Here is a 72,089-nt window from a genome sequence, read left to right on the forward strand (position 1 = left end):
TTATCCACTGTTTTCCATGTAAAATTAGCAATGACTTGAATCATTTTATTCAATATAAGCCTATATTTAGGCAAATATGTGACATACATTTTTTTAAATCACAATTGTTCCCCTTATCAAAGTACAGCTTTCAGAGCCAAAGCATGAATTTGAACATAAACTAATCCCCACTACAAGATATGCAGCAATAATATGCTGTAAGAGCTACTAAGAAAGCCCTAAGGGTCGAATTGTCATACACTTATATGAAAATCCCATGCCTAACCCAGATACCCTTCGATTCCTAAAAATACAAACCTTCCTCCATGTCTAAACCAGTTTGAAAAGTAATGAGCTTATAATATATGAAGGTCTGACTACCTGGTAGCACGCTGCCCAGGACTGATTCTTATCAAGAGTCTTAGCGTCTGTCTCTCTCTAGCTGTCACTCATCCTCGCTCTGACACACATACACCCATGCTGTAGCTGCAAATACAACAATGCTGGCTATGGCTAACAAAACTCACAAATCAGGAAGGCTATATATGTCTATACACTACCTGTAGCTGTTGTGTATGTGCATGAATGTATATGGTTTTTCACGAGTGTATTCACATGTGCAAGTGTGCTGATTTGACCAATCAAGCCTGTGCCATTCTTTAGTGTACAGCAGCAGCTGAATGAACAGAAATATATCAGTGATAGAAAGTGAGGCAATACAGGATATTGCTCTGCTAAAGAAACGGAATCATGTCCCAATGTGTTTAAGCACTCTGTTGGTGGCCAGAAAATCATGGGCTCAATTATGGATCACTTCATCACAATCTGCCCCTCTATAATAATAGAGAAAGCTTGCAGTATAAATAACCAAAGACAAATACACAAGAAGAATTGTGTGTATATCTGTGGCTGATGGACATTTCGAGGGAATTGATGAAGTGGAATATTGCTCTGCTGGAGAAACACACATTGGTAGCTATGATTGAAGTGGACAGGCCACCAGTTGCATCCAATGGAGGGTATATGTGTGTCACGCTACCACGTTTCCTAACGGTGCTGTTCAAGCCATGCAGTACACAATAATTCAACACAAACTTCCTTCTGATCCCTCCTCCATCTGATACAGGTAAATAAAAAAACAATAAGCCCAAACCAATAAAACAATAGGATTCATGAGTGATTGTCTGAGTCGTCAATCAAGACCCCATGACACTTAGCTGCTCTATTCAAATTCCTTCTGTTTACTACTAGCTGTAGTAAGGTGTCCTCTATAGGACATGCCTATATATTAGCACAATAGTAGCCATTGCTAGCTCCACTGGTCCAGTCCAGCAGACAGTCAATAGCAAATGACATGGCAGGCTAAACTGTGGACTGTTGATTTTTTTATTTGCACGACTGCATATTTGCATTGCTTTACCTATCATAGAAGCAGTAAGACTTTAAGCATAAAGCTGGATTTATATACGAGGTACGCCAGAGTTGTTTTTTATTTTTTGTTAGTTTCAGATTTGACATATTGATATCACCACCAGAACGGACTAATGTGTTGTATATGATGGGGCCATATCGGGTTTTAATAATATTTCTTACAGTATATCATATAACGTCATTTAGCTGCCTGGTTCATGAATAGGTTCGCAGTGTAATCACTTTGTTAAATGCATTCTTTATCGTTCCTAATGTTGTCTTTACTTTCAACAAACTCCACTGGCTTCACAATCATGTAGAGGAAAAGAGAAGCAGCTGATCACAGTTGTTTGTTGCAGCCCCCACGTGGTATCACCATCGACGCCATAGCCCTGACGTGGTAACAACAGCTACAAAATATGCCGAAATAAAATGATACGGTTGGCATAAAAACAAATATAAAGTGGATAAAAAACTCACCATTACGCTGAATTAGTGGTAGCCCTGAGCTTGTGTCTCTGCAACGAGCCGGTCCAATATAGGGGGATAAATTATTCTTCTTCTTCAATATGGTAAAAGGTTTCTTCTCTTAGCAGCACAGTTAGTCACTAAGTATGACGCTCTCAGTGCACTCGCATGTGTTGATGTGGTGGCCATCAGTAATTGTTTATGTCCTTCTTGTTCATGTTTTTTTCTTTAAAACAACTCCAAGGGCTTGTCTTTTAATGCTGGGTGCCGGCGTTTTGAAGGCTTCGTTGCCTCATTTGCGAGCCTGTATATTATGCAGAGCGGCGCATGTAGCGATAAACACATATTGAGGTGTTTATCGCTACAGGTGGACTCCTGATATTGTCTTTTAAATGTCTCCTCATTGGGTCTTTTCCCACTCATTGTTGCTTGTAAGCTTATTTTTTTTTTTTTAAAGTAAAGTATCACGTGACAGACGAGTGTCTTGACATGTGTCACGAGACACAGACGCACAGACAGATGTATCCGGTGATTTTTCAAAATAAAACCTTTCAAAATAAAATATTTTTTTATTCAATCTTTCTGTGCGGCCCGGTACCAAATGACCCACAGACCGGTGGTTGGGGACCACTCCTCTGGATAACAAAACAAGGATCCTCTATAATCTAGAGGATCCTTGTGCTTGGTGAGAAAGGATTTAGATAGTTTTAGTTTAGTTTTTTTTTATTTAGTTGGTTGTTGTCGTAGTAGTATGCGTTATTGCTGTTGAGTTGTTGGTATTGCACCGGGTGATACACCGGGTGGTGTTACGGTAAGCGCATCATTTCCGGTTGTTAATGTTTCTGTGTTGCTGGTAGCATACTTCGGCAGCTCCAGCTTGACCCAGTTAATGTTGTTATATTCTTGATCACATCGGCTAATTACCTGTCATCTATCTAAACCTATACTTGTACTTCCTAAGCACTTACAACTCTCTGCCTCCTTTAGTGATAATGGTACGTGTATTAAATGTAGTTTATACGCAGGGTTGGAGGCGAGTTTTAGAGGGATAGATGAGCGGCTCCGCACCATGGCTAGTCAGCGGTTAGCAAGTGTAGCTGTTAGCAAGCCCCCTGTAGTCGGTGCGGGTCGACCAGTGGTATCTCCTGTTAGCTGTCCCCTGGCGGGGCCCAAGCAGCCGGGAGACTGGGTGACTGTCCGAAAGAAGTGTTATCAGAAGCCCACGGTTCACCACCAACCGCTTGCTGTTTCGAACAGATTCTCCCCACTCAGTGACACACCAGCTGAGAAGCCAACTCTGGTTATCGGTAACTTAATTTTGAGATACGTTCATTTTGAGACACCAGCGACGACAGTCACGTGCATTCCTGGTGCCAGAGCGGGCGACATAGAAGCACATTTGAAACTGCTGGCTAAGGCTAAACGTAAATACAGTAAGATTGTTATTCACGTCGGCGGTAATGACACGCGATTGCGTCAATCGGAGTGTACTAAAGTTAATGTGGAGTCGGTGTGTACATTTGCCAAAACAATGTCGGACTCCGTAGTTTTCTCTGGTCCTCTGCCAAATCTTTTGAATGATGACATGTTTAGCCGCATGTCATCATTCCGTCGCTGGCTCTCACGGTGGTGTCCAGATAATGATGTGGGCTTCGTAGACAATTGGCGGACTTTCTGGGGAAAAGACCTGGTCTGATTAGGAGTGACGGCATCCATCCTACTTTGGCTGGAGCAGATCTCATATCCAATAATATTACAAAGTCTATTAGTGGACCTAATCCATGACAACCCAGAGTTGAGACCAGGACAAAGAGTTGCAGTCTTACACACTTCTCTGTGCTTTCCGGGCAGTCACCCACTCAAATCCCCATAGTGACTGTGTCTGCCCCACGTACACCAAAACTAATCAAGTCTATGGTTAACAGAAGAGGAGTTATACAAGAAAACCTAATTAAAATAAACACCACCGCTGCAAAAGTGCAACTAAATCGAAAAATTAAATGTGGGCTCTTAAACATCAGATCTTTATCAACGAAAGCTGGATTGGTAAATGATTTAATATCAGATAATAAGATTGATTTATTTTGTCTCACTGAAACCTGGCTGAGACATGAAGAATATGTCAGTCTAAATGAATCCACTCCACCTGGTCATATTAATCCCTCACATTCCTCGAGGTACTGGCCGAGGAGGTGGAGTTGCGGCCATATTTGACTCAAACCTCTTGATCAATCCTAAGCCTAAACTAAACTATAACTCTTTTGAAAGCCTTGTTCTTACGCTCTCAAACCCAACATGGAAAACAATAAAGCCAGTTTTATTTGTTACTGTGTACCGCCCTCCTGGTCCGTATTCTGAATTTCTATCTGAATTCTCAGAATTTTTATCAAATTTAGTCCTTAAAACAGATAAAGTAATTATTGTAGGTGACTTTAATATTCATGTGGATGTTGATAGTGATAGCCTTAATAATGCATTTATCTCAATATTAGATTCAATTGGGTTCAGTCAAAATGTACATGGAGCCAGGCTGACAGAGAGTCACAGCTCTACAGAGCCTTCTATTCCTATATCTCTCAGTAGTGACGACTTCATGAGCTTCTTTAACGATAAAATTATAATTATTACACACCAAATTAATCTCCTCCTGACCTCAATTGGTAATGACTTAACTTCAACTGTTGGAATTTTAAAAACATCTGTAACTCCTGAAATATATCTAGACTGTTTTACTCCAATCAACCTTAACCAACTAACTTCAACAATCTCATCGTCTAAGCCATCAACCTGTCTTTTAGACCCGATTCCAACTAAACTGTTTAAAGAAGTTTTACCCTTAATTAACACCTCGTTATTAAATATGATCAACCTGTCTCTATTATCTGGCTACGTACCAAAATCCTTTAAAGTAGCTGTAATAAAACCACTTCTTAAAAAGCCTAGTCTTGATCCAGAGGTTTTAGCCAACTATAGGCCGATATCTAACCTACCCTTTCTTGCTAAAATCCTTGAGAAAGCAGTCGCAAAACAGTTGTGTGACTTTTTACATAATAATAGTTTATTTGAGGTTTTTCAATCTGGATTTAGAGTTCATCATATCACAGAGACGGCACTGGTGAAAGTTACCAATGACCTTCTATTGGCATCAGACAAAGGACTTGTCTCTGTTCTTGTCTTGTTAGACCTCAGTGCTGCTTTCGACACTGTTGATCAGGACATTCTACTACAGAGACTGGAACATTGTGTTGGCATAAAAGGAACCGCACTAAGCTGGTTCAAGTCCTATTTATCTGAGCGATCTCAATTTGTACTTGTTAACGATAAATCCTCCATGACAGCCAAAGTCAGTCTTGGAGTTCCGCAGAGTTCTGTACTTGGACCGATTCTATTCACCTTAAATATGCTTCCTTTGGGCAATATTATAAGGAACCACTCTATAAACTTTCATTGTTATGCGGATGATAACCAATTATATCTATCAATTAAACCAGATGAAACCAATCAATTGGCTAAACTTCAAGCATGCCTTAAGGACATAAAAACTTGGATGTCTAGCAACTTTTTGATGTTAAACACAGACAAAACTGAAGTTATTATACTTGACCCTAAACGCCTCCGAAATGCATTTTCTAATGACATAGAAGCTCTGGATGGCATTAACTTGGCCTTCAGCACCAATGTAAGGAATCTTGGCGTCATCTTTGATCAAGATCTGTCGTTTAACTCCCACATAAAACAAATCACTGGGAACCATCACCTTATCGTGGTGGAGAGATTTGTGTGTCCCTATGAACCTGAGAGCTGTGTTGTCTGGAGCCTAGTGCTCCTGGTAGGGTCTCCCAGGGCAAATTGGTCTCAGGTGAGGGGCCAGACTAGGAATGGTTCAAAAACGACTTCATGAAAGAAAGGGAAAGGAAAGGAGAGACCCTGCCCGGAGGAAGCCCGGGGCCCCCGTCTGGAGCCAGCGAGCGCCTGGTGGCCGGGTTTGCCACGGAGCCCGGTCGGGCACAGCCCGAAGAAGCTACATGGTGCCTCCCATCCATCCATCCTGTGGGCCCACCACTCATGGGAAAAAACGCTGGGGTCAGGTGTGCTGTCACACGGGTGGCAGTGATGGTCAGGGACCTCGACGGACCAGACCCGGGCAGCAGAGGCTGGCTCTGGGGACGTGGAACGTCACCTCTCTGTGGGGGAAGGAGCCGGAACTAGTGCGGGAGGTGGATCGCTACCAGTTGGATCTGGTGGGGCTTACCTCCACGCACAGTCTTGGCTATGGAACCGTACTCCTGGATAGGGGTTGGACTCTATTCTTCTCCGGAGTTGCCCAAGGTGTCAGGCGTCGAGCCGGGGTGGGGATACTCACTAGCCCCCGGCTGAGCGCCGCTGAGAGGGTCGCCTCCCTACGCCTTCGGGTTATGGGGGGGAAAACTCTGACTGTTGTTTGTGCCTATGCCCCAAACCGCAGTTCTGAGTATTTGGCCTTTTGGAGACCCTGAATGGAGCCCTGCAGGGTGCTCCAGTATGGGGACTCCGTAGTCTTGCTGGGAGACTTCAACGCACACGTGGGAAACGATGGAGACACTTGGAGAGGCGTGATTAGGAGGAAGGGCCTTCCTGATCTAAACCCGAACGGTCGTTTGTTGTTGGACTTCTGTGCTAGTTATGGAATGGCCATAACAAACACCATGTTCGAACATAAGGATGCTCATAAGTGCACGTGGTACCAGAGCACCCTAGGCCAAAGGTCAATGATCAATTTCGTAATCATATCATCTGATCTGAGGCCGCATGTTTTGGACACTCGGGTGAAGAGAGGGACGGAGCTGTCAACTGATCACTATCTGGTGGTGAGTTGGATCAAGGGGTGGGGGAAGACTCTGGACAGACCTGGTAAACCCAAACGGGTAGTGCGGGTGAACTGGGAACGTCTGGAGGGAACCCCTGTCCTGGGGATCTTTAACTCACACCTCCGGCGGAGCTTTTCAGCCATCCCTATGGAGGTTGGGGGCATTGAACCTGAGTGGGCGATGTTCAAAACCTCTATTGCTGAAGCTGCGGTGATGAGCTGTGGTCTGAAGGTCTTAGGTGCCTCAAGGGGCGGTAACCCTCAAACACCGTGGTGGACCCCGGTGGTCAGGGAAGCCGTATGACTGAAGAAGGAGTCCTTCCGGGTTATGTTATCCGGGAGGACTCCGTAAACAGTTGCAGGGTATGAAAGGACTAGAAGGGCGGCAGCTTCTGCCGTGTCAGAGGCAAAGCAGTGGCTGTGGGAGAAGTTTGGAGAAGCTATGGAGAAGGACTTTCGGTCGGCACCAAGGTGCTTCTGGAAAACCATCCGGCACCTCAGGAGGGGGAAGCGAGGAAGCATCCAAGCTGTGTACAGCAAGGGTGGGACCCTGATGACTTCAACTGAGAAGGTTATCGGCCGCTGGAAGGAGCACTTTGAGGAACTCCTGAATCCGACTAACACGCCCTCTATGGTTGAGGCAGAGCTGGAAGCTGATGGGGGATCATCGTCAATTTCCCTAGTGGAAGTCACTAAGGTAGTCAAACAACTCCACAGTGGCAAAGCCGCAGGGGTTGATGAGATCCGTCCAGAAATGCTGAAGGCTTTGGGTGTTGAGGGGCTGTTTTGGTTGACACGCCTCGTCAACATTGCGTGGAAGTCTGGGACAGTGCCTAGGGGTTGGCAGACCGGGGTGGTGGTTCCCCTATTTAAAAAGGGGGACCAGAGAGTGTGTGCCAACTACAGGGGTATCACACTTCTCAGCCTCCCTGGTAAAGTCTACTCCAAGGTACTGGAAAGGAGGGTTCGGCCGGCAGTCGAACCTCTGATTGAAGAGGAACAATGCGGATTCCGTCCTGGTCGTGGAAAAACGGACCAACTCTTCACTCTCACAAGGATCCTGGAGGGTCCGGTCTACATGTGTTTTGTGGATCTGGAGAAGGCGTATGACCGGGTCCCCGGGTGATACTGTGGGAGGTGCTGCGTGAGTATGGGGTGAGGGGGTCACTTTTGAGGGCCATCCAATTCCTGTACGCCCAAAGCGAGAGTTGTGTCCGGATACTCGGCAGTAAGTCGGACTCGTTTCCCGTGAATGTTGGCCTCCGCCAGGGCTGCGCTTTATCACCAATCCTGTTCGTGATTTTCATGGATAGGATATCGAGGCGTAGTCGTGGAGGAGAGGGGTTGCAGTTCGGTGACCTGAGGATCTCATCGCTGCTCTTTGCAGATGATGTGGTCCTTATGGCATCATCGGTCTGTGACCTTCAACAGTCACTGGATCGGTTCGCAGCCGAGTGTGCAGCGGTTGGGATGAGGATCAGCACCTCCAAATCTGAGGCCATGGCTCTCAGCAGGAAACCGGTGGATTGCCTACTCCGGGTAGGGAATGAGCCATTACCCCAAGTGAAGGAGTTCAAGTACTTCGGGGTCTTATTCGCGAGTGAGGTGTGTGAAGTAAATAAGCTCCTGATTGTATTGTGTCACATTTAATGATTATCACATGTACTCGTCCACCTCAATCAAAATGTATTATTGCACAACATGTATTTCTGCACAAATGTATAATGAGCATTATATTAGTTATGAATGTGAAGCACTGTAGGTTCTCTTCAAAGAGTTTCAGGTCTACCTCCATCTCGTCACAACAAGACGGCCCACCAAGGGGCATAACCGCGCCAACATGGACCAATGAGGGACGACGACACCCTTCTGTAGAGAATATAGCAAAATGTTTATGATGTTTTTGTACCACTTTCACTTTTACCAACAGACAGCTAACTGGCTCTTTATTGATTCGGACTGTGGACTAGGTGTGTGAAAGTGTCCTCGGCTGAGGGTATTTTTGAAATGCTGTCATCATCACTTTAAATAAATAAGTATCTTGATCAACTAGAAGTTTACTGGATTCAATTGAAAGACAATCACAGCGCCCTTTGGGCTTCAAAACCCAACAAAACCTGGTGACCCCGACTGCGATGATCTGAAAGTTCTGGACACGAGGGCGACTGGAAGAGAAGCCAGAGGAGTGCGTTCAATGATATTTACAACAGGCCTGACAAACAATAAGGTGAGCAAACCTGTTATAAACGAAATTGCAATAGTTTATTGTAGAATAATAGTACTTGTAAATATCAAAGAACACACTCTGAAAGCTGTCTCATAAAATATACTATCCATGCTAAGTTTGCATATGATAAAGTGATGGTGACAAAGTTTTGAAAAATACTACACCCAGAAAAGTACACAGTACACAGAAAAGGTTTTAAAAGTGACACCGGTGTAAGAATTAAGGTTTTCGAGTAGCGATCGATTTAATAGTGTAAGTTAAAATATCAAGTCTTTGGGAGAAAGCGCAGTCTGAGCGACTGGTGGGAGTCTATGGAGGAAAAGGCCAAAGCGGCCTGTTCTGGCTGAAAAGAGAGAGCCTGAACAGTGAATATTTTGATGTGACTGCGTGGTGGAGGTTGACGAATTCCCCATTGTCTCACTATATATTTATTCATCTTCCGTAGACGACCATAGACACATAATTAAAGTAAGTAAAGCATCTTGAAGTGGTTTAAAAAGATCGCGAAATTCGGCTGTGTGAGAGAAGAGTGAGCTTCTCTTAGCGGGGGCTATAAAAACCCTATTTAATCCAACGATAACGGCATAAAACGAGTATCAATGCAGTGTAGTTTGGAAACTATATGTTGATGAATGTGTGTGTGAGTTGTTGAAAAGCAATGTTGTTTGTAAGTGAATGAATTGAGGCGTTAAAGTCAAGCTATTTTAGAGCTAACGACTATACAGCTCCGGGCGCCCACCTGAAGCTAACGTGGAGCTAACGCTTGTTTGGGGTTACATTTACGTTTGTAGCGGAAGAATTAACCGTGCAAACTGACTGTTTGATTATCGATAGATAAAGGGGAATCACGGGAAGGTGTTGGTGTTATTAAAAGTTGCAAAAGTCTCACCAGAAGGAACTAGTTGGTACGAGTGCTTAACAAGGCCAGCAACTCGAGCGTGTAAAAACGCCAAGAAGCTGTTGGACTGTGGAAAGTACCTCGGAACAAACAGAACCTTGAGTCTCACGCTGAAAACATTTGGGGGTGGGAATTAAAACGAAGAATTTGTGTATTGATAAAAAGTAATGAATACAGGGAATGTACTCCTACTAAGGAGTGTGCTCCATGCAACAGTAGCTTCATTGATTCGATTCCATTTCCTTTTTTTGTAATACAGTAAGTTCTCCACTAGGAGTTCCAAAGGGACAAAGCCGCAAGAAAAATTTGTAGTTTCATTGATTTGACTTGTAGTCCATTTCCTGTTTTTGTAATTCCGTAAGTTCTCCACTAGGAGTAAAAAGTTTTGTTGGTTTCCTGTACCATTGACCTTTGACTGAGTAGACTTAAGTTGAACTTTGAATCTCTTGTTGTGGACATATGCCTCCATCTGGTGGACAAAATTGAATTTACACCCAAAATTCAAATAACTACTAAGAGTTATAATTATAATAATTGTCATAAATTGCCCATTAGAGAAAAAGTTGAATAAGTCCTGCCTTTGATTTATCTTTGATTATACTTATATTTCAGATTTACATTTTATGGTTTTGATTTCCATGTTTTCTTTTTATTTCTGATTTTAGATTTAAAACGTAAATATATTTTGATTTTTAATTTTATTTCTCGCTCAATTAATTTTGAACTTTAAACATTTTTTGATTTCTAATTTTTATTTTTCATTTTGCACTCAATTTATTTGAATTTTGAGTATCTCCACTGACTGAACAACATTTGAGGAATTTCAAATTTTCAACATGATGGATCCATCTGAAAGCTCAAAGCAAGTCAAGGTTGTGTCCACAGCACGGTACTAAGAACAAATATACCAACGATTGGATGCCTGCACCAAACCAAGTGAAAGAAAGAAGGCTCGAGCAAAGACAGAAAACCTACTACTCGCATGGCAAGAAAGAGGATTGTTTCCAACTGATGATCAACCAGGTCCAAGTGAGGACAGCATGGGAGAACACAGGAGAAAAACAAAGATTTGGAGCTGTAAAGAAAGCCGCATTGAAAGCTGCAAACAGAAAATCCAGAGCTATGCATCTCCTTCTACTCTTCAAGAACATACCTCAGACCGCACCTGAGACAATTTGTGTAATCAGGGAAGCAAAAGAAGAAAAAGGCACCAAACATGAAGAAACTACATCTATCCAGCCTACACCTCAACTCTATCCAGATTTGACACAAGCCTCCGCCCCTCCAGCATATGCACCCAGTCACAATCCTGTTAATCCCACTCCAATACAGGCACCCATGATGGGCATAAAGGGAGGATGTCTGGAAGTAGAGGAGGGAGAAACAGAGAAACGACTAGAGCACCTGATGAAACATGTCCAACTACTCGAGGAAAAATTAGAGGAAAAGCTACTCAACTCCCACTCTCCCTCTCATTTCGCTGCTCACCCTGCTCCAAATCCACATAAAGAGATACTACGCACCACAGATTCATACTCAGTTTCCCATGATTACACCATTTCAAACAAACAGCAAATACTGGTAGCTGAAGCAGTACGAATGGATGAAAGACGCAAAGAATATGCAATAAGAAGAGGCGAAATCATCAAACATGATGGTACACGCCAAAGAACGGGCGATGACAGCCTGGAAAAACTGGAGGAAGAAGCAACAAGCGAGGAGGGACCAGAGTATGAAGAAGATAAAACTGATGAGGATGAAGAAGAATTTGAACAAGCTGGAAGAAGCTCAAGGAATTCTGAAAGGAGTCTCGGCACGATTTCCCCAGAAGAAAAGAGTGACTTCAAGACATACTTTGTAGAAGGACGACTGAAGATGAAAGAACAGTCAATTTCGACTAGAACCAGAAATAAGATGGAAGAGCAAAGAGCAGCACAACAGATGCCACTCATGGCAACACCAGGAGGACAAATGATATACCACGCTTGGAGTCATCGTGATTTGGAGAGTTTGGCGGCCAAATTGCCTCCCCTCACCTCAGGAGGGCAGAAATGGATTAATGAATTTGAGAAATACACAGCAGGAGACCGTGTGTGTGGGAGATTTGAGGCAGACTGGAAGGAAAAAAGAGGATGCTAGACATGGATCTCACCGCTGGATGCAATAACGAGGACGATGAAAAATCCTTCAATCCTCACAGGAATCATTACTGGGATGCTATGAGAGACGATTTTCCCACCACCCGCAGCATAACAGCAGTGACAGGCCTAAAGAAAGGAAATGATGAAGAAATGCATGCTTTCCTGAAAAGAAGCGAAGGCGTCTGGTTAGACAGCACTGGAGAAAGACATGACTCCTCTGCATCAGCTACCATGTTGTGGAGAAATGCAGTGATAAAGGCCCTATCTACTCATGTCCAAAACTGTCTGAAGAGTGTGGTGGACTAGACACAATGCCAATGCACTTTGGAGAGAGCACCTTGTGCATCATGACGAGCAACACAGGCAAACAGAAGTGCAGAAAGAAGAAGAACATCTGACAATCACCAGAAGATTGGGAAAGGCTCAAATGGCTGAGAAAGACACTGAGGCTTCAAGAAATAAGAAAGATAAGAGACAGATGTTAATGGGACAGTACGATACTGGAGAATTCCCAGAAACAACAATACAGACTCATACACAGCAACAAGTTCCTCAGAATGGACCTCCATGGCAAGTACCAAACAGAGGAGCATGGAGAGGGGGTAACAACCGCTACAGAAATTATGAAAGAGCTCCGCCACAGGGATGCTTTAATTGTGGAAGCGCATCTCACTGGGTCAAAGACTGCCACCAGTATGGGCAACAAGGAGGAGGAAACTCCTACCAAGGAGGAGGAAACAGTACTCCAGTAGAGGAGGAGGATATCCCACCTATGGAAGAGGAGGAAGAGGACAGCAAGGTCCTGCAGGAGGAAGAGGACAGCAACGTTTTGGTAGAGGAAGAGGAAGAAATCCTCCCAACACTCACCAAATGCCACTCTCTGCATGGGAATATTCCCAGGAATGGGATGGCTCCTCACAATGAAGATGCCCAGAGGATCCAACTGCAGGTGAAGCTATTCCAGCTCAGAATGAACCAATGGTCACCTGTACGATAGAAGGAGAAAAAATGGAACTGATGGTGGACACAGGAGCAACAGCGTCCTGTATAACTTCCTTGAAAGGAAAAACACCACCTCTCTCTACAAAGACCCTTCGAACCGTTGGATACTCGGGAAGAACAGAAGAACAAGAGTATACCATGCCATTGGTCACTGTACTTGGTAAACAATCCCTGCTACACCCTTTCCTCTTCTCCCCAAAGTGTCCTGTAAACCTGATGGGTAGAGACCAGCTGGTTAAAACTGGAGCATGAATTCTATGTTCCAGTGAAGGACTGACTCTACAGTTTCCTGGACAAATACCTGTGCATGGACAGTATCAAACAGATCAAAGGATCTTGGTGATGACATCAAGCCCTACCCAAGACATTGAAGAAACTACCACAACAGTGTATTGGAGCCGCCTGTTGACAGAAGGTCAAGACACTCCAGGAGTCCAGAAGACTTACATGGAATGGAAGCCTTGGATCAACACATTAGCTCCATATGGACCTCCACTTGATCCTCTACAGTGCACCTATAACTACTTGCGTCAACCTGACGAAGAGTATCAACAAGCCTGGGAGGAAGAAAGAAACATGACAAAGGAGCAAATAGAAGTCAAGGACATCTACGTGGGACCTCAAGGTGTGGCTGCATACTGTGCTCTCACTAAAGAACAACTGCAATGGTATGCATTATCAGCTGAAGCAGTGCCACATATCACACTGGCATTGGCAGTAGGATCTGAAGCAAGGTCCCTAGGTCCCATGATAAAGAGAGCCTTGTCAATCAACTGGCTCCCAACCAATATTGCCTGCGTATGTCAGGACAGACAGACGAGGACCCAGGAGCGCAATTTCGAGATCAAGGTTTTATTGAGACACACACACAACAGGGCCGAATGAGGCACGGCAGTAGTACAGTTCAGGGATATTCTAAACTCGTAGTCGTAAGGCGGAAGGCAAGTCGGGTTTACCGGGGCTGGAGATCAGAGTAGTAGTAACAGATCACAGATCAGGAGTCAGAGTTGAAAGCAGGCAGGCAGGCAGGCAGGCAGGCAGGCAGGCAGGCAGGCAGGCAGGCAGGCAGGTAATTGAAAACAATTAGTGGTGTTACCAGGCAGGGAGAGGGCTCATGACAGCGTATGGAGAGCAGAAGATGAGACGATGTGGAAAATCACTCACCACAGTATGGATGTTGGCATCTTGGAAGAACAAGAATTGGAAAGAGACCATGGAAGAGAACACACCAACCATGCTGACACAGAAGAAACACTCAAAGATATCCCATCATATTTGTGGACAACTGGAGACTATGATGTAGGTTTTGTGCCTCATCATGAGGTCTCAGTGACTCTCAAAACAGAACAATCATCATGTTGGTTACCGCAATATAACCTGAAAAGAGAGCAGGTTGAAGGAATAGGAGCAACAATCAATGGACTCCTAGAAGCTGGCGTAATCAGACACTCAAACTCCATCTGGAACACACCCATTTTGCCAGTCCCAAAAGCTGGCAACAAAGGCTGGAGAATGGTTCATGATCTAAGAAAAATCAACTCTGCTACGGTGTCACAAAATATACCTGTTCCAGACCAATATGTGGCACTTCAAAATCTGAATCCTGAACACAAATACTTCACAGTCATAGATCTGGCTAATGCTTTCTTTTGTCTACCATTGGACCCTGAAGTACAAGACATATTTTCTTTCACATATAAAGGACAGAAATACACCTACAACAGAATGCCACAAGGCTACAAAGACAGCCCAGGACTGTTCAATCAAGCTCTGAAAAAAGACTTAAGCAGCTTACAACTGCCACCAGGTGTAACTCTGATACAGTACGTTGGTGATTTGCTGCTCGCAGGCACTAGTGCTGAATCCTGCCTGGAAGCCACAGCAAATCTCCTCTCACTACTTGCAGAAGCAGGATACAAAGTCAAGAAAGAAAAAACTCAAGTTGCAAGAAGATCAGTCACTTTTTTGGGAAGACTCATTTCTGCAAACATCCTGACTCTAACCAATGCACAAAGGACCTCAATCCTATCACATGGAAAATCAAAGACAGTACAATACATGTTGGCATTTCTTGGATTGACGGGTTACAGTAGGACTCATGTACCAGATTATGGAAATCTGACTCAACCACTCAGAGACATGCTCTCAGAAGCAGGAAACAGAAACCTCACTGCTGAGCTCATCTGGACTACAGAAGGCGAAGAAGCTTTCACTAAGACTAAACAAGCCTTGGGACAAGCTGCACATCTATGCTCCCCAGACTACAATGATGATTTTCATTTGGATGTTTCTGAAACAGGAGGGATGGTAAATGGAGTCCTGTTTCAGAAAAAAGGGGGAGAAAGACATATACTGATGTACCACAGCTCAAAATTGGACAATGTTGAACAAGGACAAACAGGTTGTGCAAGACACCTGGCTGCTCTAGCAAAGATAATTCAAAAGACTGCACACGTGGTGATGTGCCACCCTCTCAAAGTAAATACTACACATGGTGTAGTGGCGTTTCTAAACTCAGAAGCGTTCACTTTTTCTCCAGTCAGAAAAGTAAAGATAGAAGAAACACTAACTAAGCCCCACATCACATATGTGGCAGGGACCATCAACATGGCAACAGGACTAAATTCAGAAAACCATGACCCACATGACTGTGCATTTGTCTCACAACAAGATCTTAAAATTAGATCAGATTTGGAAACCGAACCATTGAATAATCCAGATAAAATTCTATACAGTGATGGCTGCTGCTACAAAGGAGATGAAGGAATTGTAGCTTCCTATGCTGTAGTGCAACAAAGTGAAGAAAACACACAAACTTTGGAAGCACACATCATTCCACAGCCAGCCTCTGCACAACTTGCAGAAATAGTCGCGTTAACACAAGCATTGAAACACGGAGAAGGCCAGAGAATAAATGTATACACAGACTCTGCTTATGCATATGGCGCTGTCCATATTGACGGCCCCCAGTGGATGAGAAGAGGTTTCCTGACTTCATCCAAAAATCCTGTCAAACATATGACATAACATAATGAAATGCAAAGGTCATCAGAAAACTGATACAGCAATGGCAAAAGGAAATGATGCAGCAGACAAGGCAGCTAAAGTAGCAGGCGGCTACACTCAGCAAATGATTTGTTTGAACAGTGAAAATCAAGAGCAACTCACTTTGGAGAGCATCAAAGAAATGCAAGCACAAGCAGGAGTCTATGAGCATAATCAATGGGCTCATAAGGGAGCCACCAAGACTGAAGGAATCTGGAGAGCTCATGATGGCAGACTCGTGGCACCAGCTAAACTATGTCACCTGTTGATCAAACAAGCCCATGGCCCCACGCATGTTGGAAAACTAAGAACAACAAGGGACATAGAGGTAGAATGGTGGCACCCATTTATGAAAGAGATGGATGAAAACTTTGTAACAGAATGTGATACCTGTTGTAAATTTAACAATAAAAGAACATACAAGTGTCCTATGGGTCGTTTTCCAGTGCCAGATGCACCATTCAAAGAGATATGTATTGACTATACAGACATGGGAGCAGAAAATGTGGTAAGAGGGTACAGATATGCTTTGGTAATGGTTGATCGTTTCACTAAGTGGATTGAAGCAATTCCCTGCAAAAAAGAAGATGCCAATTCTGTAATCAAATGGTTAAAAAATGAACTCATACCAAGGTATGGAGTTCCACGTTGCATACGATCAGATAATGGGACACACTTCACGAGCCATAAGCTTGAAGAAGTAGAAAAGTATTTTGGCATAACACACAAATTTGGGTCAGTATATCATCCGGCATCACAAGGTTTGGTAGAACGAGCTAATCAAACACTCAAAAGAAAACTTGCTAAAACATGTTATGGTAACAAGTTAAAGTGGGTAGATGCCCTACCTTTGGCACTCATGTCAATGAGATCCTCACAAAGCAGTCAAACACATTTGTCTCCACATGAACTGTTAACCGGTAGACCAATGCCTGGCCCTCCACGCGAAGGAGGGCACGGTCCTGTATTAGATCTATGGCAGATTGAGGCAGATGAATATGTCAAGGCTTTGGCTAAAATCATCGAAGTTTTGTCTACACAGGTGGAAGCAGCAGCAGAAAAACCTGACGAACCACCAGAGACTCCTGTTGGACCAGGTGATTGAGTAAGGGTCAAGGTCCATAACAGAAAGTGGTCTGAACCTAGGTGGACTGGACTGTGGGAGGTGACAGAACGTACTTCACACGCGCTCCGGGTAAAAGGTAAAACAGGAGCTAATTGGCACCACCTCACACATTGTGTACCTGCACTGGCGCCTTCTCGCTGTTTAGCAGAAGTTAGTCAAGATTTGAACCTGCTGGAACAAAACAGTACTGACTAATTGATTTGTGAATCTAGAATCAGCACCAGAGGATAAATTGTCTTTAGATTAATCTAAGTGTCACTTAGATTATTATTTGTTTGTCCGTCTAAGTGAGCAGATAGCAGATAAAACCAGTTAAAAATGCCACCAATAAAAGACGAAAAAAAAGCGAAGGTAATAGTGTACCAGAAAATCTCTCTGTGGGGAGACCCTCGGATGATAGCTGGGTTAGCACTGCTCACAATTGTTATAGTGCTCCCCTTGACATGGTGGGAGTTTTGCCTGAGCGTAGGAAGTAAGGAACCAAGCAATAGAGTAGCTAATCTTTGCCCAAATGAAGCTTACTACACACCAGACAATCTGACAACTAAACAAATCCAAGATGTGACTGAACGATTCCCTAATGAGACTGCACCCCCTAACACTAACGCGACGAGTGAGACGCATGAGACGCATAAAAAACAACGAAGCCGTAGATATTAAGGACGGTGGGATTACCGTTACAGTAGAGAGAGACAAGATCACCTCGTTTGAATTTGATGTAAACACCATGATGTCTGAAATATGGAACACAAATTGCGATTCCAACAAAGCCAAGTATCTGTGTACGCCTCCCTGTCATTATCCCAATGTGTTTGCACACTCAAACGGGGGATGGATTAATCTAGACCACCCCTTGGTTGAAAAATGGAGAATCATTAAACGAAGCCCATGTAAATGCGGTGAAAGTGAACCACCTAATCCTAATCCTGATCCAAGAACTCTGCCTGGTAATGGGCATCCGACAAATTGTAACCCTGTGATCATCACAGTTTTCCACCCTGAACTCTCTGATTCTGGCCTGTACTATTTAGGGATATCAAAGAATCCCAAAGACCCACTGTTCATCTTTTGGTTGAAGGTAATAGAGCTAAACTTAATCCCTCTTGAGAAAAAGACCCAGAAAACGTACACCGGACTAGCAAGGAAGAAAATGAGTGTGATTTATCTGAACATCACTAATCTTAAAGAAACAATGGCAGTGGAGACAGGATATCAGGACAGAAATGCATGGATGGATCCAAGTTATCCAAGTTTCACTGTGCTTTGTTTCCAGCCCTACCGCCAGACTGGGTAGGTACCTGTGCATTGGTACAGTTGGTAATGCCTTTCTACATCCTGCCAATCTCTGCTGAAGAACTCTCCGGTCTGTCTAGTGGGAATGAGCTCCTGAGTCAAGCTAAACGTTCTATTCCCAGTGGAAGTTTCAGCTCCTCAATTTACATGGACTCCATGGGAGTACCACGTGGTGTCCCTGACGAATTCAAAGCTAGAAATGAAATTGCAGCGGGTTTTGAGTCCATTTTCATTCGAGTGACTGTCAACAAAAATGTAGCTTGGATTAATTACCTTTATTACAACCAGCAGAGATTCGTAAACAACACCGTAGATGCTTTCACTGGAGTGCATGAGCAATTAGGGATTACTAGCCTGATGTCATATCAGAACAGAATGGCATTAGACATGTTGTTGGCTGAAAAAGGGGGTGTCTGCAAATTGTTTGGATCTATGTGTTGTACTTTCATCCCAAATAACACAGCCCCTGATGGATCCATTACCAGAGCCTTGGAAGGACTCAGCGCACTCAGCAAAGAGCTAGCCTCAAACAGTGGGGTAGAGAATTACTTCACAAGCTCCATGGAGCGTTGGTTTGGTCAGTATAAGATGATGGTGTTGAGCATTCTGTTGATCGTACCGATAATGATAGGTATACTAATCCTGTGTGGATGTTGCTGCATAACAATGCATCCGCACCCTAACCACTAAGCTGATCACCACCGCCCTGACCAAAGAGAGAGCTGAAGCAGGTCAATTTTTGATGCACGGAGAAGGCGAGTTCCTCTTAGATCATCTCACAGAGGAGGAAAGACAAAGCCTGAAGGTAGATGCTTTCGTGTGAATAAATTCAACTAAATGATCACTCCTGCCATGCCTCAGCTACTGATTCTACTGTAGTTAGTCTCACTGTCTAGACTGAGGTAGCTGTATTAGACTGTAGGTACAGTCTAATACAGCTACCTCAGTCTTATATAGACATTGCAAGTTGCCTATATTTACAGTCTTTTACTGATGTTCCAGGTATACTGAGATTTACTGTTTTTCTACTGTTTTTTATTGATGTTATAAGTGTACTGAAATTTACAGTCTTATACCAACAGTGTTTTTATAAAAAATGAAGCTAAAAGGGATTTTTATACTGGAATAAAAGGTGAAGCTAAAAGAGATTTTTACACTAGAATACAAAGCTATTACTAAAGGTATTCTTTATTAAAGACAAAACTGCTACTAAAGGTAATTTTTATCAAAGACAAAGTCACATTACCGAAGGTATTTTTGTCACATTTAATGATTATCACATGTACTCGTCCACCTCAATCAAAATGTATTATTGCACAACATGTATTTCTGCACAAATGTATAATGAGCACTATATTAGTTATGAATGTGAAGCACTGTAGGTTCTCTTCAAAGAGTTTCAGGTCTACCTATCTATCTCGTCACAACAAGACGGCCCACCAAGGGGCATAACCGCGCCAACATGGACCAATGAGGGACGACGACACCCTTCTGTAGAGAATATAGCAAAATGTTTATGATGTTTTTGTACCACTTTCACTTTTACCAACAGACAGCTATCTGGCTCTTTATTGATTCGGACTGTGGACTTGGTGTGTGAAAGTGTCCTCGACGGAGGGTATTTTTGAAATGCTGTCATTATCACTTTAAATAAATAAGTATCTTGATCAACTAGAAGTTTACTGGATTCAATTGAAAGACAATCACAGAGCCCTTTGGGCTTCAAAACCCAACAGGGGACAATGGAGCGAGAGATTGGCCAGAGAATCGGAGGAGCGGGGGCGGTATTACAGTCACTTTACCGCACCGTTGTGAGGAAAAGAGAGCTGAGCCAGAAGGTAAAGCTCTCAATATACCGGTCGATCTTCGTTACTACCCTCACCTATGGTCATGAAGGCTGGGTCATGACCAAAAGAACGAGATCACGGGTACAAGCGGCCGAAATGGGTTTTCTCAGACGGGTGGCTGGCGTCTCCCTTAGAGATAGGGTGAGAAGCTCAGCCTCCGTGAGAGACTCGGAGTAGAGCCGCTGCTCCTTTACGTTGAAAGGAGCCAGTTGAGGTGGTTCGGGCATCTGTAAGGATGCCACCTGGGCGCCTCCCTAGGGAGGTGTTCCAGGCACGTCCAGCTGGGAGGAGACCCCGGGGAAGACCCAGGACTCGGTGGAGAGATTATATCTCCTCACTGGCCTGGGAACGCCTCAGGATCCCCCAGTCGGAGCTGGAGGATGTGGCCCGGAGAAGGGAAGATTGGGGTTCCTTACTGGAGCTGCTGCCCCCGCGACCCGATCCCGGATAAGCGGTAGACGATGGATGGATGGATGGATAAAACAAATCTCAAGGACTTCCTTCTTTCATCTACGTAACATTGCAAAAATAAGACACATCCTGTCTCAAAATGATGCAGAAAAACTAGTCCATGCATTTGTTACTTTAAGGCTGGATTACTGCAACTCATTGTTACCAGGTTGTCCCAAAAAGTCGCTTAAGACTATTCAGTTGATCCAAAATGCAGCGGCACGTGTATTGACAAGAACAAGGAAACGGGATCATATTACTCCTGTATTAGCTGCACTGCACTGCACTGGCTCCCGGTAAAATACAGAATAGAAAAAATCCTTCTCCTGACTTACAAATCAATTAATGGTCAGGCTCCAGCATATCTTAAAGATCTCATAGTACCTTATAAACCAACTAGAGCATTACGCTCCCAGACTGCAGGGTTACTTGTGGTTCCTAGAGTTTCTAAGAGTACAATGGGAGCCAGAGCCTTCAGCTATCAAGCTCCTCTCCAGTGGAACCAGCTTCCAGTTTGTGTTCGGGAGGCAGACACACTCTCCACATTTAAGAGTAGGCTAAAGACTTTCCTTTTTGATAAAGCTTATAGTTAGGGCTGGCTCAGGTTTGCCCTGGATCAGCCCCAAGTTATGCTGCTATAGGCTTAGACTGCCGGGGGACACCTCCCTGCTCTCTTCCTTCTCTTCCTCTCTCCTCCCCTCCCTCCCCTCTCTTCTTCTCCCTTCTTCTCCCTCTCTATCTGTATGCATTTATGTAAATGTATGTTACTAACTCACCATCCGGGGTATCATCCCCGGAGTGTCTGTCTCTCATGTGGCAGGTTGCCACTGATAAAGTTTACGTCAGGATCATGAATCGTGACAGTGCCTGCTGACCTGGTCCTGCTGGACACCGGGAAGCCTTATTGACATTTTCCTGGATTCATCCATACTTTCTATTTTTTTTTCCAACACAACATCATTTCTGTCAAATGTTGTATTTGTACAATGTTGTTTATCCTGTACACACGACATCTATTGCACGTCTGTCCTTCCTGAGAGAGGGATCCCTCCTCAGTTGCTCTCCCTGAGGTTTCTTCCATTTTTCCCCCTTTCATTTTGGGGTTTCTTTTAGGAAGTTTTTCCTTGTGCGATGCGAGGGTCTAAGGACAGAGGCTGTCGTAACCTGTACAGTCTGTAAAGCACACTGAGACAAATGTATAATTTGTGATATTGGGCTATACAAATAAATTTGATTTGATTTGAGATAAAGAAGCAAAGCTGAGCTCTTCTGTTGGACGAAGTGTTTGCTTTTCTGATTCAATAGTGTAACATTCTTCTGTAGTTCCATTGTAAAACGTGCACCTTTTTAGAGTGTAAGCTGAAGCTCTCAGTGCTTGTAGCCCTCAGTGATTACCCAACCAGGTAAATAATTACCAGCCACCACAGCTTCAGACCACATGACACCAAAGCTTCTCTTAAACATTAATAAAATGCACCTAAAAGCACAATTGAACCAAGTGACAGATAAAAAAAAAAAAACCTCATCTAAAGCAGGAGCTGCAGCTCTTCTGCAGTCCAACATCTATTATAAATGTTTCTTTCGGTGGAAGCTGTGTAATTAGTCTTCCATCTGCATTATTACTACAGCAGCATCCAGTGCAGACGTCCCTATACAATTAATTGCCTTAGGAAACAGTGATGAACTAAGTAGTATTTTTTGTTACATTAACACAAAATTCCCGGCCAAATGAAAACGCTAAATTATCATTATGGCCCATTTTAGCATGCTGGTTTATTACCTCCTCACTTTCATTTATGCTAGAACTCTGCTCTAATTAATAATAATACTAATAATAATTATTATTAGTATTATTATAATAATAATACATTAGATTTGTATAGCATTTTTCTAGAAATTCAAAGACGCTTGACAGAGTGAGTGACATAAAGAATCTCGAAAGCTGATCCTCATCCCAACCGCTTCACACTCGGCTGCGAACCGATCCAGTGACTGTTGAAGGTCACAGACCAATGATGCCATAAGGAGCACATCATCTGCAAAGAGCAGCGATGAGATCCTCAGACCACCGAACTGCAACCCCTCTCCTCCACGACTACGCCTCGATATCCTGTCCATGAAAATCACGAACAGGATTGGTGATAAAGCGCAGCCCTGGCGGAGGCCAACATTCACTGGGAACGAGTTCGACTTACTGCCGAGTATCCGGACACAACTCTCGCTTTGGGCATACAGGGATTGGATGGTCCTCAGAAGTGACCCCCTCACCCAATACTCCCGCAGCACCTACCACAGTATCACCCGGGGGATCCGGTCATACGCCTTCTTCAGATCCACAAAACACATGTAGACCAGATGGGCGTACTCCCAGGCTCCCTCTAGGATCCTTGCGAGAGTGAAGAGTTGGTCCGTTGTTCCACGACCAGGACGGAATCCGCATTGTTCCTCTTCAATCAGAGGTTCGACTACCGACCGAACCCACCTTTCCATTACCTTGGAGTACACTTTGACAGGGAGGCTGAGAAGTGTGATACCCCTGTAGTTGGCACACACTCTCTGGTCCCCCTTTTTAAATAGGGGAAACACCACCCCGGTCTTCCAACCCCTAGGCACTGTCCCAGACTTCCACGCAATGTTGACGAGGCGTGCCAACCAAGACAGCGCCTCAACACCCAAAGCCTTCAGTTTTTCTGGACAAATCTCATCAACCCCTGCGGCTTTGCCACTGTGGAGTTGTTTGACTACCTCAGTGACTTCCATCAGGGAAATTGACGATGATCCCCCATTAGCGTCCAGCTCTCTACCTCTACACACCTCCTCTACCATAAAGGGCATGTAAGTTGGATTCAGGAGTTCCTCAAAGTGCTCCTTCCACCGCCCGATAACCTTCTCAGTCAAAGTCAGCAGGGTCCCACCCTTGCTTGGAGGGTTCCTCGCTTCGACCCCTGAGGTGCCGGATGGTTTTCCAGAAGCACCTTGGTGCCGACCGAAAGTCCTTCTTCATAGTTTCTCCGAACTTCTCCTACACCCGCTGCTTTGCCTCTGACACGGCAGAGGCTGCCACCCTTCTAGTCGTTCGTTACCCTGCAACTGCCGTTTCTCCAAATCACGCCTCTCCAGGTGTCTCCATCATTTCCCATGTGTGCGTGGAAGTCTCCCAGCAAGACTACGGAGTCCCTTACTGGAGCCCCCTTCAGTGCTCCATTCAGGATCTCCAAGAAGGCTGAATACTCCGAACTGCGGTTTGGGGCATAGGCACAAACAACAGTCAGAGTTTTCCCCCCCCATAACCCGAAGGCGTAGGGAGGCGACCCTCTCGTCCACCGGGGTAAACTCCAACGTAGCGGCGCTCAGCCAGGGACTTGTGAGTATCCCCACACCCGCCCGACGCCTCACACCTTGGGCAACTCCGGAGAATAATAGAGTCCAACTCCTATCCAGGAGTACGGTTCCAGAGCCAAGACTGTGCGTAGATGTAAGCCCCACCAGATCCAACTGGTAGCGCTCCACCTCCAGCACTCCGGCACCTTCCCCCACAGAGAGGTAACGTTCCACGTCCCCAGAGCCAGCCTCTGCTTCCCGGGTTTGGTCCGTCCAGGTCCCTGACCATCACTGCTACCCATTTGACAGCGCATCCGACCCCAGTGGTTTTTCCCATGAGTGATGGGCCCACAGGATGGATGAATAGGAGGCACCACGTAGCTTCTTTGGGCTGTGCCTGACCGGGCTCCGTAGCAAATCCGACCTCCATGAAGTCGTTTTTAACCATTCTTAGTCTGGCCCCTCGCCTGAGACCAATTTGCCTTGGGAGACCCTACCAGGAGCACTAGGCTCCAGACAACACAGCTCTCAGGTTTATAGGGACACATAAACCTCTCCACCACGATAAGGTGATGGTTCCCAGAGATTCATCGTCATTCACAGAACCAAGATGTAGGCATATTTACTGGAATAAATGATAGCCTCAGAGAGTCTTCCAGTACAACTGAACATCACGCTGTGTTGAAGAAGACTTGAAACTAGCGATCGAGTCCTTAAACTCAACATGAAAATGTTTACTGAGGTAATAAATCAAGTGAGAAGTAGGGATATTTTCTCATAGACTCTATACAATCAGACTTATTTTTGTAACCAGTGGAGCCGCCCCCAGCTGGCCATTAGAAATAATGCAGGATTAAGGCACTACACCATGTGGTTGCCCCTTTGTTTGGTATCAGTAACAGTATCATGTCTTTAACCACACAGCTGCCTACATGCAAGATCATCATTTATGTTTGTAGGACATAGATATACATGAATGCTTTCATATTTATATATCTATTCTCACTGCTGAATACTTAAAACTTACATGTATATGACTTATGCTAACTGTACATGTTTTACGCTAAGCTAAGTTCAGCTAACAGGCCGCTGGATGGATCCACATATTTATCATACAGATGTGAGGGTTGCATTAATCATCTCATCTAACTCCATTATCGTGTGCTGCTCTTCTGCATTAGTGCTGCAGCCCATTATTTCTCTCAATTGTGACAATCAGCACTTTTGAAAATTCAATGAAAGCAAGATGCTGCATTTTCACCAAATAATAAATTAAAGATAAATGACACAACACTATTTAGTAATTGTAATCTGCATCTTTCATTTGTCTTTGGGGGATGCCTGTTTTGGAGGCACAGCAGATTGATTTCTCTGTTTTAAGACCTCTGTCATGTATCGATTGGGGCCCCCACTTATTCTTCAGCGAGCTCAATAAAAGTTAAAACCCTATTTGGAGAGTACTTGTCCTATTGATTATGCATCAGCCTGGTAACATGGGCTCTCCTTTGCATTGAAGACATGCATTGCTTCAGTCAGCATGTGAAACAGCGACGGGATGAGAGAGGAGCTTTTTAGATTTTAGAAAGCAGAGCCACAGATGTTTTAGTCATTGGTTTGTCGCGAATTATCAGTGTCAACATGTGTACAGCTGCTTTTATTGTTTCCTTCAAGTTCTCATAGCAGAGTTCACAGTTCAATCACGTTCTTCAGCCACTTCTAAATCATTTTTAGAAATTGGAAGTTTATTAATTTTTCACTATTCTCCCACTAGTCAGTGGTTGTAGAGCTGGAAAACAGCTTAAAAAACAAGATACAACTAGTTAATGTTTGACTGATTAGCAGTGGTTTTCTGTTTGATTGCTGTTGAACAGTGCACATGTGGCATTATTCCCTGCTGGTATATTATATATGTTGTAACAAAAGTATGTTGATTTCTTGCAACTTCCTGCAATTTCACCAGCACTCCTCACTTGCCATTCTTGGTTGGTTAATGACTCGTCATTGGCCAGTGAGGAGTTGTATGTGGCAGTGGGACAATAGTAACATACCAATTTTCAAGTGCCATATGCCATAACAGCAGCAAAATACCACTAGTGGAAGTGGCTTATCATGATTAGCATGTGACACCACTAGTATTCTGGTGAAAAGTGGTGTCTGCCAGTGTGTGAATTACAAGCTGTTTAAAAGGTTGTGCATATCATCACTGGCAGATGATAACACATATGTAAATAACAATCTGTATATTCTGGTGAGAAGCCAGAAGAACAACAGGGGTAAATAATGCCCCTTTTAAAAGTTCTGCCCAACTATGACATGCTCTGCACCAAGATATGACGTATTTTTGCTGAAGCCTCTTTCCTATGGGTTAAAAAACCCACCACACCCGCTAACATCTGTTTTGTCTTTGGTGGACAAGGTTAAAATCAGCATCCACTCCCGGGACAAATGGCTCTGCTGTATTCACGGTATTTATCGGCTCCACAGAAGGAAACCTGACACCCGGATGGACGTACTAATTTATGCCCCTTTTCCAATGTGATGCTATGTGACACCCATTGAAGTGAATATATAATAAATGAAATGAAAAGGGATTTGGACAATTAATATACTTTATTAACATACACAACATATACTGTGTATACATCAATGATGCTTGGTGCTCAAACATAGTCAAAGTTATATGATATATATAAAGTTGACAGTTATATTACCTCGCTGATCATGGGTATCGCTTTGTACTGTTTACCTGAAAAATACAGAAAGGCATACATGTCTCCTGGCAATGATAAAAGAGGTCTATCGCCTCTTCAGTTTAAAAACCTGCATATACGCGCTAATGCTGCTGGAGGAAAGGGTATTAGTAGCTGTTAGATAACAGATGGATAGTCAAACAATATAGATGTGATGGGAGAAAAACTACCAAAAACAACCCAAGTTGTATTAAACTGGACCTTTAAATGTCTCACTTCATCACTTCAGAATGAAATGTAAAATCTTTTAGAAAGTGGTCACAGGTTTATTTACATCTTCCGCAGCGAGCAGCAAAACTGACATTAATATTTATCAAATGTAGCAGATAATTATTTTAAAGCCAATGTGAGCAGCTTAGTGTCAGTATAACCTAATATATGTCTGTGTCTTTATCTGTTTATGTCTTGATTTTCTCCTGCCTCACATCAAAGTAAACCCTCTTCATGGCTACTTGGTGGGCTACGGTGAAGCCCGATCCACCCACCCACACAAGTTAATGATCCTCGCCGTCATTTCCTCCCCGCACACTCTCTGTTCCATCTGTTTACCTAATTGACTGTAATTAATTATGTCACACCAAATTAGCAAACTGTTTAGTCATTCAATAAAAGGAACAATGGTTCGATGTATTTATCAACTTTAGTCTGAATCTTAATCTATGTCTAATGGTGCATGGGTGGGACAAACCGTGCGTGTGTGTGAACCTGTGTGTTTTCATGTGTTTGCATGTGTGCGTTTATTCTTGTGTGTGTGTGTGTGTGTGTGTGTCTCTCAGGACACTGACACAGTAGGACGGTTGATTTGACAATAAGTTGAATGCAGGGTGAGCAGTGTTTTTGATTTAGGTTGAATGGAAATACGCAGCTCAGAGCTCAGTGTCTGTCATCCCTCTTTAATACGCTTCAGCTAAACTTAATCAGTAGTCATTAATTAATGTGGAGCTGAGAGAAAAAACGCCTGGTGATTGTTTCATGAATTAGGATGAAGTGAATTGTTAAAACAATCCAATTTGCGAAAGCCAACAAGTTGTTTTCTTTTCGGTCTTTCAAGTATTTTTCAGTTTGCTTTAAGATTACTCTTAAAATGTACAAGTATGATGTGTAAAAAAATGAACACAGTATTACAAATAGGCACCAGGTATTCACAGAATGGAAAGAAAACAGTGGAAATCAGAAAAAAAAAAACATAACAATTTGAAATATATGCAAATATAACCTGTACACCTTTTAATCTTCCTCTAATCCCCTTATTTCATGTTGATAAAAAAACATAATTTAAAAAAGAAAAAGCTTGTTATATTCTTTCACTTTGACTCAGCTGAGCAGGTGTAACTGAAATAAGCAGCTCCGTGCCTGTACAACACTTAGAATTAAAACGTTGATTAAAACAGTTATGCAATTATAAACAAAGCTATGAAGGCTTCTATTTCACATTCTCAAAAATAAGGGATACTTTTAAAAACAGGGACAAACAGATATTAAATATACTGTATATCTAAATATAGGAATATAACCATAAGGGATTTGAACCTTCCAGAGTCCTACCAGCTGATGCAGAATATACAATGTATGAGTCCTACAGTGAGGAATAAGATGATTCCAAGTACTGTGTAGGTGTCACATGTTTAAATAGTTTCCACTTTTATTTTTGACAAATATATACATGAACTTACAGATCAATTAGAAGATTACAAACTGAACAGTTCTCGATCAGTATATAGATTTACTAATAGTTTAGTTTTTGAAATCTATCATAATTCATTTCATATGATATCACATCATCATCAGCAAGCGGGTGTATGTCACAATTGTGCTGACCACCGGAACAAAAGCACAGACGCATCACCGACAGTATGACAATACTGATATGAAAAATACAAGATTTACAATACTTTCAAAACTAATGTTTGAAGATACAGAAACGGCTAAAATTCACAGTGCTCAGACTTTGCGGACAAATCCAGCGACTGAGCACTTACGTGCAAGCTCGCAGGAGATGTCAGTTATGTGGCCATATGCCCAGACCAGGTCCAAATGTGTTCTGATGGATCGGATCTCAATGTGTTCTAAATGCGAATTTACACCTGTACTTAGAGCTTTCCACTTGGGATCGGATCTCTAAAGGAGCCAATGCTAATGCCAGGTCTGAACAGGGCCAATGTTAATGTGTAAAAAATGTTTAGCATTTTAGAAATAGGCATTTAACACTATGCCACTACGTCCTTATTCTCTAGTGAAATAATGACATGGTACATCTTTAGGGATCATATGTTTTGAATTGTACAGCTTCCACAGCTTGTACTTGAGCCACAAAATACTTGTGCTACAAGATACTTGTGAAGAAACAAGTACTCACAACTTTCGTCAAAAGTACACATTTAATTTCTTCTAACCTTGCAGTGACATGGTCAAGTGCTCAGTGACTCACTAAGATATTCTCATTAATATTTTCAGATGTCAATCAACAAACTTTATTGTCATTACGAGATTATACAATTCAAATTAAATTTCGTTGTCCTGGCTTACTGTAAAAGTGACTGTAAAAGTGGTCATAAATATTTAAAAAAAGTGTCGTGGTGCTGATGCATGAATATAAAATGTGTACTTAAAATATACTCTATATATATATATATATATATATATATATATATATATATATATATATATATATATATATATATATATATATATATATATTATATATTATATATCTCTTCTATCTAGTCTCTCATCATCATCTCTATCTCTAGCTATATATAAGAGATATCTATCTCATCCAACCCCCCCTGTCATATCTTTATCCATCCCCCCCCTTCTACATATATATACACACTCATGTATACATATATTACAACACACATGTAACATATCTATAACATACATATAGATATATAACATATAACTATATATACACATATATATCTGTGTCTCTCTCTGTGTCTCTCCCTCTCTGTGTCTCTTTCTCTTGTGTCTTCTCTTTGTCTCTTCTCGTGTCTCTCTCTCTCTCCGCTCTCTCTCTCTCTCTCTCATCTCCTATCTCTCTCCTCCTCTCTTCCTCTCTCCCGCCCCCCCTCTCTCTGCGCTCTCTGCTCTATCTCCTCTCTCCCCCCCCCGATTCTGCCCCTCTCTACCTCTCCTATCTGCCTCTCTCTATCTCGGGGTCCCCCTATGCCCTATCTTCTTTATTCCCGAATCCATGTATCTCTCTGTCTCTGTGATCTATCTATAGCATGTGCTGTGTGTGTACATAGATGCATAAATCTATATACAATCTATATGCCATATATATATCTACTATATGTGTGTGCCCCTCTATCCTCTCTCTTCTGCCTCTTCTTCTCTCTCTCTCCCCCCCCTCTCTCGACTCTACTCTGTCTCTGTCCTCCCCTCGCTCGTGTCTTGTCTCGGTATCCTTCTACCCCTCTCATCTCTCCTCTACCCCTCTCTCTCTGTGTGTCTCTCTCTCTATATCTCCTTCTCGCTCCTGTTCTCTTCTCTCTAGCTCTTCTCCCCCCTCTCTCTCTCGCTCTCTCTATCCATATGCTATATTCCCCTCTCTCTCATGTGTCATCTCTCTCTACTATCTCTCTATTCTTCTAGTATATTGTATATCATCCCTATAATCTATGTTATCCCTCTCTCTATAATCCTATTATCTCTATATCATGTCTAACATCTATATTCGCTCTATATCTATATGTATTATACCTATATCTCCTATCTATCATATATCTCTGCCTTCCCATACCTATATATCTAAGATATGGTATAAACTACCTATACCTATCATCTCTCCTCTCCTATATTACTGTCCTCCCCTCTACATCTATCTATATATATCATGTCGCATGTCTATACCCTTCGCTCTCTCTCTCTCTATCTCTGGTATAGCCCCTATACATATATCTATACCTCTATCTCATATATATATTATAATGTAAAACCATATATAATATCTGTTTATATACATTACATATACAGCTCTTATCTACCCATCTCTGTCCCTACCCTATAACATCACATCTAGATATATACATCTCTCTAGAAATATATCTATTATTATAATTCTCTATACTATTATATAAGATATATATTTGCATATATATATGAATGATATGCTATATATATATATATCTACCACACATTTATATATATAAAATGCATATATATATAAATAATGCATATATATCTAATTAATCTCTCTCTATATAATCTCTCTCTCTCTCTATCTCTCTCTCTCTCCCCCACCCACTCTCTCTCTCTCTGCATCATCTGTCTCTCCTCTCTCTCTCTCTCTCTCTCATTCTCTATAATATATAGACACCACACACATATAATATATATATGCATATCTATTGTGTATATATTATATTTAATATAGAACCACACAAAACACACCCACATATATATATATGCATTCTATATATGCATATATACACAACCCTATATATATATATCCACATTATACATATATATCATATAACATATATATATATATGTATATATCTAATAATGTCCATATATATTATGTACATATATATATATATATATTATCATACCTATATACATATATACTACATATTATATATTGTATATATATATTCTGGTTACAATATATATATAATATACTATATATATAATCTCTCTCCTCTCTCTCTCTCTGTCTACTCTCGTCCTCTCGGGGGTCCCCCTCTATCTCTCTACTCTCTCTTCTCTTCTCTCTCTTCTATTTATCATCCTCTCTCTCTCTCTCTCCTCCTCTCTACTCTTCTATGTCCCTCTACCTCTCTCTATCTCTCTCTCTCTCTCTCTCTCTTCTCTCTATCTCTGCATTCTCTCTGGCCTCTCTCCCCCCACCATATATATATATATATATATATCTATATACCTGTGTATATATACATATATTATGTGTATATGTATATACATAGATAATATATATATATATATATAGATTGCATATCTTATGCAATATATATATATATACACATCATATGCTATATATATATAATATACCACCTTATAATGCATATATATATATCTATATGCACATATATATGCATATATATGCAATATATACTGGCTATATATATATATAGGCATATATATATATTATATATATACACATTAGATATCATTATATCTATATATTATGCACATATATATGCACTAATATGCCTATTATATATGCATATATGATAAATTGCATATCTATAATGCTATATATATGCATATCTATATATATATATTATATAATGCATTAGATTATATATAGATATATAATCTATATATACCACACACATATATGCATCTTATACACTATTATATACATCTATATATACTATACATATATCTGCATACATACGCATATATATATATATAATATATATATATATACACACCCCTATATATTATACACATAGACATATATATTATAACATACATACATAATATATATGTTATATATACCTATTAGGTATATGTATATGTTACATATACATTAGATATATATGGTTTATATATAGCATTATATGTCTATTATATATAGTCATATATATAATATACATTATATATATGTATAGATATATAGATATCTATGTATATGTAATACATTATGTATGGTATAGTACATATATATCTATACATATATATATATATACATATATGTAGATGTATACATATATATATATATATTACTATATGTTATGTATTATATACTATATATTCTACTATAACAATATATACATGTCCAAGTATGTATATATCTGCATATATATATATATCTATGTATATGTATAAATGTATATACCTATATTATACTATATATATGTATATTTTACATAGATCTCTATGTATATAGATATATATACATATACATATATATAGATATGTAATGTATACATATATACTATAATATTATTTATATGTATACACATATATATATATATATGTAATATGTATAAAAACCATCTATATTATATATGTATATATACATAATATGTCTATATACATACATATACATAATATCTGTCTCTCCCTGTCTCTGTCCTCCCTCTCATCTCTCTCCGTCTCTGCGTCTCTCTCTCTATGTCTCTCCTCTCTCTCTATTTCTCAGTCTCCCTCTACTCTCTCTCGTCGTATTATAGATCCACATACTATAGATCTACACATATCCCTACTAATAAATACCCCTAGCTATCTCTTGTATATATCATCTATATTTACCAACAATATATATATAGTGTATCTCTCTATATCAACATATATATTATATATTATACACATATTATTACCCATATATACTATGTGTATATATATATATATATATACCCATATATATATATGTGTCTCTTATCTATATTATATCACATATATAACACATATTATAGTCTGTGTTGTCTCTTCTCTCATCCCCCTCTCCTCTCTCTCTCTCTCACAACACACCATATATATATCCTTTTTATCTCTCTCTCTATATTATACCTCCCCCTATAATTAATCATCTCTTCTACTAATACCATATATATATATACATCCACAATATATATATATAATATAATATAACATATATATATATATATATATATATACATATATATCATATATATAATAAATATATATACATATATAATATATATATTATATACATTCTATACATATATATATATACATATCTATACATATTATGATATATATATATCTATCTCTCCCTTCTATCTCATCTACATCTATATATCCCTATCTACTCCCTCTCTTACTATATCTACATCTATATACCTATATATACCTCTATCTATATATTCTCTCTATATACCATTATCTCTCCTAGACATACCAGCTATATATAATACAACATATATATCATACCCCTATATATATATATAGACATACACATATATATATATATCATATACATATCATCCACATATATCATCATATATACATACACATATATATAAATCTCTATACTATAATATATCTATACATATAACATATATATATATACTATATACCTTATTCTATACCTATCTATTATAACATATATATATATATATATATACTACATATATATAGAAATATATATATACATATATACCATATATATTAATATACATATATATATATCTATACAGATATATTATATACATATATATATATAATCTCGCTCTCTCTCTCTAGCCATCTCTCTCTCATATATAATCTATCTCTCTATCTCTCTCTCTCTATCTTCTGATCTCCTCTCTCTCTCTATCTCCGGCTACTATCTCTCTATCTCTCATTCTATCCCCCCCCATATCTCCTCTATAATCTCTCTCTACCCCCCTATCTCTCTCTCCACCATACACCCATACTCGCTCCCCCCTCATCTATGCAGCTATCTCTTTAATCTACCACACCACCTATAATATCTATACTCATAATCTATATCTCTATATATATATACCATATTATGCATATATATATGTCGCCATGCATATATATATGCATATATATAAGGCCATATATATATATAATAATACACATTATATAATGGCATATATATATATCTAGGCCATATAATATAAATAGAATACGCATGCTTATATATCCATGCATATGCCCCCCCCCAATCTTGCATAGTATATATATATACTACACACACACATATATTATATATAATATGCATACTTTTTTTAAATGTTATATATATATATGCATATATCTACACACACATATATATATATATACACATATACATATATATACATGTATATGTATATGTATATACATATACATATATACATGTATATGTATATATAGAATATATATCTATATGTATATGTAGATACCTATACATATATACGATGTATATGTATGGATAGTTATATATATTATATATATGTAGATACATATACAATCTTATATATATATATTTATATGCATATACATATAACGTATATATAATATATAATATGTCGCTCCTATACCATTTCTTGTGTATATATCTCCTTGTGTGTTGTCTATCTCTCTACCTTTCTCTATACTATATATATTCTCTCGTATATCCATATATATATCTGTATCTCCCTATCCATCTATACAGCTACGTCTATATTCTACTGTCATATACATATGTCTCACTTCTATCATATACATATGTATATGTCTATACAATATATCTATATCATATATATCCTGCTATGTATATATCCTCTATATATATGTATATGTATATGGTAATATAGCACTATACATCTAATATCTATATACAATAATGTATATTGTATATACATATTATATATGTATATGCCGGTATATTGCATATATATATATATTATATATGCATATATAGATATGCAATATTATATATGCATATATATATATGCCCCCCCCAAAAAATAATTATATAGATATGCATAGAAGATATATATATATATACTCTAATAATATATAATATATATCTCTCCTATATATGTATATTATCTAATATATAATATCTTATATCTATCTATCTACCTATATCTCATCTATCTTACATCCTCCTCTTCTCTATGTAATCTGCCTATACCTCTCATATGTCTCTGTATCCCTGTCTCTCCCTCTATTCGCTCTCTCTATCTACACCCTCTCCATATGTCCTATTCCCTCCTATCTATCGCTCTCTACCTCCTCCATCTGTATAGTAATATGTATATCTATATACATATACATCTGTCTATGTTACTATGTAGATGCAATCCCTATATATCTAATATATACAACATAATGTATATGTTATACATATATTACTGTGATATACATATTATATGCATATCTATATATATATATATGCATATATAGATATGCGATATATTTATATATATATGTCTATCTCTATCATCTTATATATATTACAACTATCTATATTTTTTACTATACTATCTAAGGCCTATCTAGTCATCTATATCTCTCTCTATCTATATTCCTATACTATCATATATATACTACATACTATCTTATTATCCTCTCTCTCTCTCCTCATCTTCTCGCTCTCTCTCCTCTCTCTCTCTCTCTCCCTCCCTCTATCCCTATGTCGCTTCTCTCTCTCTCGCTCTGTCTCCGTACTATCTCTGTTATCCCTATCTAGTGTTATATACTATATATGCCTATCATATATAATGGCATATATACTATATATCTCTAGATATATATATAATCTATTATATCTCTCTATATATAATATATATAATATTCACAACACACATATATATATATATATATATATATGCATATTAATTATATAAACCCCATAATATATTATCAATATATATAACTGCCTTAATAGATGCATAATATAGATATAATACAACACAACACACATAGTATTATATCATATATATGTATATATATATTGCATATATACACACATATATATATTACACATATACATATAGATAGATAGCCTTTGTATATATACATATATATGTTATATGTATATACATATAGTATAATATACAATGTGTATATCTACATATTATTAATGTATAGTAACCTAGATATATATATGTATATATATCTATATATTAATATATGCATATAATATGTATATATATATCATATATACACACCTATATATTACCATATACATATATACCTGTGTATATATACATATCTATGTATATTGTATATACAATATATATATATGTAATACATATATATGTATATATAAGACGATTCTGTAAATCATATATATATACAAACACCTATATATATAGATATGCATATATATGGTGATATAAATATATATATATGCATTACCTATTATGCCTATATATATAGAATATATAGATACACATATCTATGCAGATATATATATCATATATATATGCATAATATACTATATACACACACATATTGCATATATACACACAAATTATGCTATAGACTACACACATTTATATTTACATATTACATATATATATATAAATATATATAGATATATCATAGATATATATATACAATATATCCTCCATAATCCTCATATATCTATATATATACAACAACACTCATATATATATATTACGCAGATTTAGATATATATACACACCACCAGATACATAATATACATATCGATATACATACAAATATCTATAATTACCCATATACACCTTCTATAATACAACGATACATATATAAATACATATACACATATACAAATATGTATATGTATATATCACATATATATACATCTCATTATGTGTATATCATCCATTATAATATGTATAATGTCTATGTATATGTATTTACATTATATATTATATGTATATGTCTATGTATATACATATCTATATGTATATGTTATAACATATATATACATATATATGTCTATGATACATATATGTATATACATATATATATGTTAGTCACTACAGTATACCTACTATAGGTAAGATACATATCTATATGTCACTGTATATAAACATCTACTATCTATATCGAATCATCTCTATCTCTGTATCTGTAATACCTATATACATATCATATATCTCTCTCCTACTATGTCTATGTATCATCATATATATCTATCTACGATATGTCTCCTCTCGCCTCTATCATCTCTCTCTCTCTCTTGCTTCCTCTTCTCTCTGTCTCTACATCTCTCTGTATCTGTATCTCTCCATCTATATCTCCTTTCTCTGTCTACTCCCTCTCCCTCTGTTATCTCCTCTATTGGTCTATGTATCACCTATATACATATAGCTCTGTCTTCTTCTCTATGTATCCCTCTCTCTCTGTCTCTACCTAGCTAATCTACATCTTATATTATCTACATATATATACTCTTGTGTGTGTCTCCCTCTCTCTCTCCTCTCCCTCTTCTCTATCTCTCTATCTCTCCTCTCTCGTCTCGTGTCCTCTTCTCTCCCTTCCTCCCTGTCTCTCTCTCATTCTCTCTGTCGCTATCTCTCTGTCTCCCCCCCCCCTCATAGCTGTGTGTGTCTCTCTCTCGCTGTCTCTCCATCTCCCCTATCTATATGTATCTCCCCTATTAATCTGTCTACCTCTCCCGCTCTACTCTCTCCACCCCCTATCTATGTGTGTTTATCTCTCTCTCTGTCTATCCATATTATATATAATCTATGTATATACAATATATAATCTGTCTCTTTTCCTATACCTCTATATCATACACACACACCTCTAGATTTGTGTGTATATAACTATGTGTGTATAATATACACACACACAGATATATATATTATATATACACAACACCCACATCATATAGATCTGCATACACACATAATCTATATAATATATATATATTATATCATCTATACATATATATATACATATTAGTATACATACATATATATATATACATACATACATAATATATACCTATACATATATATCTATACATATATTACATATATTAATAGATATACAATATATAATACATATATAGATATATACCATATATATATACATATATATATATACATATATATATAATATATAACATATATATATATACATATATATATATACATATATATATACAATATATATCTTACATTATATAACTATATATATTATAATCCAAATAATATACATTATACATGTATGTATGTATGTTGTATGTATGTATGTATGTTGTATGTATGTATATATATTATATATCATATATATCCTCTATACATCTATATCCATATATATCCCCTCTCTATACCTATATATCTTATATACATATATAATACATACTATATACCATATATATACAATATAACATATATATACATCTATATACATATATATATCATATATAGCCTCCAGATATATAATATACATATATATATAGACATATATATATAATAAACATAATATAACATAATCTACATATAATATTACATATATATCATATACATACTACATATATATAATTACATATATAATATCTATCCCATATATATCCATATACATTACTATATAGAACATATATATATATATATATATATATATATATATATATATATATATATATCTATATCTATATATATCTTATATACATATATCCATATATTATAGTATATATATCCCTAGCTATCTCTCTCTCTCTACCTCTTCTCTCTCTCTAATCTCATCTCTCTCCTCTCTCCCTCTCTCTGTCTCCCTCTCCTGTCTGTCCTGTCTGTCTGTCTGTCTGTCTGTCTGTCGGTCTCGTCTGTCTCGCTCTCTCTCTCTCTCTCTATCCTCTATCTAGCTTTCTCTCCTCTCTCCTATTCTCCTCTCTCCTCTCTCTCTCTCCTCTCTCTCTCTCTCTCTCTCTTCTCTCTCGCTCTCTCTTCTCCTCGCTCTCTCGTCTCTCTCTCTTCTCCTCTCTCTCTCCTCTCTCTTCTCTCTCTCTCTCTCTCTGCTCTCTGTCTCTCTGTCTCTGTCTACTGTCTGTCTGTTCTGTCTCCGGTCTCCTCCCTCTCCCTCTCCCTCTCCTCTCCCCCTACATACCTCCTAACACTCCATTCCCACCTACCTACCCTCCCCTCCTCCCTACACTCCCTCCCTCCCTCCATACCTCATCTGTCTCTCTCCTCCCTATATCTCTATATCTATATATATATATCTGTATCTATCATGTAACTATACTCCCCATATGTATATATACTGTACTATATACATAGATATATAAGATATTATATATATATGTATATATATGTATCTATACACATGTATAGTATATATACACCACACTACATACATACATACATACATACATATATATATATTACATTTAAGAGTTCTTAGAGTGGAGTTCACATCACATTGCTCAGCAGAAAAAGTTATTTTTGGTTCAACAGTCTGGGGAAAGAAACTGTTGCAGAGTCTGGTTGTGCTGGTCCTTATGCTGCGGAACCTCTTGCCAGAGGGCAGCAGGGAGAACAGATCGTGGTGGGGGTGAGTGGGGTCTTTTATAATGTTCTGGGCTCTGGTGAGGCAGCGTTTATTAGCAGTGTCTCTGATGGAAGGACGAGACGTCCCGATGATCCTCTCCGCTGTCCTCACCACTCTCTGCAGAGACTTCCAGTCTGAGGTGTTGCAGTTTCCAGACCAGGTAGAGATGCAACAGGTCAGTATGCTCTCTATAGTGCCTCTGTAGAACGTGGTGAGGATGGGAGGGGGGAGCTGTGCTCTTTTCAATCTGCGCAGAAAGTGCAGGCGCTGCTGTGCCTTTTTCACCAGTGAGGAGGTGTGAAGGGACCAGGTCAGACTGTTTGAGAGTTGCACGCCCAAGAACTTTGTGCCGTCTGCAGTCTTCACTGCTGAGCCGTTGAGGAGGAGTAGTGTGTGACAGTGCTGTTTTTTCCTGAAGTCAACAATGATCTCTTTTGTTTTGTCAACATTCAGGATCAGGTTGTTGATGTGACACCAGTCAGTCAGATGTTTCACCTCCTCCCTGTAGGCCAGTTCGTTGTTGTCCCTGATGAGTCCCACCACAGTTGTGTACTTGCTTTTCACAACAACTTCTCAGAGGCCCAACTCTAAACACAAGAGTCTCCTCATTCTGAATCTGTTGTGTGTCACAACAGTGAAAGCATCTGGTTTTCACCCTCCATTTGATTCATGGTTAAAATTAAAGTATTAAACCCCAGTCGCTCAAGTGAGAGTTAAATGGTAGTCTGGAGACACTTTCATATGTTTAAGAGGACCACACAAGGGGACCCACTGCCTGCACTATCTGTGCTCTGTGTATAGATCCACTTGTTGAAGTGACAGACAGCGAGATAAAATAAGGGGGCCAACTATAGGCAAAGAATGTCATAAATTCACATTATATGCAGACAATGTCATATATTTTACCTCTCCTGAATTCTCACTTCTAGAGCTAATGAAAACAATAACATACAGTTATTCAGGATATAAAATTAATCAAAGTAACTGAGTGTGTATTGGTAAACAACCGACACATGATTCTAAGGAAAACCTCAAATTTAACTTAAATCAAAGTAAAATATAATACTTTGGAATAATACTACATAATGATTTATGCAAAATCTATGAAGTACATCTTTAGAATCTGTAGAAAGAAAAATGTATCAAGATCTGAAATTTTCAGTTGAGTAGATGCAATCACATTGGACCTACACATTACGATTCCTCCACAACGTTGGGGGTAAAAAATGGAATGGAAGATAATTAATTTTGCCTGGAATAACGAAAGGAAAAGGGTCAAATTTAATACGTTAATAAAATCTTAAGCACATGGTGGATTAGCATGCTCAGGACTCGTAGAATTATGTTCATGCCTCACAAAAAGTATCATAATGAAATGGACAAATAACACAAAAGCTAAGTGGTTTATGGTTGAAAAAAAGATGGCTTCATTTTCAATAAAGACATTATCCTTTATAGATAAGAAAGATACTGCATAATTTAAGTTACAAACAGATGGATGAAAAATAATCTATATAACTGGAAAGACTTTTGTAAAAAGCATAAAACAAACAAATTGCTTCAGATAAATGGCTTAGGACTAGTCCTAAATGCTAGTATTGTAAGGTTCGCTGGAACTGATAGAACTGAACCCAAAAGCACGACACAGAGAATACAATATAGTTCAGTTTACTCAGTAATCCAGGCAGGGTCAAATACCGGTAAATCAGTCCAAAAGCCAAACAAATCCAGTAAGGGGGAGGCAGAAAAATCGGAGTGCAGAAACAGGCCGCAGGGTCAAAACGGGCAGGTCAGGAAAACTAAACAGGTAAACTAGACGATCCCTGGAGAGCTTGGCAGGAAAACACAAGACAATCTGGCAGGGAACAAGTGGGAGAGACCTGGTATATATCCTCTGAGAGAACTAATGAGGGAATAAGAAGCAGGTGAGGAAATGGGCTGTGGAAACCAGGTGAGGGGAATAAGTTGATTGCAGGCAGTGAGGATGAACCAAGATCTGAAATGATAAGAGAATTACTGACAAGGTAAAACCAAATGAAAACAAACTAATAGTGGGTGGAACGCGTATAAAGTATTCATAGATACTAATTAAAATGATGGTAATTCCTTCAAAGCCATATCAAATAGATTTAATTTTGTCCGGTCACATTTCTATAAATATTTACAATTTAGAAAGTTTATCATCCATCCATCCATCCATCCATCCATCCATCCATTGTCTACCGCTTATCCGGGATCGGATCGCGGGGGCAGCAGCTCCAGTAAGGAACCCCAATCTTCCCTTCTCCGGGCCACATCCTCCAGCTCCGACTGGGGGATCCTGAGGCGTTCCCAGACCAGTGAGGAGATATAATCTCTCCACCGAATCCTGGGTCTTCCCTGGGGTCTCCTCCCAGCTGGACGTGCCTGGAACATCTCCCTAGGGAGGCGCCCAGCTGGCATCCTTACTAGATGCCCGAACCACCTCAACTGGCTCCTTTCAACGTAAAGGAGCAGCGGCTCTACTCCGAGTCTCTCACGGATGCTTGTCACCCTATCTCTAAGGGAGACGCCAGCCACCCGTCTGAGAAAACCAATTTCGGCCGCTTGTACCTGTGATCTCATTCTTTGGGTCAAGACCGGTATATTGAGAGCTTTGCCTTCTGGCTCAGCTCTCTTTTCGTCACAACGGTGCGGTAAAGTGACTGTAATACCGCCCCCGCTGTTTCGATTTTCCGGCCAATCTCTTGCTCCATCGTCCCCTCACTTGTGAAAAAGACCCCAAAGTACTTAAACTCCTTCACTTGGGGTAATGGCTCATTCCCTACCCGGAGTAGGTAATCCAGCGGTTTCCTGCTGAGAGCCATGGCCTCAGATTTTGAGGTGCTGATCCTCATCCCTACCGCTTCACACTCGGTTGCGAACCGATCCAGTGACTGTTGAAGGTCACAGACCGATGATGCCATAAGGACCACATCATCTGCAAAGAGCAGCGATGAGATCCTCAGGTCACCGAACTGCAACCCCTCTCCTCCACGACTACGCCTCGATATCCTATCCATGAAAATCATGAACAGGATTGGTGATAAAGGGCAGCCCTGGCGGAGGCCAACATTCACTGGAAACGAGTCCGACTTACTGCCGAGTATCCGGACACAACTCTCGCTTTGGGCGTACAGGGATTGGATGGCTCTCAAAAGTGACCCCCTCACCCCATACTCCCGCAGCACCTCCCACAGTATCACCCGGGGGACCCGGTCATACGCCTTCTCCAGATCCACAAAACACATGTAGACCGGCGTACTCCCAGGCCTCCTCCAGGATCCTTGCGAGAGTGAAGAGTTGGTCCGTTGTTCCACGACCAGGACGGAATCCGCATTGTTCCTCTTCAATCAGAGGTTCGACTACCGGCCGAACCCTCCTTTCCAGTACCTTGGAGTAGACTTTACCAGGGAGGCTGAGAAGTGTGATACCCCTGTAGTTGGCACACACTCTCTGGTCCCCCTTTTTAAACCACCACCCGGTCTGCCAACCCCTAGGCACTGTCCCAGACTTCCACGCAATGTTGACGAGGCGTGTCAACCAAGACAGCCCCTCAACACCCAAAGCCTTCAACATTTCTGGACGGATCTCATCAACCCCTGTGGTTTTGCCACTGTGGAGTTGTTTGACTACCTCAGTGACTTCCATCAGGGAAATTGACGATGATCCCCCATCAGCTTCCAACTCTGCCTCTACCATAGAGGGCGTGTTAGTCGGATTCAGGAGTTCCTCAAAGTGCTCCTTCCAGCGGCCGATAACCTTCTCAGTTGAAGTCATCAGGGTCCCACCCTTGCTGTACACAGCTTGGATGGTTCCTCGCTTCCCCCTCCTGAGGTGCCGGATGGTTTTCCAGAAGCACCTTGGTGCCGACCGAAAGTCCTTCCTCATAGTTTCTCCGAACTTCTCCTACACCCGCTGCTTTGCCCACCCCTTGATCCAACTCACCACCAGATGGTGATCAGTCGACAGCTCCGCCCCTCTCTTCACCCAAGTGTCCAAAACATGCGGCCTCAGATCAGATGATACGATTACAAAATCAATCATTGACCGGGGTAAACTCCACCGTAGCGGCGCTCAGCTGGGGGCTAGTGAGTATCCCCACCCTGCCCGACGCCTCACACCTTGGGCAACTCCGAAGAAAGTTTATCAACAATTTAAAAAAAAAGAGGAGGCAACCAAGATCAGCACACCATAACAAGATTTATGCTAAAAAAGGAGCAAGAATACACTTTTTACATAATTACATAAATGACTACAGTATAATATTGAAACACGAGATACAATCAGGTCACGGTTGAACTTAGAACTAGGCAGTTAAAAGAGGAAGACTTGGGAAACATATGAAGCAGAATATAAAACAACTGATGCAGGAAAATATACACACAATTCTTTATCCCACGAAAAATGCAATTCAAATTTATAACATGCATTAAACCAAACGTCAACTGATTATGAACTGTATCAGGATATTTCCTCCAATTAAACAGGCACTTGAACTAGAATGTATTATTATATTACATCACCATCTGAACTCACATTAGACAGATACCAATACAGGACACTTTGAATTGCAGCTTTGAAACAGACAACGAGGAGCGGGTTACAACCTGCTCCAGCATCATTCAACAACTGGAAGTCAAATGTAAACAGCAGTTTAGAAATGGAAAGAATAACTTGAAGAATCAGAAAACAAGAACAAGCATACTTGAAACTTTGGAATAAATGAATTCAATATGAGGATCACAATTAAACAATAGAGCATGATTGCATGATTGTGTGTGCGCATGTAACACTTTGAGTTTTGTTTACGCAAATGAAAAGTGCGCTTATAAATAATATGTATTATTATTATTATTATTATTATCATTATGTGTATATATACGGTACATGTTGTCATGTCCCATCAGATTATTTAATGTTATGTCATGTATTGTAGTTCATGTTCAGTGAAAAATATCTCTCAGGTCACGTTATGTTAAGTTACAGTCACGCTTGTCTAGTGTCGTCTTGCACTTCCTGTTTTGTTTTGAAACTCACCTTTCCCTCTCGTTCCAGGTCACTGAACTTCCTGGCTTATGTGTTTTCCCCGCGTCTGTGATCGTCTGCCCCGCCCTTGATTGTTGTGACCTGTCTCCGCTTACCTCATGTATCTCATCTCATAGTCCTGTCTCCCCTTGTCTTGTGCCAGTTTGTCTTGTTAAATCTAATCAAGTGTATGGTTATTGTTAATGGGTAAACTTTGTTTTAAACAATCTTTTGTTTGTACGTCAGACACTTTGTGGAGTCGTGTATTTTGGATCCTATGTTTTTTCATTCCGTGGTTCGTAACAGAATGAACTGGCCAGAATGGATCCAGCCGACTCATTCAAAGCCACTCTGTCTTTGCAGAACAACCTGCTCCACCAGCATGAGAAACAGCCCGGGCTACATCCAGCATGGAATGCAGGATCTCACCAACCGTCAGGCGGAATTCCAAGCCTCAGTCACCAACCAAGTGAACCACCTGGAAGTCCAGCTCCAACGAGTCCTCACCCAGCTGGAGACTGCTTCCCCAGCCATGCTGTGTATGTTCATCCTGCTCCAAGCTCTGCCATCATTCAGGCCATGAACCATGTTGCCTCTCCGTCTCTGCGTCTGGCCTCCCCGGAAAAATGTTCAGGCAAGTCAGATGATTGTAAAACATTTTTAGTTCAATGCGAGTTGCATTTTAAACACAATCCCGCCGCTTTTGGTTCAGATCAAGCTAAAATTGATGCCGAGGGGTCAAGAGACTTGAAGATTTGTGGGTCATTGATTTCATTTAAAGACACATTAATTACAATTTTTGATCATACGTCCCCGGCAAGAGAAGCATCCCGCATACTCATGCAAATCAACCAACGCCAGCAGCAAGTAGTCCAACCGATAGTGGTTGGAACTCGCCAGCTTTAGTTGATGCCTTCATGAATGGATTGTCGGATCCGATCAAAGACTATTTGGCGCCCCTAGAACTACCCGAGGATCTTGAGACCATCATTGCCATGGCGATTCGCGTGGACAGCAGACTGAGGGAGCAGGATAATAATAATACATTTGATTTATAGCTGCACTTTCATTTGCGTAAACAAAACTCAAAGTGCTATAGAGTAAAAACGATGAGCAAAATATACATAAAAAAAAAAAAAAAAAAAAAACATTTGATGGTTAAAGTCTAGCAAAATGCTCTGTTAAAAAGATACGTTTTTAGGCCTGTTTTAAAAGCATCCACAGTCTGTGTTGTCCTCAGATGTTCAGGGAGAGCATTCCACAGTCTGGTAGCGGCAGAGCAGAAGGCGTGATCTCCCACGGTTTTGAGTTTGGTCCTGGGGGGAAGGAGGAGGTCAGCCTTTCCAGAACGGAGGTTTCTTGTGGAGGTTTGTGGGGTGAGCAGTTCTCTGAGGCAGGATGGAGCATTTCCGTGAATGCACTGATGGGTGTAAAGGGAGATTTTATAATCAATCCTGAGTAAGACCGGGAGCCAGTGCAGTGATTTGAGGATGGGTGTGATGTGTTCGTACTTTCGCACTCTCATCAGGATCCTAGCAGCGCTGTTCTGGATGTATTGCAGCTTCTGGATGTTTTTGCTAAGAATCCTAATGAGAAGTGCGTTGCAGTAGTAAAGTCTTGAGGAGACAAAGGTATGGACAAGCTTTTCAACATCTGACAAAGAGAGTGTGGGGCGGAGTTTGGCAATATTTTTGAGGTGGTAGAAGGAGTTCTTGCATGTTTGTCTGATGTGGGCCTCAAAGGTCAGGTGAGGATCCATTTTAACACCCAGATTGGTGACTGTTGATGAGAATGTTCTGTACGGAGAAGGTGATGCAGGTTATGGAGAAGGACTGGACCTGATGTGGGGTGCCAACTAGAAGGGCTTCGGTTTTAGTGCTGTTTAATTGGAGGAAAATGTGCTTCATCTATGCCTCTATCTCCTCCAGGCAGGTGGTTATGTAGATGATGGCAGAGATGCAGAGGGGGTTAGGTTAGTTCTGATGTAGAGTTGTGTGTCATCAGCATAGCAATGGAACGATATTCCATGCCGGTTGATGACACGACCAAGGGGGGACATATAGATGGTGAAAAGGGTGGGGCCCAGGACAGATCCTTGAGGGACACCACAGGTGACAGAGTGTGTTTGTGATTTTGACACTCCCAAGGTGACATGCTCAGTCCTCCCAGTGAGATATGAGGTGAACCAGTTTAGGGCCGAGTGAGAGAGTCCGATTGTGGAGTGAAGACGGTTGAGGAGGCTGTCATGATCAATGGTATCAAATGCTGCAGTTAGATCAAGGAGGATGAGGAGAGATGGAGATCCAGCATCAGCTGTCATCAGCAGATCGTTGGTGACCCTAACCAGGGCAGTTTCTGTACTGTGGCCAGGGCGAAAAAAAGACTGGAAATTTTCAAAGAGGTTATTGAAGTTGAGATGGTCCTGAATCTGAGTGGCAACTACTTTTTCCAGCACCTTGGATAGAAATGGCAGGTTGGAGATGGGTCTGTAGTTGGCAAGGACATCTGGGTCTAAGGTGGGTTTGTTGAGGAGTGGTTTGCAGGTGCACCAGGGGGCTGAGCTTGAGAATGTGACTGTTCTGGTTTTGACAGGGGCGTGGAGAACCAGGAGACTGCTCAGAGATTTGTTGTAAAAGTCCACAGATTCATGGACCGACCACAAGAACTTGGAATACATCAGGAAAGCCAAAAGAGGTTCAATTTCACATTATCATATAGACCAGAATCACAAAATACCAAGCCAGATGTACTGTCACGCCTGTTTGAAGTGAACCTAGTATCAAAGAACCCAAATCAATCCTTCCACTGGTTGGAGCTGCGTCATGGCAGATAGTCCCAAAACCCAAAAGATTGGCAGATTGTCCCAAAACCAGGCCACCTGGAGTGGCCACCTCACCTGGGTGGAATACGCCTACAACACCTTGCCTACGTCTACCACTGGTCTTTCCCCTTTCCATTGTGCCAATGGATACCAGCCGCCTCTATTCCCATCCAACGAGATGGAGGTTGTGGTCCCATCGGCTCACGCCATGATCAAGCGCTATCGCCGGAGCTCGGCAGGCTCTCCTCCGAAGTGCAGCCCGGATGAAAAAGTCAGCGGATCGCCACCGCAGACCAGCGCCACTCTACAGACCAGGACAGAGGGTGTGGCTTGCCCCAAAGGACCTACCTCTCCACGTCTATTCCCGTAAATTGGCCCCCAGGTTTGTGGGTCCTTTTCCAATTTCAAAAGTAATTAATCCGGTCTCTGTCCGTCTAAGACTCCCCAGGTCAATGAAGGTCCACCCGACATTCCACGTCGCTAAAGTCAAGTCAAACCAGGACAGTTCTCTTGTGCCCCCTTCCAAGCCTCCTCCTCCCCCTCGGATCATCGAAGGCGGTCCGGTATACACGGTCAAGAAGCTTCTTGCCGTCCGCAACCGGGGTCGAGGTCGACAGTTCCTTGTCGATTGGGAAGGTTATGGCACAGGAACGCAAGTGGGTTCCGTCCAGCTTCATCATGGACAAGACTCTCATCCGAGACTTCTACCTCCAGCACCCTGAAGTCCCTGGGCTGTCAGGAGTCGGCCCTAAAAGGGGGGGTTCTGTCATGTCCCATCAGATTATTTAATGTTATGTCATGTATTTATGTTATAGTTTAGTTCATGTTCAGTGTTCAATATCTCTCAGGTCACGTTATGTTAAGTTACAGTCACGCTTGTCTAGTGTCGTCTTGCACTTCCTGTTTTGAAACTCACCTTTCCCTCTCGTTCCAGGTCACTTAACTTCCTGCCTTATGAGTTTTCCCGCTTCTGTGATCGTCTGCCCCACCCCTGATTGTTATCAACTGTGTCCCCTTACCTCATGTATAAATAGTCCTGTCTCCCACATGTGTATGCGCACCACCGCACTGGAGTACTGTATTTTTCCTTTTATTCTCAAATGTTCCTCGTTTTTTTTGTCTGTTTTGTTCTTTTATTTTTGTTTTCTTTACTATTATTATTTTTTCACTATGAAATAAATAAACAATAGAAGAATACTACAATTATAAATAACATAACATGGCAGCAAATGTAAATGTATGTTAACTTCTGCACTCCTGAAATAATGTTTTAGAAGAAAAGTAGCATTTGAAGGGACACGTAAAACTCAAGTGTTTCTTTGAAAGAAATTCATATTTTAATTTCTTCTAACCTTGTGTGTGGCTGAGGACTAGTGACTGGACTTCAGTTTGCTCAGTGACTCAGTAAAATATTCTCTCGACTTATTAATCATTTTCCTGTTTTATTCTTGAGGCTGCACTACAATATGTCAGAGGACCCGCTCTGAACATACAAAGAATCTAAAGTTAAGCGTGAAGAAGAAGCAGCGACCGGGCTGCTCTGTAGGACGAGCCTTGTTTCTGCAATAATTGAGTGTTGCATCATGGCTTTTCTCTGCAACGTTATATCAACCACTCGTTTCAGTTCTTTTACATTGCTCACATCAGAAAAGCTCTTTTCTTTATTTCTGTGAAATGACCATTTAACATGCTAGAGATAAATTTATATAAGTCATACTGTATTTGATTTTACAAGATTGCAATTCACATTCACAATCCTTCTTTCCTTCTCTCTCAGACACATACACATACACACACACACACACACACACACACACACACACACACACACACACACACTTTCAGTGTTGTAGAGGAAGATGAATGCGCCATCAGACAGGCAAAACCCCCGAGTGGAAAAAATGACTCTTATATATTCTGACATTTATAAAGGAGCCTTCAAACTGGTCATGATTTAATAAAAGAAAACACAGACACAGACATATATACACGCACACACATGCACACACACAAGCAAACAACCTCTTTTATTTACTCATTGCCAGAGTAAACACATAGGCCACTCTATTCCCACACAGACACTAATATCGCCTTAATTTATTATCATTCTGACACACACACATACATATACATATACAGTACACACAGTAGAGTGGATCTGTTGTAAATATGGGTTTGTAATTAAATGTGTTCCAAAACAATAATTCACTGTTCAAGTGTCCTGGGAATGTCAGGGTCTCAAGGAGATGTACTCACAAGTTTTATCACCACTTTTCTCATGTACAATATTTACACAATATTGTAAACACATGACAAAATGTCAGCCATGTCTTTAGGTAAATGATAAGGATATAATTCTCACAGCATGTTGGCTTCATGAGTCACAACCAGGATTTATAAAAAGTGAAGAAAATGGATTTTTACAATAATGGATTTGCTGGCAGAGGGAAGGTAAATGTGTGTGGGGATTGTGTGTAGATTTCCGTTTTGGCAGCAATCTGAAAACCTTCTTGATAGTGCTGACTTTTAAAGAGCTGGAGAGAGGAGTCCGAAACAGACAAACTTTAATCAAATCAAATCAAATGTATTTGTATAGCCCAATATCACAAATTATACATTTGTCTCAGTGTGCTTTACAGACTGTACAGGTTACGACATCCTCTGTCCTTAGACCCTCGCATCGCACAAGGAAAAACTTCCTAAAAGAAACCCCAAAATTAAAGGGGAAAAAATGGAAGAAACCTCAGGGAGAGCAACTGAGGACGGACAGATGTGCAATAGATGTCGTGTGTACAGGATAAACAACATAGTACAAATACAACATTTGACAGAAATTATGTTGTGTTGGAAAAAAAAGAAATAGAAAGTTTGGATGAATCCAGGAAAATGTCAATAAGGCTTCCCGGTGTCCAGCAGGACCAGGTCAGCAGGCGCTGTCACGATTCATGATCCTGACGTAAACTTTATCAGTGGCAACCTGCCACATGAGAGACAGACACTCCGGGGATGATACCCCGGATGGTGAGTTAGTAACATACATTTACATAAATGCATACAGATAGAGAGGGAGAAGAAGAGAGAGGGAGAGAAGGAAGAGAACAGGGAGGTGTCCCCCGGCAGTCTAAGCCTATAGCAGCATAACTAGGGGCTGATCCAGGGCAAACCTGAGCCAGCCCTAACTATAAGCTTTATCAAAAAGGAAAGTCTTTAGCCTACTCTTAAATGTGGAGAGTGTGTCTGCCTCCCGAACACAAACTGGAAGCTGGTTCCACTGGAGAGGAGCTTGATAGCTGAAGGCTCTGGCTCCCATTGTACTCTTAGAGACTCTAGGAACCACAAGTAACCCTGCAGTCTGGGAGCGTAATGCTCTAGTTGGTTTATAAGGTACTATGAGATCTTTAAGATATGCTGGAGCCTGACCTTTAATTGATTTGTAAGTCAGGAGAAGGATTTTGAATTCTATTCTGTATTTTACCGGGAGCCAGTGCAGAGCAGCTAAGACAGGAGTAATATGATCCCGTTTCCTTGTTCTAGTCAATACACGTGCCGCTGCATTTTGGATCAACTGAAGAGTCTTAAGCGACTTTTTTGGGACAACCTGATAACAATGAGTTGCAGTAATCCAGCCTTGAAGTAACAAATGCATGGACTAGTTTTTCTGCATCATTTTGAGACAGGATGTGTCTTATTTTTGCAATGTTACGTAGATGAAAGAAGGCAGTCCTTGAGATTTGTTTTATGTGGGAGTTAAACGACAGATCTTGATCAAAGATGACGCCAAGATTCCTTACAGTGGTGCTGGAGGCCAAGTTAATGCCATCCAGAGCTTCTATGTCATTAGAAAATGCGTTTCGGAGGCGTTTAGGGCCAAGTATAATAACTTCAGTTTTGTCTGTGTTTAACATCAAAAAGTTGCTAGACATCCAAGTTTTTATGTCCTTAAGGCATGCTTGAAGTTTAGCCAATTGATTGGTTTCGTCTGGTTTAATTGATAGATATAATTGGGTATCATCCGCATAACAATGAAAGTTTATAGAGTGGTTCCTTATAATATTGCCCAAAGGAAGCATATATAAGGTGAATAGAATCGGTCCAAGTACAGAACCCTGCGGAACTCCAAGACTGACTTTGGCTGTCATGGAGGATTTATCGTTAACACATACAAATTGAGATCGTTCAGATAAATAGGACTTGAACCAGCTTAGTGTGGTTCCTTTTATGCCAACACAATGTTCCAGTCTCTGTAGTAGAATGTCATGATCAACAGTGTCGAAAGCAGCACTGAGGTCTAACAAGACAAGAACAGAGACAAGTCCTTTGTCTGATGCCAAAAGAAGGTCATTGGTAACTTTCACCAGCGCCGTCTCTGTGCTATGATGAACTCTAAATCCAGATTGAAAAACCTCAAATAAACTATTATTATGTAAAAAGTCACATAACTGTTTTGCGACTGCTTTCTCAAGGATTTTAGCGAGAAAGGGTAGGTTAGATATCGGCCTATAGTTGGCTAAAACCTCTGGATCAAGACTAGGCTTTTTAAGAAGTGGTTTTATTACAGCTACTTTAAAGGATTTTGGTACGTAGCCAGATAATAGAGACAGGTTGATCATATTTAATAACGAAGTGTTAATTAAGGGTAAAACTTCTTTAAACAGCTTAGTTGGAATCGGGTCCAAAAGACAGGTTGATGGTTTAGACGATGAGATTGTTGAAGTTAGTTTATTGGCATAAGTTTATATATTGGCTGTGTTGCACCATCCAGGTTTATATGCAGTAAATAAATCAATGAGCTACAGTATGGGCTCACATGGGCAGTGATTCAGAGTCTACTTTCTGGTTTGATCAGATAATTAAAACATCCGGTGCAGCTTTTAATGTGTGTCTGCTTTGGAACCCACACTGCTCCGACTGTGATGCTCAGGTCAGGTGCCAGGGCAACAGGTCAGGGATTTTATCTTGAGCAGGCTGGTTCACCTGTCAGAGGAATACACACCGCGATGCATGAAGACATGAACAAGTGACAGGGTGAAAAGGTATCAGGTCTCTTCTGGATAAGTAGAGAAAACATCCCCACTGGCTATCATTTAATCATCAGTCTACATGTTTAAATATGACAGCTGCAGTTTGAATGTAGTAGCTCAGCAGCGGAAATGTCCACTGTCACGACGCATCATGGTCGCCGTGACATTTACCATTACCAACATTATTTGTTAATGTCTTTCATTCTGTATTTATTCTGAGTGAGGGAGCGGGATTGGAAAATGCCCTGTTTAACGCATCCTCCGTTCATATTGCGGGAAGCGTTTTCAAAACAGGCGATCTGCACTTTGTGGAGGGAAAAATGGAAAGAGAGAATTGCATTATGGGACTTCCAGACTAACACAGGCAAACACACACAAAAAGAAACACAGACGCACACACGACTTGTCAGCTGATGTCATCATACCCTGACACACATACACACACTGCTATTTTACTTGGAGTGTTTGTCACTGTGAAATCAGATGAAGTCACATGCATGCCGGGGGTGACGGAGAGTTTTGGCTGTGTGTGTATGAGTGTGTGTGTGTGTATGAGCGTGTGTGTGTTTACCATGTTTGCCTGTGTGCCCACAGATGACTAAGCTGTGACACGTCTGTTCAGACGCTGGCTCACTTCTGACTGTTTAAAGCCTCTCTGCAGTCTTTCACCACTCGTCTGCCCCCCCCCCCACACACACACCCACACACACACACACACACACACACACACACACACACACACACACACACACACACACACACTCATCTCTCACCTCTGCACTTCTCTTTACCTCCATATTCTTATCCCTTTTTTATTTTTCTTTCCCCCCTTGGGCTTGTTTTCCCCCCAGCTCCACTGCTGCTGATTTCCTTCCCTTTGTTTCATCATCCTTCATCATCTCTCGTCTTCCTCTTCAGTCTTTCCTCCGGTAAACACAACTGTACAGCAGAAATGTGAAGAAATGTTGTATACTTCTTTTACTTTTTTATAATCTATTTCACAATGTGCACAAAAGACGGGGATCACACCAGCTGCGACGCCAACATGGGACGTTCCCCACTTCCTGGCCCTTTACTTCCCGCTCGCTTGCTTGGACCCACACCCATCTTCAATATCTTGATTTAGATTTCGATTACACATCTACAACGTTTTGTGTCTGCATCTTGCACAGTTGCAACGCTATCACGGTCACAAAAAATCAGTCCACAGACAGACAGACACAGACTCTCAAGGTGAAAACAATACCACAGCACTGTTGCTGCTAAATAATACATTAGTCTAAAAATAACATTGTAATCATGACTTTTTTTACATATACTTTTTTAGTGTGGTGCCCTCTGATGGTTACAGGCCCCTAATCAGCCGCATATTTTAAAATGTGGAAATACTGAACCAACATGGCTGAAAGCTGCTGTGACATTACTCTCTGTAGGCTAAACTTCTCAGCATGTTGCACCTCTGGTCACAAATAAGTGATGTGACACAACTGGTGACCAACACTGCTGTGACATCACTGATCAGGGGGAACCAAGTTCGTAAACACTTGCAAAAAACAAATGTCTACACAGCTGGGCTTTTCTGGCACTTTTTCGACGTACTGATATGGCTGATTTCTTATTTTGAGGATTAGTAAACAACGCAATTGCATTTTAGACTTTTCACATATATTCTACGTACGGAGCCGTGCACTGTGGACCTACATTATGAAAGCTTTACACTCACAACACAGATTTTACTCCTATAGTACTGTTTGATCTGATTAGACTTTTGGAGGCTGTTGTTTATCTCTGTTTGTGTGTTTCATCATAAGTTCATGCCCTCTGCTTTGACATGTTTCACTGCTCCTAACAATATCTCTGTCTCCCCATCCCTCTCTATCTTTGTTCAGGTCCATTCCTGTGTACTATTTTAGCATGTGTCAGCCCTCCAAACATGGGAAAATATTGATCAATGAGCTGCACTTTTCATTATCTGGGTCAAGCACTTCGCCCGCCTTTAACTCCCCCAACCTGATTCCTCCCCTCTTCCTCCCCCTATTATTAATTTCTCCTGATGCAAGAATACTGCAGGCCTAACGGAGAGAGTAGGTAGACAAATAGAAAATGGTTTAGAGTGTGTGTGAATGAGAATGGGTCCTTTAAGGTGAATGGGGAATTTATCAGAACATACAAGGATCAGCTATCCAGAATAATGTTATAACTCTTAATAGTCAAAAAGTGGTGAAAACAGCACTTTCTGTGGTGATAAAGTTAAGAGTTTTAGAGTTGCAGTGATGCGTTCTGCCAAACCTTTCAGCAATGCAGGAAGAGACAATGTGAACCAGATGATCAAGGTTCAGGTTCAGGATGAGGTGGAAAGTTGTACAACTGTATTGGAAATGGAAATGGCCAGTTGGAAGGGCAACTTTGTACTCATGGACTGATACAATAAGGTCAACAGTGACGCAAAAAGCTTCGAGTCAAGTATTCATTTAGAATTAAGGATGTTTATCATCAATATTTAAATAAGCGTTGATGTGATACAGATTTGACTGCGTTAATGTAAAAGAGCATACGCAACACATGGATAATACATAAACTCCGTGATAACCGGTGTCAAGATGGGAGTCGGGTTTGAAGTCGTAGTCTATCAGAGATTCATGTTTGAGCTCATAAACAAGTCTGAATAAGTCAAATATCTAGAAAATGCTTTCATTCCTGCATATGAAAGCAACTGGGCTGCCAGCCGCAGCACTTCATGCTCATCGTCATCCAATGTCAGCTAAAACATTTATAAATAAACCCAAGAACTTAAGGTATGTAAATGAGTGAAGTTTTAATGACATCACATTAACTCCCCAAATCCGTCTTAAAGTCCAACATCAAACTATTCCACAATGTGAGTTGATGTAACACGTTGCACCAGCAGTGGGAGATGAGTCAGCACATTTATGTCTGCGGCCATGGTAGTCAAGTAAACGGTGAATTTCTCACTCTGGAGTCTAGTTCACAAGTCAGGATAAGATGAAACGGCAGATCAAGAGGTGGGTTTGTGCGACATTAGCAGTAATGTGGTTACTGTACCGGAGTGTCGTGGTGAAGAGGAAGCTAAGCCTGAAGGCACAGTTCTCAATTTACCAGTCGATCTACGTTCTAACCCTCAATTATAGTCATGAGCTTTGGGTAGGGTCAGAAAGAAAGTGATAGTGGAAGCCAGCAAGCAGAAATGAGCTTCCACTTCTGCTTCGCAGTCTGCTAATATGAGCTCGGAGAAAACTCTCTACTCAGTTTTGTCAAAACAATTCTTGTTGAGGTGGATCGGGCATCTGATAAATCTTCTTCATCAGCAGAGTATTCTTTTAATAAGCTTTCTTATCATATTGATTCTGCCCACATTGTGATCATTTGTTATAAGCACATTTTTCCAGTTCTTCTTAGAGGTCAAAATATTTTCTACTTTTCAGCACAAAGCACAAAGTCTCATCGCTCGTCAATGTCATACTTGACCCAGTCAGCCAATCAAATCAAGCAAGAGCTTTACTACTTTACCACATCCTTCCTGTTTTGATGCCGGTATATGTGGTAGTTGCGAGCTAACTAGTGAGCTGCTTGACTGTGTGAGAGCTAAGGGGAAATTCATATCAATAGTTACTTGTAGGCTACTGTCTTTGAGAGAGAGAAAGAGGGTAAGAGAGACCACATTTTTGCATTAACCACATTTGATTTGCCCGGTTTCGGACGCAGCCCTGTTCCACAGGCACGCCACGTTGTTTTGCCGTCATGCTTTGCCAGCCAAGGTGTTTTTGAAGCGGTAGCGACATGTCTCGGTGTGATCGCTCCCTTACTTTGTTGCCACAGAAACCTTTACATCCCATCCATCAATTATTAGGTGAACATGAGCAAAGCACTGCCTATTAGGAAAATCGAGTATGCGCTCTTATTTAAGCCTTGTTTTGATCTATACCAACTCCTGAGAACAAAACATCTGGCTCTTCAGCTGAAACATATTAATAGCACATCTCTAACTGTGTGCAGTTTAGCACCTGAGAGGTAATGTAGTGGGTTTAAGTGGGTTTTTTCCCACTGAAAAAAAAAGTGAAGACACAACCAAAAGACAACCATTTGTTCTATTTTTCTAAAACCACAAATTTAAGTCCAACACCCGGGTAGAGTGTTAATCCATGCGGGATTCTAATTAGACGTAATTCTGATTACACAATGAGAGTTCCATGCAGGGTTCATGGAAAATTCTTACCAATGCATTCACAGAGACTACTTGTTCAATTCCCTGGTCAAACTCTTTTTAAATTCATTTAGATTAGATACCGCTACTGATAGATTAAATAGTGGGTTTGCCTTGATATGAACAAATCCTTTGAATTTGAGATGAAATACAACATGAATAAGGAATAAATGAAGATAACCAACACCTGCCTGCAAAGATCAAATTATATTAAAATAGAAACTGAATGCTTGTCTCTGTGTGTGTGTGTGTGTGTGTGTGTGTGTGTTTGCGTGTGCTTGTGTTTGTGTGCGCGCTTGCGTGCGTGCGTTAAAACTACACATTGACAACTAATAAATGCAATGCTTTCAATAAGCAATGACATAGTGCTGAACCTAAAACTACAGTGACAAAATGTTGTGTATGCCTCTTGTCTTTCACATTCTAAAGATCCTCTGAAGACTTAGTGTTTCCTGGGATGATTTGGTGAAAAAGCAGAGCCTATCCAACATCCCTTAAGTTCAAATAAAAAGATTTTGTCAGGATCTTCCAAAAGAATGATGAAATCATCATGAAATAATACAAGAAGGCAGTGGAAATGATTAAACATCCACAAACCCAAGGCAAGGCTATTGTATAGGCTGAGCCTCCTCTGACTGGAGGAAATGAACAGTAGTGAGGTTCTTTTTTTAACTGCAGCTTGAATATTGCCTATTTCTTTCTGTGAACAAAAGTAAAACATCTTAAAGTTATTTATTTTCTATTCCCCTCAATTTGGTCAATGTCCACTTTTTTTCTAACATTGGAATACGTAATTTCAGTTTTCTCTCCTTTTTCGTATCCAGTGTTTGTATAATGCTCTGATGAAATCAAATCACATAAAGTGAGGATATTTTTGCAGAGAGGAAGTAAACCTTTCCCATCCTCATATAGGTAGTGCAAAGATCTGCTCCGATCACTGTTGTTGTGTATGATGCTTTATTTGATATTTTGTTATCCAATTTAACCCCAAACCTTATAAGACACGAACGATATCTGTGATGAAATGTGATCAGATTCTAAAATATTACAGGAAACCTGTTATTATTTACATCCATTGCGATAATTCTCTTCACAAATTTGTGACATTGCATTGTAACAACATTTCAACCAATCCCTGCAACATGTGCAAAAGTATGTAATTTATGTCAAAACCTTTGCAATTTTTTAAATATCAGGACTAAGTATCTACAGCCTTACCAGAAGCTCTTTGAAGCTGTGCTCAGGCACAGCAGTGCTTTGAGCTAGATGATAATGTCAGCATGTTAACATGCTTAAAAATAAATGCTAACATGATGATGTTTGGCAGGAAATGCTTAACATGGTGACCAGGTGACTTTAGCATGTTAGCATGTTAGCATGTTAAAGTTGATAATTTTGCACTAAACACAAAGCGCAGCTGACACTGATATTGACCTGATGATGGCGCTATATGAAAATGTAGGGATCACCAACATTATTACGATTAATTCTGTGAATATTTGTACCCATCAAATATCATGGTATTCCATCCAACAGATGTGGGGACATTTCTCTGGACTGCAACACCCTCTCTGAAAATGTAATGCACATTCATTTATTAGTTAAACACTCATCATTTTAAGAGAACAGAGGTAGGGTGATGCATAGTGTGCTGAGTTGAGCGATGTGCACCAAAAGCTCACATTTGTTCAACTTTGATCCAAGCTGCGCTGACCTTGGTGGGAACAGTCAATTACTTCAACTGAAAGATGATGAACAATGAATTGCTTATGTTGCTAAACTTTCAGAACTGTAAAATAACAAACATGCTGTCTGATACAGTGCCCCCCCCAGGGCGAGACTGTGAAGCCCAACGCGAAGCGTTCTGCGCAAAACACTTGTTTTCCCGCTGAAGTGTAAATGTGCTTTTTGCGAGTATTGTTTCAGAAAGTTTCTCTTTTCTATATTCTAACTCGTCTCACTGAATTAATTCTGAATCTGTTTGTGCAGATTATCATCAGCTCTTTGTCAGTTTAGCAGTGATTTCCATTTGTCTTTTCCTGAAGGAATTGATGAGAAATGTTGAATCTTGAATGCTTGCCACTACGAGTACCATGTATGATGTCAGCTTCACCACCATACCAATATACTTTTAATCATCAGAGGCATTCTAACTATTTCATATTAAATGTATTGTCGCAACGTAGTAGGTTACAGATGTGTTACAGATGTTGAGTATTAGAAGATATAATACTGTGTGAGGGGCATTGGATTGCTCCCTGGTCCTAAATGTCATTGAAGGATCTCAGGTTAAACTCCCAGTTTACACCTTTACATTGTACCAAACTTCCATCTTGTGGAGTATAATTGCTGATAAAACAGCCTTACACCTCCTGCTCCTTCAGCCTTTAGCTATTATTTACTCTTAACCAAAAGAAAGGACACATTTTTAAATGGATCGAAGTTATCAGTTTTGGAAAGATCTTATCTTGCCTGTGGATGAGTATACAGAGAGATCTAAGTATACTAGCCTTTTGTTTCAACATGGGAAATCTAGTTTCAAGGTAACTGGTGCAATAATCCCCGGGACAAACAAAGTTCACTGGTGCGAAGCCAATGAACGGATTCATTACACTGCAATCTGTCTCCATTATCCAACCTGTACAGTTTTTACCTTTAAAACTGACCAATCCACACACACATTACAATTGATGTCTATCAGTGTGAGTGATCTCTATCTTTCTACCTCTTCATTCCCTGCTCATATTTCATATATGTGGTTTCTTCAGAAACTTCAAGATTTTGATTAAACAATAAACTTAATGCATCTTTTCATTATCCTGAAATCTTCAGCGTATCTTCAGCACAGTCGCATGTTCTCTCTTGTTTCCTTCTGTTTTTTCATCCAAGTTTGATATTGGTTAACAGAACACACACACACAGAAACACATGCACATTATAACAAATACACACTCCCAAAAACACTTTGTCCCCTTATTGCAGTAGATGGAGCAGGTAAAAATCCTGCTCCGCCAACGTATTCCCTCATGTATTCTTCCGTTAGGGTTCTCAGGCAACAGAAGCTTTTTAAAGTTAATATTAGGAAAATATTGTGGTCTTTATTAAATGCTAGAGTTATGGCTGTATGTTTTAGCTAATTTGTTAAAGCATGCTAAGTATTTTGATTTGCTATATTTCTTGTACATACAGTATATCTCAAAAGTGAGTACACCCTTTAGATTTTTGCAAATATTCTGTTATATCCTTTCAGGGGATAACATTATCCTACTGAAACTTTGATATAACTTAAAGTAGTCAGTGTGCTGCTTGAATAACAGTATAGATTTATTGTCCTTTGAAAATTACTCAGTACACAGCTGTTAATGTCTAAACAGCTGGCAACAAAAGTGAGTACACCCCATAGTGAACATGTCCTAATTGTGCCCAATGATGTTGTTTTCCCGCCCTGGTGTCATGTGACTCGTTAGTGTTACAAGGATTCAGGTGTAAATAATAAGCAGGGCTGTTAAATTTGGTGTTTTGGGCACAATTCTCTCTGAACGCTGGACAACATGGCACCTCATGGCAAGGAACTCTCTGAGCGGCTGAAAAAAAGGATTATTGCGCTTCACAAAGATGGCCTTGGCTATAAGAAGATTGCCAACACCATGAAAATGAGTTGCAGCACAGTGGCTAAGATCATACAGCGGTTTTCCAGGACAGGTTCCACTCGGAACAGGCCTCGCCAGGGTCGACCAAAGAAGTTGAGTCCACGTGCTCAGCGTCATATCCAGAGGTTGGTTTCCAAAAATAGACGTGCGAGTGCTTCCAGCATTGCTGCAGAGGTTGCAGAAGTGGGATGTCAGCCTGTCAGTGCCCAGACCATACGCCGCACACTGCATCAAATCGGTTTGTATGGCCGTCGCCCCAGACAGAAGCCCCTTCTGAAACCGATGCATAAGAAAGCCCGCAAACAGTTTGCTGAAGACAATGAATCCAAGAACATGAGTTACTGGAACCATGTCCTGTGGTCTGATGAGACCAAAATAAACCTGTTTGGGTCAGATGGTGTCCGGCGTGTGTGGCGGCACCCTGGTGAGGAGTACCAAGACAAATGTGTTTTGCCTACAGTCAAGCATGGTGGTGGCAGCATCATGGTCTGGGGCTGCATGAGTGCTGCCGGCACTGGGGAGCTGCATTTCATTGAGGGACACATGAATTCCAATATATACTGTGACATCCTGCAGCAGAGCATGATCCCCTCTCTTCGGAAACTGGGCCGTAGGGCAGTTTTCCAACATGATAATGACCCTAAACACACCTCCAAGATGACAACGGCCTTGCTGAAGAAGCTGAAGGTTAAGGTGATGGACTGGCCAAGTATGTCTCCAGACCTAAACCCAATTGAGCACATGTGGGGCATCCTCAAGAGGAAGGTGGAGGAGTGCAAGGTGTCCAACATCCGTGCGCTCCGTGATGTCGTCGTGGAGGAGTGGAAGAAGATTCCAGAAGCAACCTGTGCAGCTCTGGTGAATTCCATGCCCAGGAGGGTTAAAGCAGTGCTAGATAACAATGGTGGTCACACAAAATATTGACACTTTGGGCACAATTTAGACATGTTCACTATGGGGTGTACTCACTTTTGTTGCCAGCTGTTTAGACATTAACAGCTGTGTACTGAGTAATTTTCAAAGGACAATAAATCTATACTGTTATTCAAGCAGCACACTGACTACTTTAAGTTATATCAAAGTTTCAGTAGGATAATGTTATCCCCTGAAAGGATATAACAGAATATTTGCAAAAATCTAAAGGGTGTACTCACTTTTGAGATATACTGTATGGTAACATTGACAATAAATTAAATCCGCTAAACATCAGCATGTTAGCATGCTGACGTTAGCATGACTGTAGACTCTTATTCGTGTTCAATAAATGATGGAAACGATTTGTCCCTAACCTTCACCAAGTGCTGTGAGGGTCTTTAAACCCATGATTTAAATATTATAAATAACTTTTGTTATGCTTCAGTTGCAATGGGCAGATATTGTTTTGCAAGAGCGGATTCTGTATTAGAATAAATCAAATATGGTGGCAGTGAATGATGCTGATACATTCAGTATGAAGACTATGTGACTGCAGATCATCTTGTAGATAAAAAACCTTGATGCCATTATGTTTCTCTCAAAACTTATTTGCTGCGTAGTAATCGTATATAAGCTGAATGAAATGGAATTCCATGCATTTGGAACTCCCAAACAAACAACTAAAGTGATTTTTATTTATAAATAACATATTTTGCATTGCCCATCCAACATTTTTTATTTATTATTATTATTATTATTATTATTATTATTATTATTATTATATATTATATAATCTATTTATTTTAAAGTTTATTCTTTGTCTCATTTTATGCATTTCAAAATAAAGAATGTTTGATGATGCAGATGTATCAGACATTGGTGATTTGATTCCTTGTTCATCTGGGAGTTGGAGCAAGCCACTCTAGAATACGTGTTGTTTTCTACTGTGAATGCAGTGGCTGACTATTGATGTTTGACTGAAATGTTGTGTTTTCAATAAACGGAGAGCTGACAGGTTTGAAGTAAAATAATGTCATCATAGCATTGAACTCCTGCACGCTGAGTGCACGAGACAACGCTTAATTAAGAATTGTTTTTGTCACTCGCTGAAATAGGTAGTGATGGTTTCGTGGTTAGGCTTCCAAATGGAAAACTGGAAGGTTGTGAGTTCAATACCAAGGCTGCCACTGTTGTGCCCCTGAACAAGACACAAGTCTAAAAAAGTGCCGTTGGCTGTGCAGATTGTAAAGCCCCCTGAGGCAAATTTGTAAGGCTGGAGATGAAAAACTATTCTGGTTACAAACACGCTTCTAAAAAGCGATTTTGTAAATGCATGCTGTAATAATAGTTTTAACCATACTGTTGTACCATAAGGCTGCTGGGCTCAAAATGAGTTATGGACTTAACTGTTTTAATTTGCTGAATTTAATTTGAAGCCTGGTGCTGAAAAAAGTATATTTTGAAAAGAAGAAATTGCTTTTATGATATACTGTTAAGGAGAAGTAAAGTAAACCAGGCATAAATGGATATAAACGGACAACAGCTACGAAACGTTCACACATTAGATCACACACTGTACTGCAACATACAGTAATTAGTGTGAATGTGGGCGGCTGTTGATCAGGAGTTGTGCCAGTTGTCGACTGATCACAGGGTTGACAGTTTGATCCGAGACAAGACACAAAACCCAAATTGCTCCCTGTGGCTGGCCAGCACCTTGCATGGTAGCATGCTGCCATCTGTGTGTGAGTGTGTGTGAATGGGTAAGTGAGAGGCAAACGTTGTAAAGTGATAAAAGCACAATAAGAGGTCCATTTACCATTTAAATGTAAACTAGGTGACAGTTTCATGGGTTACATCACACTGGTATAGCTGTCTTTCTCCACTTCCTGTCTGTGTCTTTGTCCCTCTGCCCTTCTCAAAGAAAAAACAAAGAGAGACATTTGATTTAATAATAAAACCAGATCCCTCTATTTCTCACGCATACACAATATGAGTTTGCTTTCCCAGAACTCAGACTTTGACCCCAACTTTTATTCAACTCACTGTTGCTTTATTTCCTCTTTTCCTCCATTTCTCCCAATGGGAAAATAAAATTAAGGATTCCTTCTGCCACATACTCATTGGAAATTCATTTAATTATAATTGCTCTCTGTGTGGTTCTTTGTGTGCACTACTTCACCTCCCTCTGTCTTCTTCTGAATGAAAAGGTCATTAGATATAACCCCTAGCTCAGCCAGCCGGGCACACAGAATGTTTGACTCTCCGTCTCTAAACAGCTACTTTCAAAATGCCCTTAAGTACTGATGCTCCATATGCTCAGTGTTGAAGACTATTGTTGTACTTGACAGCAATAGGTGTGTATATATATATATATATATATATATATATATATATATATATATATATATATATATATATATATACACAGTATATAAATATAGATATATTTATAGACTACAGATAGAGTTCAGAGTTGTTCGCTTAGCAGTAAAACATGGCTGTAAAAGGGAAGTTCTTGAATACCAAAACCAATATGAACATCTATATTGACAGTTTTTGAAGCTCCATACATTCAAACTGTTCCACATTAAGCATTAAGTATCGGATCATCAACTGGTTAGGATCCTAAATTTAGCCTCGGACCTGTTGGCTTTAGCCTCAGTCTTTTAGAATTATATATATTATATATATATATATATATGGTGATGTATGTAGCCATACATCACCATATTTAAAGACATATTTTATGAACCACCACTTTGTGCCGCCTGGCTCTCCCCCCAGCTAACAAAGGAATCCGTTTTCCTCCATGGACTTGGGAATGTAATTGGACCTAGCATAGTACAGCGTTAGCACAGGAACAGCACGTTGCTAAGCAAGACTGTCAATGTATAAGTTTTGATTTGAGTTAACGTATTCACTGAGCTTTGTGGTTGATACGTCTGTTTATAGTCAGGTTTGCGCTACTAAGGTTAGTCCTGCTTCACACAGTCACAGGTTCTTGCAGGCAAACTAACCATCCTTTACCTTATCCAAATTGGCTTTAAACATAGACATACACATTCGGAGAGGAAATTCAAAGCTCCCACATCACACGTGTCCAGACAAAACAAAGACACCTTACTTTCACTCTCTCAGCCACCATGTGAAGGCTATCACAGGAAGGCAGGGACACAGTCTTTCATAATCAGAATCAGAAATCCTTTATTAGTCCCACAACGGAGAAAAGTACCATGTTACAGCAAAATAACAAAAAAGTGGCTTTGACCTCCCAGGAGTTATGAGGTATGGGGACACATGCGCAGTTAAGAGTTACAGCAGACGGCGCTAGAAGTAAAGGAATGGATTCCGCTCAGGTGCTCTTTGGGTCCGCTCAGCCTGACAGAACCTTTTGGATACACTCCAATGAATGTCGGCCGTTCATAGAATAGAATGTTCTCAAATAGAAAGCATTTGTTTGTGTACTTTTATTGAAAATCTTTTCAATAATTGCAAAGTGGTAATTCTCACCTCTAAATTGGATTATTATTCACAGCCTCCTTTGCCTCAGTGAAACAATCATACCCATGTTCTATCGTAGGGGTCGGGAACCTTTTTGGCTGGGAGAGCCATAAAAGCCAAATATTTTTTTATGTATTTCCTTGAGAGCCATATAAATTTGAATGCAACTTTATGCATGCATTTTTTAAGAATAACACGTCTCCGAGTACTAATAGAGGTATCAGTGTTTCATTGAACAGGAGCTCTTTTATTAAATAAACTAAACGCTTACGTTATTTATCTCATTTATGTGCACGTTTCAGTGTTTACTGCACGGGTGTCAAACTCAAGGCAATTATATCCGGCCCGCGAGAAAATGTCATATGTCCGTCATAACTGGCCCGCCAGTTTTGGTAATTATATCAATTCATGGCACAACCACGGGACATTTGAGGAAGAATCTAAATATGTGAATGAAATTAAAGTTTTTGGAAAGCAAAGGGAAAGACACCACAGATCTCTGGGACGATGTGAGCTGGCCTGTTTGTTGCTACATAACGAAGCATCTCACTGTTAAACCTGCAGCTTCAGGGCCGTGTGATCACGGACATGTATGATGCCAAGCTGCCTGTGGGAGACTCGGATGCAGAAGGAAACTTTGGTCACTACGTGTTTCCAAACACTGACAAACATCTCCATCGCTGTGTTCCCGACAGCATTCTGCTGATCAACTGAGAGCATTTGCCGACTTTGCAGCTCAGATATTTTAATTGAACTGCTCAGCAATCCGTTTACAGTTGACTTAAATATGTTCCATATCTTTTTGCACTTTATGTGTACCCTGTTCAATAAATGTGGACCGTGTTTGGCCCTCGACGTAGTACCAATTTTTAATGTTGGCCCTCTGTGAATGAGTTTGACCCCCCCCCCGGTCTACTGCTTGCTTTGCGCAGTTTTGCGACGGGCGGGGCTCCGCCCCCTACACACACACACACACACACACACACACACACACAGTGGAGGAAAGGAGAGGGGAGAACTAAAAACAAATCCGCTGCTAAATGTTTTACTTTAAAATAACACAGTATAATTATTTATTACTTATTAAGTTAAAAAATGTCAGCTCAAAATTGTCTGCGAGCCATATCGCGTTATCGAAAGAGCCATAAGTTCCCGACCCCTGTTCTATCGACATGTACCAGCTATTGAGCCTTTCGGACAAGGGCAGAACATATTTTTTTATTTACGTATTGTACTTCAAGGATACTAAACTGTGGAATCTCCTCATATTAGCCTCATTGTGGATGATGTCCCAGCCGCTGATCTTGATTCTGCCATCTTTGTAGTTTTACCTTGTCAGCCATATTGTTTTGTAGGCCATGTGGACATTTTGAACCAAGAATGTCTGTGTGGCACACACACACACACACACACACACACACACACACACACACACACACACACACACACACTCTCAGACTCTGCTGGTCTTTTTAATTTTGCACAAGCTGTCAATCTCTTTTATGCAAACAACTCCAAAGTCATTCAACCTTTACAACCTACCGATTGAATTTTCAAATTGATAGTTACATATACTTTTTGAGGCTATTTTAACTGGCTATCATTTTCTCTTTTCAGAGTGTAGTGCCCCTGAAGGAAATTTAACATTAATTAAAGTTATTACTTATATATATTTTACATGAATACGGACATCCACTTTTATGCTTCTTAAACTACTATGTTTTTGATGGGTGCTGTTAGATAATCAGATTGTGAGTTTAGGTAAAATAAACTACTAATAATCTGTACTGTCTGTAGCTGAAATGGGAAGGAAAAATTAATGAAGATACACACAAACACACACACACACACACACACACAACGCAGCACAAATGACATGTTTTCTCTCTAGGGCTGAAAAGGGTACATCTTGGTGAGAAAAGCTTTTCAATGCATTTTAGGATCAAACTCTCTTGGGCACAGCTGGTGACTGAGTGATGTTGCGCGACATGTTATGGCTGTACACACACAGAGATGCACTCAGAAGCCACGTAGACATAGTGCATGAACACCTGTAAAAGTATTATCATGTAACACACATTTTGTGTTTATAGAGATACAATGCCTGACATCAATATCCTTTTGACCATGCAGTTTATATTACAGTATGTGACAGTAACAGCGTGTAGCTCTTTGTTTCTGCCAGCTCCGGCCAGCTTGCTAATCATCTATGTGTTTGTGAATGTATGTTTCATAACCTCATGTAGTTGTTAACATGCAGCCCTGCATTTCACATGAGTTGCACTGTGTATGTGAACATGTGAGCGTATATATGTATTTTAGATGTGTGAAGGGAATGTTAAAGGAAGGTGTGAGTGTGTGTGGTAGCCTTCTCTGCTTGCCCACCTCTCTGGTGATTTCCAGGCAGGGTGAGGCAGCAAAGTCTGCCCACCTTTAGGACGGGAACAACCCCTGAATGAGATCCAACCAACACCATGACTACACAGGGGCCTGCCTGCACGCACGCCTGCACGCACGCACGCACGCCTACACACACACACGCACGACTACACACGCATTAAGCCTATACACGTCTGTGTGGCATATAAGAATAATGCAGCGCTTTCAGTGGACTTTATAATGCACACACACACACACACACACACACACACACACACACACTTTGTGAACTATGGCTTTGAAACCTCAAGTTTGGCTTTTTGGCTGTTGCCATCTTGCCATCATGTGACACGATAGGGTGGAGAAAAGTACAACCGAAGACATTTTTATGTGATCAAAATGTTACACTTAACTTTCATGAACTGAAAACACTGTGAAAGGGATTAAAATACAAACAACTCACAAACACTGTAGTAGCAATTCACAAGGTAGCCTCGCCCTAAAGCATACCTGCTTTATTGTCTATTTAACTCTACATGGGAGCACAGTTTACTAAATGATGATTGTTCTGCCCTTACAGCGTATATCCCTATGCGTAGCTAGACAGTTAGCTAACATTCAAAAGTCCTCCAATAAAGATGCAAGGTTTGCTTTCTTGACTTTACTGTTCTTCTTTTACTTTGTAAAACTGTAACAATACAGAAATAAAACACATATAAGTATGCAGGCTTTACATAACATATAAGTAGCACTGTACAAACGACACACATACTACTATTAAAAGAATTAGCTATCATTAACATCACTATTAGCTAGAAATAGCACAGATCACCATTAGCTAAATTAGCACACATTAAACTAGCTTCAGACCAAAAGTTACAAACTTCAAACATTCTGCACATAGCACATTCAAATTGCACATGAATAACTCACAGACAAATAGTCTCCAAGGCTCAAGCATGACAGACACAGTTTACATGACATCTCCGCTCCACGTGTTGATCTCCATGCTTCGTTTACAAAGATCCTCGCAAAGTAGTGAGGATCTTTGCAAACGGAGCACAGAGATCAACATGTGGAACAGAAACGCCATGTAAACTGTGTTCGTGTCTGTGATGCTAGATCCTTGAAGACTATTTGTCTTTTTACAAAGTAAAAGAAGAACAGTAAAGTCAAGAAAGCAAACCTTGCATCTTTATTGGAGGACTTTTGAATGTTAGCTAACTGTCTAGCTACGCGCTATAAGGGCAGAACAATCATCATGCTGTGTTGAAGAAGACTTGAAAGTAGTATTGAGATCATAAACTCATTGGGAAGATGTTTACTGAGGAAATAAATCAAGTGAGAAGTCAGTGTGCATCTCTCCGGAACCACGTCACGAATCTCTCCACTACGGCCCGGATTCCGGATACTACTGCTGCCTCCAGATCTCCGGTCCACACTTCTCCGGCGTCAGATGCACGCCTACCTCCACCTGAGAGCTAGTCTGGCGTTACTGGTTCGTGTCGGGCATTCCTCGTGCAGTGTTCTCTGGTTTTTGAGCTCCAACCCTCCGCCTTCCCCACAGAGAGATCCCGGGTGGCATATATTGTCTCTCTGCTCACAAGCAGGGCTAAGGACTGGGGAACTGCCGAGTGGGAGAAAGGATCTCCAGCCTGCTTCTCCGTCAAACTCTTCACTGAGGATCTGCGGAAGGTTTTCGATCATGTGACGCCTGGAAGAGAGGTCGCTCGAGGGCTGCTCGACCTGAAGCAGGGATTGAGAGCGGTATCTGATTACTCCATCGAGTTCCGCACCATGGCAGCTGAGACAAGCTGGAAATCTGCCTCACTTCTCGATGCCTTCTACCACGGTCTGTCAGATCACATCAAGGATGAATTAGTGGCTTGGGATTGTCCGACTGATTTGGATGAGCTGGTGGCTCTCTCCATCCGTATCGATGGACATCTGCGGGAACGAAGACAAGAGAGGGTTCGGTCTGCTGTTCCTCAAGCTCCGTTTCATCAATCTTTCCACTCACGGGGGCATGCTACTGAGCAGGTTACCGACACTCTCTCCGGCTCTCCAGAGCCAATGCAGCTTGGACGGACTCAGTTGTCCAAGGCAGAACGACAGCGCTGCCTGCGGGAGAACAGCTGTTTGTACTTCGGTCAGGATGGTCATTTTGTTTCCTCCTGTCCTGTAAAAGACAGGGCTCACCAGTCATCCAGAGGGCACTGGTGAGCCGACTTACTAACTTGGAAATGCCCTCTCTACAGTTGACACAGGCCCAGCTATATTGCTCAGGCATAAGACACACAGTTTCTGTCCTCATTGACTCTGGTGCTGATGCTAGTCTTTTGGACATGACTCTTGCCTCTCAGCTGGGACTAGGTCGGGAGGCTCTGGAGAGGCCCATTAATGCCACAGCACTAGATGGTCGTCTACTCTGCAGGGTTACACACCGCTCGACTCCACTCCAGATGACCTTGTCAGGTAATCACAGCGAGAGTCTCACCTTTCACCTTATCCATGCTCCACATCAGCCTGTAATTTTGGGGTTTCCTTGGCTAAGGAGACATAATCCACACATAGACTGGTCTTCAGGAACTATATTACAGTGGAGTGCTCATTGTCATGCTGTCTGTCTTAAATCTGCAACCCCATCTACTCTTTGTCTGGCTGTCACCTCTGAGTTTCCAGATCTTTCTGGAGTTCCCAAGGATTATCTGGATCTTAAGGAGATGTTTAATAAGAACCGAGCCACCGCCTTGCCACCACATCGAATCTATGACTGCACTATTGACCTGCGTCCAGGTACTTCCCCTCCCAGAGGTCGACTCTTCTCGCTATCGGCTCCTGAGACCAAGGCCATGGAGAGGTACATCAATGACTCCTTGGCTGCAGGAATTATCCGACCACCTTCGTCTCCAGCCGGAGTTGGGTTTTTCTTCGTGGGAAAGAAGGACAAGACCCTGCGTCCGTGCATCGACTACAGAGGACTCAATAACATCACCATCAAGAACCGGTACCCTCTCCCATTAGTTTCCTCTGCTTTCGAACTGTTACAACTGCTACTATGTTCTCCAAGCTCGACCTCCGCAACGCTTACCATTTGGTGAGAATCAGGGAGGGGGACGAGTGGAAGACGGCCTTCAATACTCCTAGTGGACATTATGAATATCTAGTCATGACATTTGGTCTCACCAATGCTCCTGCAGTCTTCCAGGGATTAGTCAATGATGTTCTTCGGGATCTGCTCAACGTATGTGTCTTTGTGTACCTGGATGACATTCTGATTTTCTCCAAATCTAAGCAGCAAGTGACTCATGTACACCTAGTTCTCCAGAGGCTTTTGGAGAACCGTCTGTTTGTGAAGGCTGAGAAGTGTTAATTCCACACCTCAGAAGTATCATTCCTGGAATTCATCGTCAACGCAGGTAACATCCAGATGGACCTGACCAAGACCAAGGCTGTCACTGACTGGTTATCTCCTTCCACACGAAAGGAGCTTCAACGTTTCCTGGGTTTTGCCAACTTCTACAGGAGGTTCATCCATAATTACAGCTCAGTGGCAGCTCCCCTCACCGCCCTCACCTCCCAGAAAGTGCTCTTCCGATGGTCCCCTGTGGCAGAGGAGGCCTTCTGTAAATTGAAGTTACGTTTCACTTCAGCTCCCATTCTCATATTCCCAGATCCCACTCGCCAGTTTATCGTGGAGGTGGATGCTTCGGACACCGGTGTGGGGGCAGTTCTTTCTCAGGGATCGGCTGAGGATCAGAAGGTTCATCCTTGTGCCTTCTTCTCCTGGAAGATGTCTCCGGCAGAAAGGAATTATGATATTGGGAATAAGGAGTTGTTGACAGTAAAACTGGCACTGGAGGAGTGGAGACACTGGTTGGAGGGAACAGAGCAGCCATTTGTGGTCTGGACAGAACCTGGAGTACATCCATTCAGCCAGGCGGCTGAACTCTCGTCAAGCAAGGTGGGCTCTCTTCTTTAACCGTTTTGACTTTTCACTTTCCTACAGACCTGGTTCAAAGAATGTGAAACCCGACGCCCTTTCCCGTCAATTCCAGTCGGAGAGTTTTCCATCCAGTCCGGAAGGTATCCTTCCTTCTGCATGTGTCATCGGTGCAGTAACTTGGGACGTGGAGTGCTTGTCCAGATGACAGTTTGTTTGTTCCTGCCAGTCTTCGTGCTCAGGTCCTCCAGTGGGGTCATTCGTCTCACCTGGCTTGTCACCCTGGGGTGAGACGCACCCTAGCGCTGCTTCGTCAACGCTTCTGGTGGTCTTGCATGGAGGCAGACACCAGAGGATTTGTTACGGCCTGTCCGGTCTGCTCTCAAAACAACACCTTTCACCAGGCCCCCTCCAGTCTTCTCCATCTCTTGCCAGTTCCAACTCGTCCATGGTCCCACATCTCGTTGGATTTTGTTTCTGGCCTACCACTCTCTGACGGTAACACAGTCATACTCACTGTCGTTGATCAATTTTCCAAGTCTGCTCAATTCATTCCACTTACCAAATTGCCTACTGCCAAAGAAACAGCGGAGATTATGCTCCAACAGGTGTTCCGACTTCATGGTCTGCCCTGTGGTCCACAATTCACCTCTCGCTTTTGGTCTGAGTTTTGCAGGCTGCTGGGGGCCACTGTCAGTCTGTCATCCGGTTTTCACCCCCAATCCAATGGTCAGGCAGAAAGAATGAACCAAGAGATGGAGACAGCTCTACGCTGCCTCGCTTCCCGCAACCCCTCCTCCTGGTCTAAGCAGCTCTTGTCGATCGAGTATGCCCACAACACCCTTCCCAGCTCTGCCACTGGTCTCTCACCCTTTC

General features: G+C 40.9%; 1 protein-coding gene across 1 annotated transcript; it reads left to right on the forward strand.

Annotated features, from left to right (window-relative positions):
• Positions 1-3,807: 3,807 nt before the first annotated feature.
• Positions 3,808-24,396, forward strand: LOC115014368 (uncharacterized; the record flags this gene model as incomplete). The annotated part of the gene is given in 5 exon segments (XM_029441152.1): positions 3,808-4,017; positions 4,019-5,587; positions 20,760-21,005; positions 21,008-21,313; positions 24,331-24,396. Coding segments are annotated over 5 exon segments (2,397 nt in total), but the record flags the coding sequence as incomplete, so codon positions are not given.
• Between the last annotated feature and the right edge of the window lie 47,693 nt (positions 24,397-72,089).

This window comes from Cottoperca gobio, chromosome 10 (genome assembly GCF_900634415.1).
Source record: "Cottoperca gobio chromosome 10, fCotGob3.1, whole genome shotgun sequence".
Classification (NCBI taxonomy): Eukaryota; Metazoa; Chordata; class Actinopteri; order Perciformes; family Bovichtidae; genus Cottoperca; species Cottoperca gobio.